The following is a 53,027-nucleotide window of genomic DNA, read 5'->3' as shown; positions in this document are numbered from 1 at the left end:
GAGAAAAAAACAGAGGTTCAAGCAAACTTTACTGAGGGATGTTCTTGCAATTTCCTGTGCTGAATCATTATCAGAGTCTGCTGCGTATTAATTTATTTTCAAATACTAATTATATTGTTTTTTTCTGCCATTCAAGTACATGTAAAACCTTATTCTACACTGTGGGGGTTCGGGAAAAGCCGTGAGTGAAACATAAAAATTATATAAATGTAGGATAGCATCAATCGATTTTACTATTTAAGCGATTTATCACTAATCACATCGGTTGTCTTTAGCGTAGTTTTTTTTTTTTTTTGGGGGCCAAGTAGTGTATGCTTGGCATGTGAATCTTCATCATCAAACCAGTCAGGGTTCCATGTGCTTGATCAGTATTTAATCAAACACATAAATTATGGAGGAGCCCATATCACATGCTATTTATTAGTAGTACAAATGTGATGTTGAGAGTTAGCTCAGTTCATATTTATAACCAGTAATGACGTTATAACCAGTAATGACGTTATAAGGATACTCCCGCACAGTGACAGAGCCAGAAATTTTTAAATGAGGAGACAAACTATTAATAAATATTTAATATTATATATTATGTAATATATAAATATGTATTATATAGAGAAATTAATTTGAAATATATATACTAACTCATATCAAATAAAATTAATGTAAGAATACTTTCAAAATGAAAAAACTAACTTGGGTTAATTAGTTTTATTTTACAATTTAGTTTTTTCAGTTATTTTTTTTTATTTTTTTGATTTAATCAGTTTTTTGATTTTTTTTCTTACCTCTAAAGTTAACAATAGCTAATTTAGATTAATTGTTAACCAACAAAAAAAAATTAAATATGCTAGATATTATTAATATTAATATAAAAAAAATTAAAAAAAAATTAAGGGAGCAATTTCCCCTTCATTACCCTACGTAGCTCCGCCCCTGCTCCCAGCTCCCTCTTGTTCTGTAAATAATAATATGATGATGATGGGTGCCATCCACATGAGAAGTACAGGAGTGTACAATTTAGAATATTAATAAATACTTCAGATTAATTACGAGGGTGTTTGATACCTTTTTTATTTTTTATGAAAGGAGAACCGTTTTTTGTCTATAGTTTTTTTAAAATGTTTTTTTTTTTTGTAAATGTATGTGAAAAAAACTAAACAAAATTTATTTAATTTAAAAAAATAAAAATATATATTATTTAAATTAAAAAAATTAATAATATGTCACATTTAGTTATGGTAGTAAAATTATGGCATCGTGTAACTGTGATATATACATGGTAGTTGTGATGGTGAAAGTACCAATATGATAATAGTCAATAAGATATTATTAATGATGATAATGATTATTGTAATACAAAATTTCTATAAATTAAAATCATTGGGATGGGAATAGTGGAAATCTATTAATTAATTGAGATATTATCTAATTAATAAATTAATAACTTATACATTAGTTAATAATTTATTAATTTATAAAGATATCTTTTCCCAAAACATTAAATTTAATATATGTATTGTGACCATAGGAATATTATCTAATCATCGAATTATGCTTATTATTATTCAATGTATTTATTTAATCAAAACAGGTTTATGAATGTTGTCATAACTCGATTTTGACTTCCCGTTTCAATTAAATTATCAAAAAAATATAAAAATATAAATTTTTTTAAAAACAATTCGATGTAATTCAGCCATTCATACCCATTTCATAATTTCAAACTATTTTTCACTTGTTAACGTCTTTTCAAAAAAGTCAAAATATAAGAAAGGAGAAAATTTTAAAATTTAAAAAGAAAAACCAGTGAGTGAAACACAACAAAACAAAAAAACTAGAGTACTGGAATTTGGTTATTTTCTCTCTAAGCAATTTGGGAGAAAATGACAAAAAAAAAAAAAAAAGTCAAAATCAACACCCTACGATAGGGTTGGGATGATTGAGTTGTAAAAAGTTTTTCCGATAAGTAATGGTTTGTCTTCAATATTGAAATTCGTATGTGTGTTTAGTTGTGTTATTTGCTCGTTTACATTGATGCTTGCTTATTGATTTGTTAATTTGTGTTGATATATGATGAAGAATTTTTTTTTTTTAAATAAAATAAAAATAAAAATAAAATAATAACAATAATAACATTAATGTGATTCTTTATTAACTGTTTCCTTCATTAGTTAATCAACCGGGAAGGTATTGTTTGATACTATAATTAAATATATACGTGATCAGGATATATCAACTTGAAAACAAGTTAAATAATAACTTAAATTTTAAAAATGTTAAATAATATCTTTCACAATTAATCTATATTATTAATGTTTATTATTAATTTTTTTTAGATTAATTTCTCATCAACTTATAATTTATTTAAATTATATTAATTAAACAAAAAACAATCAACATTATTTCTCAATATGAATGGAGGACGGACTTCTTGCCAAGAAATTTTTTTTTTTTGTTTTTTTTTTTGCTGGAGGCTTTTAGCTTGGTGGTTGACGTCGCATGCTTAAATTTGAAGAAGGGTAAAACGGCAATGGAGGAATATCTAAGTAAGAAATGAAAACAACATAAAATATATAAAATTAGCTGAAGCTAGCCCGAATGGACCAATAACTAAAATACTTGATCCTTGGCTATATATTAATCATAACGTTGAAGGCTATTTTTTGAAGAATGATATTAATGATGATGAAAGACTTCTTCCCCGGTAGGTCTGCGACTAATCTGTTCTTCACCAAATTTATGTTAAATGTTATCATCATACTCCATTATATTGGTTCTAGCTACTGAAGTTTTACACACTATGGCCCACTGATAGATTGAGTAATTTGTTAAAATGAATAAAAGATTACGTAATTAAATACCCTAACACAAGGATCATTGGTGACTTATTATTATTATCATTATCCGGTGGACAAAATTAACCTTCTTTCAAATTTGTTATATATAAAAAACACGTTAGAAAAACTTGTATATTAAATTTTTTTAAAAAAAAATCGACCCAAAGTAGAGTATAAGTTAAATAGCTAGTCATTAACTATATATGTTATGTACACTCAAATTATGTATGGAAATTAAAAAAGAAAAAAGAAAAAGAGGGAGTTTATTCGGTGATTCCATGATATAAAATAAACTCTTGTAAATAAATAAATGTTCAACCAATCATTGAGTAAATTGGTGAGATAATTTCTATTAATAAGGAGATTGTTGGATGTTTGTTTTAATTAATATGATATAAATAAATTATAGGTAAATAAAAAATTAATCTAAAAAAACTCTTGGTTTTCTTACTCAAGAAACCTTGGTTTTTCTATATTTAATTCTTAATTTATAATGGCTAATTAAATGTTAATAATGGTGAGAATTAATTCTTTAACTTTTAACTTCCAAAATTTACTATGAAAAGAGAGGGGATGAAGATTTTTACACATTTTCTTACCTTAATTTTAGTGTTTTTCTAACTTAATTATATGCTTAATATGCATGCTAATTAAAATTCTATTATTATTTTTTGTGTAGAGATTATGTTTGTCATTAATTATATTTTTACATATTTATAGTTTTAAAAATGTATAAACTTATATATATATATATATATATATATAAAAACCCTCTAAGAGATTGAAATAGCTTTTATTGTGAGATGTTGATATCACAGTAATTAGTCAAATGAGAAAGTGAGGTTCCCCCTGTATTTTCACAAATCTTTGATAGCATGTTCTCAAAGCAGGTAGAGAATTCTGGATTGATTAATTTAGAATTCTTGGAATTAATATGTCTTAAGAAATGGTTAGATTAATTATTCATGATTGGGTATTTTGTTTTCATTCATTTCTTAATTTCCCTTTTTTTTCGAGAATGAAATGGAAAATTCGTGATTTATGACTATCCAAAACTTGATTTGATAACACAAGACAAAAAACGTACCCAAAATTTCAAAGAGGTGGGCAATAATGGTTGATTATGCAAAAGCCATGAAATGGTATTTGTATAATTGGGATAGGAGGAATCATCAGGACGGGACTTTGTTGCCTCTGATTCATAACAGGAGGCCATCTGGATGACAATGCGATTTGACTCTGATTTGACAGACTTTTGTATTTTGCTTAAATGATAAGATAGCAATTTAGATAATCTATCAAGTGCTCACATTGGACTCTTTATAGATTGTTTATATAATCCACCCGCAAGCTACATGCCCCTTTCTGGACAAGAAAATTATTGGCCTAACACTCACTAAATTAAGGAGGTAATTTTCGTAATCATCTAGTAGGTGGTTCAGTGGTAAAATTTTAAAATTAAGAAGTTTACTTTCTCTATAGTTTCAAGTTCGAGCCCTGTGGTTGCTAATATGATAGTCACTGAAGGATTACATGGTCGTTAACTTCAGCGCCCGTGGGATTAGTCGATGTGCGCGTAAGCTGGACCGGACATTCACGTTAATAAAAAAAAAAGATAATTTTCGTATCAATACTTCTTTTATGTGAAAGAATTATTTTAATTTAATAATTTAAGTTATTAAGTGATTTTCAAGATATAATTAATATTATTCTCTAATACATCCTCTCAAGTAAAAATCATTTGACTTTCAAACTTTCATTAGCTTAACACTATCTTGTGTTTATTTTTTATTAAATAAATAAGGATGTTGAGATTCGAATTCGTGACCGCTTGGTTATCAAAGCTCTAATATTATGTCAAATAACCAGTTCAACTCAAAAGTTTAAGCTGTTAAGTGATATCCAAGATATGATTTATATTATTCTCTAACATACTCCCTCAAGTGGAAGCTTTTTGAACTTAAAACTTGTACAAACATATATTATTTTGTGTTTAATTTTAATTAAATAAAATAAAAATGATGAGATTCGAACTCATAAGCTTGATTATCAAGGTTATGATATCATTTTTTTTTATATTCTCTTACAAGATTAAAATATTCATGGTTAAAATATTCTTACCTTTACTATAAAAGAGGATAAGAATAGCATTTGGCTCACGTTAATTATTACTGCTTGAGAATTTAAAAGAAAAACACTACTATTTATTTCCCCTAATTAGTTCAGTAAACCAAAGTAACTTCTTTGAGGAATGCACTTGCTGTTCGCGCAAACTGTCCAAAAAATCAAAGACAGTCCCGGAAGAAGACATGACAAAGTAGTTAATTATCTATGTGTGATTAACGCAGGAATGGACGTAATTATGGCTAGATCAATTGGTGAAATATTCCATCCCTTTGTTGGAAAGACGAAGTCACTGATATTTTTTTTAATTAATATAAATATTTAAATTATTTTATATACATCTCGACTAATTATACACACTGATATTTAATTATACGTTGGACTGGATGTTGTAACATGCAGTCTCAGTTTCCTTTTCTGATTTATCTTTATACAAACTGCCATAAAATTGTCAAATAACAACAGGATGAGTGATATAAAAATCTGTCAATCATATTTCTAGTAATAGTATCAACAGAATAATTTCATCAGCAAATCCGATGAAATTATTAAAAAACTAGAAATATTTGTTTGTAATTCCTCAATAAAATAACATGTTGTTATCTACTGATAGTTAGCTCGTCGGTGATCCATTAACACCTATTGTTATCACCGACGCGAATACATCGTAAGCCTATGCATTAGCATTTAAATCATTGATTGAATTGCTAATGGGTTTGAAATTCCTGACAAGAAATTCGTCGGTCGTTTTTATACCGATGAAAATATAGCATTTTCGGATTATTTTGTCTTTGTTCATCAATTCTGATGGTGACGTATCCAGTTGCAAAATAAGGTTGCGCCACCGGTCTAACGAGAGGCCTTGCTGCTACCGAAATCACTCACGGTGATGAATTAAAATATCTCCCAGTCCTGGAACCGAACAGTGATGATTTGGAATAAACCAAAACTGCCTAAGAATGGTGTACGTTCATGAGTTAGGAGACAATAAAAAACAATGGGCTGCTGACTATTCACAATAGAGGAGGGAAGACCTTGCTTGTCTAGCTAAACTAGATAATAGTAAGTCTATAAAAGTTTAAAGCATAAAAAACTTTTATTTAAGAGGAATATTAAAAAGTAATATAAAAATATTCTTAGTGCTTCACTTGTTAGTTAAGTTTCTAAGTTGATGATTATTTAACTTAGCATTAAAGTATTAATGGTCAAACAAGTTTGAACGATATTTTCATGGTGTGTGTATATCAATATATGTTGATATGTTTACCTAAATTTCTTTTAAGCAAGTTAGTGATTGTTTGCACTTTTTTTTTTTTTAGTATGTGTTCCGTATTGTGGTGTATGATGCTTTTCAATTGAAAATACATCAAAATATATATATATATATATATATATATATATATATATACCTAAAAAGTATTATTTTAATGTTTTTTTAAACGAAAAATAATTTGAGCAGCACTTTGAAAAAGTATGTTTTGATGCAAAAACAAAAATTCACTAAGTTTATGAGTATAAGTATGGATTCCAACTTGAATTTTCTAATAAAGAAATACCTTTTAGGATTCAAATATAGTCGAGTTAAGTACTACAGATACAATATTAAAAAGAGAGAGGGAGGTCAATCAGTTGGTCCTTATCTAAATGTACTCAGGATTTTAAGAGAGACCTCACTGAATTTGGCCTTTTCAATTCCTCCCGATCCGTATAATGAAATCGAATTGAGTACCCTATCTTTCCCGGTAGCACATACACAAATAGAATTCTTATTTTTACGATACAAAATGACTTTAATTTCTTTGATAAAATCCTTTTAATCGGAAAAGTCTCTTCTTTTTTGGCTTCGATTTTGTGTAACCTCAATTATTTGAAACAATCTATCTCATTCAAATTGTACACTGAAGTTTTGATATATTATATGGATCCCATTCCTAATTCAATCAAGTAAAGAGTATATTAATAAAATAAAAATCAAATAAGGACTCTGCCTCTCTTAGAGAGAGAGGGAATGAATAATCTTTTTTAAGGGTTTATGCTGAAGAAAAAACAAACTCTAAAAAAAAAAGTGAATTTGGTAGAATATTTGATTTTTTTTATACTGTACTAGGACTTATCTTTATCACGCTTTTTTTTTTTTTTATTTTCCAATCCAATAAGATTAGATCATTCAAAAAAGGAGTTTAGAACATAACTCCCCCTTTCCCATTTCGCTTCTATTGTTTGTTTGGGTTTGTTTTTGTTTGTAACTTATGTAAGTTTAAAGATGATTAGATGATACTTAGTCAGATGATTGTACAAGGAAGGAGATAGTTTTATAGAAAAGCAAGAATGGAAAAGAATGATAAATAAAGTAACAAGGTATGGAAATTTTCGATTGGATCAGGAATCCATTTTTGGATTTGGTATAAATAAATGATCTTTCTATGTTATATTATTCAATTCTCGACGATAAATCGATTTGAGAGTTCAGATATTGTTATTCATGATATTGATCTGATTCGATATCATCGAGATGGAATTCATCCCATTGAATTTAGAGGCGAAAGATTTCTCATCTCTTATGGGATTAAATCCTGAATTATTGTGAAGTATAGAAAAACAAAACGATGAGATTATGGAAGTAAATATTCTTGCATTTATTGCTACTGCACTGTTCATTCTAGTTCCTACTGCTTTTTTACTTATAATATATGTAAAAATTGTTAGTCAAAGTGATTAATTTGAATGAAACTTGACTTCTTAGTTCTTATCAATATCAAGAATTAACAAAATAAAATGAAAAGAATTCTAATTTTACGTTTTAGCTTAAATGAGCGAATTAGAATCAGCAGGATTCTATGAGATCCGATAGTATGGTAGAAAGTAATATATTTACTACCATACTATCTACTCACCTTGTATGTTAAATAAACAAAAAGTTATGAACAACATGCTCACCATTTGGACTTAGCCCAAATAGGTTGTTTTCCTTGCGGGCTCGAATCTTTAGAACTTAACACTTGCATACACTATAAGGCATAGTCATGTTAAAATATCTCAGTCTAGTTATTTTGGTTTTTTGCAACAAGATGACTTATCTCATCATATCCTGAAAATATTTTTTGATATTTTTTATTCTTGAATGGAAAATAAAATATGTTTATTTATCTCTTGTATCTCGAGAATATATATATGTATACATATATATATATGTATATATATATATATATATGTATATATATATATATATATGACAATGTAAAAGATCAAACAACTACTCACAGAATTAATGGAAAAACCACACTATTTCATTATAATGTTGAGTAGAATATATACAAGAGAAAAGTCTGCTTTCGGCAGTGAATTGTATCTCGAGAATATATATATATACATATATGTATATATATATATATACATACATACATATATGTATATATATATATATATATACATATATGTATATATATGACAATGTAAAAGATCAAACAACTACTCACAGAATTAATGGAAAAACCACACTATTTCATTATAATGTTGAGTAGAATATATACAAGAGAAAAGTCTGCTTTCGGCAGTGAATACATATGAATATTTGCTATAATTCTGGCAGAATAATATCTGCAGTAAATGGAACGATTTGTAACAGTTGGAATGCTAAGCTTTGGTGAGAATCTGTTGCTTGATTTTGGCAGAGTTGATGCAGGTTTCCTTAATACGCCCCCGCAAGATAGGACTCCCATCAGTGAGGCCAATCTTGGATCGGAGAAACACGGTACGTTGCCGAGATAACGGTTTGGTTAGCAGGTCTGCAAGTTGATCCTGGGTGTGAACATGTTTGACATGAAGAGACCCCTTCTGAACTAAGTCTCGCACAAAGTGCAGATCAATCTGAATATGCTTCATTCTGGAGTGATGAACCGAATTAAAACTGAGGTGAGTAGCACTAAGATTGTCACATAGCAGAGAAGGTGGCGCTTTGAGTGGAAAGCCAAGTTCACTGAGAAGACTAAGCAGCCACATTGTTTCAGATGCTATATTGGCTAAGGATCGGTATTCAGCCTCTGTAGATGAACGTGCAACAGCACGTTGTTTTTTTGAACTCCAGGAAATGGGATTGTGTCCCAAAAAGCTGATATAGACGGAGGTGGAGGTGCGATCATCGACGTTACCAGCCTAGTCCGCATCAGAGTATGTTGTAAGATGCCAGGTAGTAGCCTTTTGGATGTGAATCCCATGGAAGATAGTCTGCTGCAGATACCGAAAAAGGCGTTTAACTGTTGTCCAGTGTGTAGTAATTGGCTTGTGCATGAATTGAGATAACTTGTTGACAGCAACGGAAATATCAGGACGGGTGAGGGAGAGATATTGAAGACTCCCAAGGACTCGTCGAAATTCAGTGCTATCAACAGAGGCAGTGCCATCATCCAGTTTTAAAGATATACTAGGAGATAGGGGGTAGAGACATCCTTGGCACCAGCCATGCTGGTTTTGGACAACAAGTCACATACATATTTATGTTGGCACAAGAATAAACCTGCACAGGTGGAGACAACTTCCACGCCTAGAAAATAGTTAAGAGGACCCATATCTTTCAACAAAAATTGATCACCAAGCTGCTTAATAAGAGACTGCACAAAGCTGGAATCATTTCCAGTAAGCACAAGATCATCCACATATACCAACATATAACACATAACAGAGCCACGGTGATAAATAAACAAGGAGGAATCAGACTTGGAATTATGAAAGCCAAGTTGAATAAGAGCATGCTTGAGCGTTGATTACCATGCCCGAGGGGCTTGTTTAAGCCCATAGATAACTTTACGCAGCTTACATACATGATGAGGGTTCGTCTGATCCTTGAACCCTGGAGGTTGACTCATATAGACAGTTTCAGTAAGCTGACCATGCAGGAAGGCATTGTTAACATCCATTTGCCTCAAAATCCAACCTTGCATGACAGCAACAGTGAGCACAGACCAAATGGTTGCAGGTTTTACAACAGGACTAAATGTTTCCTTATAATCAATCCCAGGACGTTGGTGAAAGCCTTTGGCAACAAGTCGAGCTTTGAATCGATCGATTGTGCCATTGGCTGTCCGTTTGACACGAAAAACCCACTTACAACTGACGGGCCTGCAACCAGCTGGGGGTGGAACTAAGTCCCAAGTGCCATGTCTCATAAAAGCAGTAAGCTCATCAGACATGGCTTCACACCAATTTGGCATGGACAAAGCCTGGGTAACACATGTTAGTTCGAGACTTTGAGGGAGAGGATGTCTGGTGACAGAATTGATTTGTTTGGATTTGAAGATGTTATTTAGGGATCGGGTAGTCATGGAGTGTGTCCGATTTGATGGTGGTGGTATTATGGTTGTGGGAATTGAGGGAGACATAGTATGGGATGAAAGAGACACTTGTGAGGTTGGGTGATTTTGCGATGAAGCAGGGGAGGGTAAAGGGGCAGGCTCACAGGTTTGCTCAATTGCACATGGGTTCGACAGTGATGAAATAGAAAAATTATTTGAAGAGTGTAAAGGAACTAGAGAATGAGAGGAAGAGGGGTTACCTGGAGGAGATGATCCCACAACGATGGCAGATTCTGAAAACACTGGTGAAGCAGAGGATGCGGGCGGGGCAGCACACAGAGGGGAGGACACAGACGAAGACGAATGAGAGCCAAAAAAGGCTAAGGTTTGTTGCTCATCAAAGAGGACATGCCTGGAGAGATAGATTCTATTTGATGTGGGTTCTAGACAACGGTAAGCATTTTGGGTTAAAGAATACCCGATGAAAACACATGGAGTGGATTTGGGCTGAATTTTATGCGTGTTATAGGGTTTGAGTAGGGGATAACAAATACACCCAAAAGATTTTAATTTAAGATAGTTTGGTTTTTGGCCAAAAAGGCTTTCAAATGGTGATTTGTTTTGTAGGAGAGGAGTAGGTTGACGATTAATGAGATACGTGGCAGTATGAAAAGCATGTGGCCAATATGAGAGAGGAAGATTGGCATCGTGTAGTAGAGTGAGACCAGTTTCAACTAGATGGCGATGCCGACGTTCAGAAACGCCATTTTGTTGGGGTGTGTGAGGGGCAGTGGTATAGTGACTAATCCTATGAAGAGAGAGAAAAGGTTTGAGACTTGTGTACTCGCCACCATTGTCAGAGTAAAGACTTTTAATTTGTGATTGAAACCGTTTCTCAACAAGTTATTTGAATTGAGGAAAGATGCTCTTAACACAAGATTTTGCATTAATGGGATAGAACCACATATATTTTGTGTAATGGTCAATGAAAATTAAATAGTAATGAGAACCATCTAGACCAACACAATGGGCAGGTCCCCACATATCAGTATAAATAATATAAAGGGGAGCATGACTCTGAAAACTGGTAGACCAAAAAGGAAGTTGATGGGCTTTATTGATAGAACATGATGAACATAGAGAGTTCATTTTATTGTGCGCTATAGGAAGAGAAAAACGATGGACAAGATTTCTGACAATTTTAAAGGACGGATGACCGAGACGTTTGTGCCACTTGTCAAATGAGGTTCGTTCATGCACATTTGCAACAATTTTAGAGTTGGAGCCCACCAGTGAGTTCAGAAAATGATAAACACCGCTTTCACATGCTCCTCTTAGTAATGTCGCCCTCGTAGTCTGATCCTTCACAAGAAAATAAAAGGGGTGAAACTCAAGAAAAACATTATTTTGAGAGGTGAAGTAATGAACAAAAATTAAATTTTTGCAAATATTAGGAACGCAAAGAGTGTCACGAAGTATAAATGTCCGTTTTGGTGATTTTAGAGTCAAGGAACCAATATGGGAGACTGTCAAACCTGACCCATCACCAATAACAACTTCATCAATGCCATCATACTCAGAGTGAATAGATAAATTCTTCAAGTCACCAGTAATGTTATAGGAAGCGGCAGAATCAAGAAGCCATTTCTGACCTGCTGGTTGAGAGGCAGATGTGCAGTTGGCTGTTACTTCTGATCGATGAAGTTGTGGGTAAGACTTAGCTGTATGGCCCATGTGGTCACAAAATTGGCATTTTGGTTGGTAACGCCTTTGAGGGTACCTGGTTGTGGAAGGCCTCCGGTTGTCTCTGAATGGGCCTTGAGGAATTTTACTGAAATTTTGAGAACGAGTGTGCCCATTTGGTTTTTAAGAGCCCTTTGGATAAGACCTACTATAAGAGCCATTGTGCTGTCGGTGATGGTGAGAATAATTTGCAGAGGCAACAAGCTGCTGGGTTGAAGATTCCAGACGCCGCAGGTAGCTATCATGCCCCACAAGAATGTCATGAAGCTCTTTGAAAGTCAGAGATGTTTCCCATGCCCGAATCGGGGCTGAAATCAGCACCCAGTCCATTAAGAATGTAAAGGGTAATATCATCATCGGAGATTGGATGATCGATGAGTGCAATCTCATCGGCAAGGGCTTTCACAGCCTGCGGATCAGTATGAATGAAGCGATGTCCTCGCTGAATCAAGGTAAGTTCTTCCTTGAGTTGCATGGCATGAGTTCTGGATTTACTGGCATACATGTGATGAAGTTTTTTCCAAGCCTCATGGAATTTTTGGAACTGGCGATGAGAGGGGTAATGGTGGGTGAGGTAGAAGCTAGAATAGCGCTCAGGATTAATTTATCCTGACGAACCCAGTGAGTTTTGTTCAACTCAATGAGAGAAGTGCCAGCTGGGGAGGGACATTGGGAAACGCCATGAACGTAGTCAAGAAGATTATATCCAATGAGGAGGGCTTCAAATTGTGCTCTCCATTGAGGAAAGGTGGACGACATCAGTTTCTCATTGATTTGTGTTGTGATGGTGAGAACAATGAGTGTATTTTCGGTGGAGGAGATGGGGTGAGTATTTGGGTGGGTTTCAGTTGTTTGATCTGCAGAGGCTGACATTTTTAGAGAAGGATCTGTTTGTTTATGAGAGAATTTGGCTCTGATACCATAAAAGATCAAACAACTGCTCACAGAATTAATGGAAAAACCACATTATTTCATTATAATGTTGAGTAGAATATATACAAGAGAAAAGTTTGCTTTCGTAGTGAATACATATGGACATTTGCTATAATTCTGGCAGAATAATATCTGCAGTAAATGGAAAGATTTGCATATAGATATTTGTTATAATTCTGGCAGAATTGTATCTGCAGTAAATGGATAGATATTTGTTATAATTCTGGCAGAATTGTATCTGCAATAAATGGAAAGATTTGTAACAGTTGGAATGCTAAGCTTTGGTGAGAATCTGTTGCTTGATTTTGGCAGAGTTGATGCAGGTTTCCTTAATACAATGATCATTCATCAAGCCACGTGGCAATGACATGTTACACATATGCTGCCTAGATAAAACACATCCTCTCGGCGTATGACATCTGACCGAACATGTTAGGGATGTTACCTAGCTACCTATGCATGCTGCAGCCAGGACTCATGATATAGGAACAAAATGTTTCCTCTTTCACATGATGTGTTAAGTCATGAGTTCTGTAACCTTTTGTTGTAGTCAAATAGTTTTATATATATATATATATATATATATATATATATATATATATATATATATATTTGTGTGTGTGTGTGTGTGTGTGTGTGTGTGAATCAGCAGACATTGTGGCGGTGGCTCTGCTGATTGAAGGGTCGTGAGCTTGGTGGTATGGGTTCCATTTGAGCCACCGGAAAGCATATGATCACAAATGTGAAGCTCCCACAAACAACTTTCATGTTCTTCCAAAATCTGAAAAGTAGATTATATGATCTATCTAGTGGCTGAAAAACACAAGAAGAGAGAATCGATGAACTCATCATGGGACAGATTGGGCTTCGGTTTTGGGACAAGAGGCCAACTGGAAGGTACATGTATATTTTATGAAAGTACATTACATTGGTTGTACGACATATGTCTGCTTTGCCTATATTTTCCAGTCACTCACGAACAAACAAAGATTTAAAACTTTCTACCTATGCCTAGGACGTGTTAATTTGTTATTCGAAAGTAATCCTGTTTTTGAGTGTTTTTTAATAGTATTTTTTATATAAAATATTATTAAAAAATACCCACATTATAATCCCAAACGTACAATGCATGGAACAAGTTGAAACAAACCCATCCAAATTTTATGATCATATCGTATGAAAGAATGGCTCCACAGAAGATATCAAGCATCAATCATGCCCAGAAAAAGCTTAACATATAATGGTAAGATTATTTGATGGGCAATGCATGTGATGGCGTCTTGTGGATCCCATTTTTTGGGCCAACTTTTACACATAGCATCTTAGTGGGCATCAACCCTCTCATCGCCTCATATAGTCTCAACATACTTTATCACAATAGAAAGATTATACAAGATGTGACACTTTCATGCTGGCCACCATTGGCAAAGAGCCTATTGGGACAAGGAGAGTGTATTATAGCATGGTACCATAGGATTTGTTGACGGACCCTTCAGTGGCTCCATAATTTAGTAATTAAGAAGGCAATTTTATTGGAGGAAGGTAACTAAGTATATGCATAATAAGGTCTTTATAGTGCATTTATTAGCTAGGATGTAATCTATATTAAGAATTCAGTGTTATACGGATTTAAGTTATACTGAACTTTATTTCATATGATTGGGTGGAAAGTGTTGTCAGAAGGCATATTGAGATCCAATCATGAGCATCATTCCCTCTGGTACTTGCCATGCACTTGAATTGGGTTGCTTCCATGGCTAAATATTAATCCTCTGAAACCAATTTAATGCCAGTCTCATGTCTCTACAATTAGTTTTGTGACTGAGGTTGAGGATGATGTCCATTGATGAGGTACTCGTAAGGTCTTTCCTAGGCTGTTAGGCATAGAAGATTGAGCTTGCGTAACTGGAACACTGTAAAATAGGAAACACTAATAGTGAAGAAAGAAGTTTCAAAGAGATCATGTCATGTGTGCTTGCAAAACAAAACTGAGAAAGGAAGAAGATGAAGCTTTCTTGTAAAAAAGCTGATTAGTAACCTTAAGGTTCAGGAATAAGCTCTATTCGTGTAAGCCTCATGACTCATTATGGATCTGAGCCCATGTCTATACATGCCTTATTTAGAGTACAAGGACATGGGCAATGTGATGGGGATGTAAATTCTGAGCCCATCATCCATGTAGCAATGCCTAAAAATAGTTGGGATTTAAAGTAAGGCGTGGAAAATAAAATTGCGATGAATTCTAGGCAAGGAAGAGCCACCAGGCAATGGTATGGTACAGTTCTAGGCTTTCAGCAAGGTTGCTGCTACACAATGTTTTTATTCTTTTATTTTTTTGAGGATTTCTTACATAATGTTTTATTTTTGCACAATGTTTTGTTTTTATTCTTACAAGCTGATATGGTTGTGGAATTTGTGTTTAGTTTGAAGGTTCAAAAGTGTTCATTCCAATACCATTGGTTCAGACAAGCACGTTCTGATATCCGGATCCTTTATTCAGCCATTGTTAACACTAAATTCTCGATAATTTACTCCCTGCAGCTCAATTGTATGGGCGGGAACAGCATATAATGTGAGTGCAATGGTTCAAAGCTCATACAAGGAGCTCTGAGTTAAGACAATAGACACGTCCATTTTAACATTAACCCATCTCCCACATATGTTTCTGGGCTGGACCTGTCCATGTTAGAGAAATAGCTAAGCTTGGACAATTAGCAAGGGGACCATAGCATTACCATTTACCATACCAAGAGGATAGTGATCGTGAACTAAATTCCCTTAATCCAACTGAATGTAGACATGGATTATTACAAGTATACCTGAAGCATGAGATGGTCAGCCAAGTTTGGATAAAACTGGATGGATTGATTGATTGATTTGTCTTTACTCCCAGCCAAAATGCACTCAACGATACATACCAATCCGTGCTAGTGATTTTCAGCCCTCAATTTGTTCTGTTGCCAGGCTTGGATTTTCATGCTAGAAAATGGACAATAACACTAACTTATCGTACTCTTGTCATCTTAATTTCTTATTTAGCATGGATATACATGGGCTGACCACAACAACAATGATATATATTATATCTGATATCTCATTGTTTTCTTTTTAACCTTTAAATGGACATAAATTGTAATGGATACTCACTTGGGACTTTGTCCTTACAGAGCAAGAAAGCTGTATTTATCTGCTGTTTTTTTCTTTGAGTTCCAAGGCCAACCCTTAAGAAAAAAAGAGCATTTGTTTCTCATAAACCTGTGTATACATGCAGTCACACAGTGAAAAAGCAAAGCACCCCATTAGTCACAAAAGAAACACAGATGCCTGAAATAGCCGGTCTCCTGCTTCAAGCCCTAAAGTAAGGCTTTTTAGGCTATGTTTCTGTTAGCTGCCAAGAAAAGCCATAAACTTCTCCCAAGGAAAAAAAAAAAACACACATACACACACTCCTAACAGATAAAAGTTTGAAAGGACCTCTCGTTTCTGCAAACAATGCATCAATCCAACCCCTATAGGTCCCATTCCTATATTCCCTCTCTTGGGACTCGGGAAAATTAAACAAAAAGTCCTCGTCCTTGACATTAAATTAAATATCTTTCCTTTCCGCCAGAGAGACAAAGAAGAGGAGAAGAAGAGTGAGTCTTTATGGTAAGCCAAGAAAATGAAGGTTAAGAAAAAAGGCAAAGTGCACCCACCTCCACCACCATCATCCAAATCTCCAGATAAAGATCCCGACACAGTGTTAAAGCTACTGCCAGTGACTATTCTAGCTTTAGCCCTCTCTCTTCCTAACCAAGATCGTGAGGTTTTGGCTTACTTGATAGCAAGGTCCATTTTTATCACCACCACAACAAACCCATCTTCACTTGTCACTCAACATCCTAAAAACAAATGCCAAACCAAGACCGCCCCTACCACTGCCAACAAGAATGGCAAATATTGTGGCCAGGAGGTTCCTCTTTTTCAATGTGGGTGTTTTGATTGCTACACTAGGTTTTGGTATAGATGGGACTCATCTCCAAACAGAGATTTTATCCACCAAGTTATTGAAGCATTTGATGAGCATTTGGTGCAGAATATTGAGTGTCCAAAGAAACACAAGAGACGCAAGAAGAAAGGTAAGGTCTTGATGATGGGCCATTTTGAATCTGATAATACACCTGAGAAATCAGTGCCTGAAGCTGAATGTGAAGTGATGGTAGTGCAAGAAAATCTTGAAAGTGGAGAGATTGAGGTTGTGTCCGGAGAGGAGACAGTGGGGTGTGGGGAGCTGACTGGGAACCTGGAAATGGAGGTGATGACAGTACATTCTTCAGGGAACAATAATAACCACAAGGGCCTGGCTAGGAAGGTTTTACCGGCTATAGTGGGTTTACTGAACTCTCGTTTATGGAGTAATCTATGGAGTCGGGGCATGTAAGAAGCATATATATGTTTTACTTTTAGTTTAGGGTTTAGGGAAAAAATGTTGCATTTGCATGTTGGAAACCTTTAATGTTTTCTTGCAGCAACAGGGAGGGGTTAATATTTTGGGGAAAGTCTTTGATTTTCATATGGCATATAGACATGGTGATGGAAGTGAAGAACAATGGATGAATGTTGTGGCTTCGATGGTCTAATTATTTTGCATTATTAATTAGAGGGTATGATCACGTTGATTTAGAGTACTGTCTTGATTGTTTCCTGCTCAATCCATATGCAAATCTTTAGACTTTTGTTCGGTCGGTGCTTTATAATTAGTAACAGTGATGTTTTTAATTGCTGTGATTTGTCAAACTTTGTTGACAAAATTAATGAAGACCCAAGTAAGCACATCTCTCTGGGGATATGGAATTTACACTCTGGAAGGGGCCAGTCCCATGTCATTTCACGGGTTTGGATTTTTTTGCTAAAAAGATTTCGAGATTTCGAGGGATTCTTTTCAAGATTAGCACTGCAATTGCAAAATTTTAGAAGAAATAATATTGTTTGAAAAATATGAAATAATATATTTTAATATTATCATGCAATTTAGGCATTTTAGTAATATAATTGAGGTTACTTTTCAAAGTAATTTTTACTTAAAAAATTATTAAAATAATATTATTTTTATTTTTTTAAAATTATTTTTGATATCAGCCTATTAAAATGATCTAAAAATATCAAAAAAAAATATTAATTTGAAACAAAGCAAATAATAAAAAAATTTCAATTTTTTTCAAAAGCGTTTTTGAAACGAAAAAACAAACAGGACAGATAAATAACTTTAATGAAGTATGATATTATTAAAATAATATGTTTATGAACGTGATATTATTAAATTTCATTATCTTACTAAATTTTTTTTATTTTTTTATTTACGTGGAGTGTCTAAACTAGCTTACGTGTATCAACTAATTCTCACATACTCTAAAATTAACAAACAGTAAACCTCTGGTAGGCATTATTTTTTTGTTTTTTTATCTTTGTGTTACTTTGTCATTTCCTTTTTATTTTTTCTGTTCTAATTGCACGATTTATGATAGGATCAAGATCGGATCTTTACTGCAATCTATCAAAGGAGAGATTATGGTACTGGAAATTATAGAGTATTTTTAACTTTCCATAAAAAGACTAAAGGAATGTTATTTTATGACATTTTTCGTACTGGTGGCACGTTTGGTAGAGGTGATTTTGCAAATGTGTTTGTTCTTGTCATTCTTTTTCAAATGCCTTCGAAATACTTTTGATATGATATGATAGTGTGAAGAATTATTAATTTGATATATTTTTCAATTCAAATATATTTTAAAAATTATTTTAATGCAGTTCCAATATATTAACAAATACATCGTAACTCGACTATTGTTACCTTGGCTATAGGAACAAAAGGTAAAAAGGATTAGCAATTGAGGAGACGGATCCGTAGCATAGTTTTGAAATTCGATTTAGTTTAGCATGAGGAGTTGATCTGGAATTGAAATCAGACTGAGTTTAAAAAAAATATAAAAAAAATCATGATTCAGGGTGATTCAGTTGACTAAATAACCCGACAAGACCCGATCAAAAATCTAGTTGTAATTTGTTGATTTTTACCAAATCAATGTCGTTTTGAATTTTTTTTTTAAAAAATTAACCCAAATAAACTAATCAAAACTCATAACCCGGGCCAACCAACAAGTCTGGTTTTAACACTCTACTCCGTGGTGCCCACGACTCTAGTTAATTGCAGAGAATACGGTTAAAATTGTTTTTTTAAAATTAAAAAAATATTTAAAATTAATATATTTTCAAAAAACTTTAATGTGTTATGTCAAAAAAAAATTTAAAAAAATTAAAAATTATTTTAATATAATTCAAATAAAAAATTTGAATATCCATGGCGGTTGGGTGCTGCCAAACGACGTCATGCATGCTTGCCCAATAGGGCATCAGAGGAGAGTTGGGTCTTGATAGAGCATGGAAAGGATGCGGGCCACAAGGCCATTGACAACTTCTATGGGCTTCACCCTACTGCCTTTGAGCCTTTGTTTTTATGTGTTTATTTGCCTTGCCTATATTAAAATATCCTTGTTCGTAATCACTCTTTTATGTGGGTCAGTAAAATTGTGCACTGGGTTTCCTGCTGTGGGTTAATTCAAACTATCTTCAATCGTAGTGTTTGATAGAGTGATTGTATTTATTTTTTAAAGTGTTTTTTATATTAAAATATATTAAAATAATATTTTTTTTATTTTTTAAAAATTATTTTTGAGATCGGCGTATCAAAACGATCTAAAACACATAAAAAAAATTAAATTTTTAAAAAACATAATTTACACTACATTTCCGAACACAATTTTATAGTTTTGGAGAGATTTTCTCAAAAGGATCGATCATGGTGTGTTTTCTCTTATACTGTTTTAGCTGTTAAGATATATGTTTCTACCATTTTATTTTTATTTTATATCAAGGTGCATTCCCCCTTTATCATTACTCAATTTGCAAAGGATGAGAGAGAGAGAAGAAAAAAAAGGTGAGGTCAATATTTATGGTTAATTTTTAAATGTGTTATAATTAATTATAGTGTCTTCAGGCTACGTATTCGATTTATTTTTTTTACTATAAGAACTAATCTTATAATTTTATAATTGAACTAATTACTTCGTAATTGTATGAGTTATGATTAATTAATAAAATACAGGTGTTGTTCAAAGTAAGTTGTTATCTTAAGAAAGAAAATAATACTATTTACTTTGTGAGTTAATTATTACATGTTTATAAACCACTAAGTTGTACTATAAATAATATCTTTATAAATTCTAGATTCGATTATATATAGCCTTCTTTGAAAAATCAATTTCTAATTAATTTGCAAAAATTCAAGTACTTGTACTTCATATATTGCAAATTAATCTTGTGTTATTTTCTTTTATAAACATGAAAGAATTATAGTTACAGATTAAACCCATCCGATTATAAATTAAAAGACTAAACCCAAATCAATTAAATTTTTTTTTAAAAAAGACATTATATCAAATAATCCTTGAATGTTCATGTACCCTCTTTGTGAATAATAAATTAAAAGTAACCATCTAGTAGATTGATCAATGATAAGAGTTTGGGACTAAGAGATTTGCTTCTCCTATGATCTCAAGTTCGAGTTCTGTGGTTACTAATATGATGGCCACTGGAGACTTACATGGTCGTAACTTTAGGATCCATAGGATTAGTCGATGTATATACATGTACGCTGGCCCGGACACCTACGTTAATAAAATAATAATAATAATAATAATAAATTAAAAGTCTCCCTTTAGTACGTAGTCTTGAGGTGGTCACGGGAAATCTAACATTGTTAAACGTGTAATGGCACGGTCCAAAACGCTCTCTTGATGATAGCCCTTGCTCAGTTTCAGTCACGTTATTTGGAAGGGATTTGAAGAAGAAGCAGGAAGAGAAATTACAGCGGCGTGAAGTTCATGAGTTATAATAATGCAATATCAAGATTTTCTTTTTTGAACAACGAATTCTTCTTGTTGTTTTATGCAGCCTTTACTCTTGTTTGTAGAATGAGAAATGTAGGTTTAATGTGCGCAAAATTCACATGGATCATTATGCCATGCACAACACCTTGTGTGATCAAGGGTGTGGATGGGTTAAATGGAGTTTAAGTCTCAATAGTATTTGAATTTATTTATATTTTTATTATATATATATATATATATATATATGACTAAAATATTAAATAAATAGATTTTTAAACTAAAGTTAAAATTATATGACCACAAAAATAAAAAGATAAAAGAAAGTAGGTGGTTAAAGAGAACTTTTTTTTATCAAATTTGAGATTTGTCGTATGATTTTTTTTAATTTTATTAATGTTGAATTTTTATAAACTTTAATAAATTGATACATAGTTAATGCTACAATTAAAAAAAAATAAGGATAAAAATGAAATAAAAAATCAAGTTACTATAAATTACTATTATGCTTTACCTAAACTTTTAGTATAATTTGTAATTGTAATATCCTCATATTATATTTAAAAAATTGCACCTAGATAAAAAGTTCTAAAAGATAGTAATAAAGAAACAATAATAAAAATAATAAAAATAAAAAAGGGATTTATGGTAGCGATTCATTGCACACTAATTTCGCATAAATAAGATATAAAAAGAACAAATTCCAACCAAATCGCAAGTAATAAATAAATAACATCCACTAAAAAAAGTTTTTATTCATAACAAATCCAAATCCATCGGGTTTGGAAGAAACACATGATATTCATTCAACGTTCATTGCATAATAAATAAAATACATAAAAAAAACAAAGAAAAAACTCACAAGCAACAAAGAGTCTCTTCTCTCAGTAGAAAGAGGTTGTCCAAAAATGTCTTTCCCTTCCCTTAACAGTTAACTCACTCCCTCCTCGTTTTGTTCAAACCTCAAACTCCACGCTCCTTCTTCTCCTTTCCATCCCTTATAAGAACAAACTCCAACACTCAAAACGCCAACAACACACACTCAAGACATCAAGAATCCCCTCAAAACACACTAATGGCTCAACCATCATCCCATGTAACAGCACCTCTGAAAGATGAGCTTGATATTGTTATCCCAACTATAAGAAACTTAGATTTCTTGGAGCAGTGGAGACCTTTCTTTCAGCCTTACCATCTTATTATTGTCCAGGATGGGGATCCTAGCAAGAACATCCTGGTCCCTGATGGCTTTGATTGTGAGCTTTATAACAGGAATGATGTAAATCGGGTGCTAGGTCCTAAATCTAGTTGTATCTCCTTCAAGGATTCTGCTTGTCGTTGCTTTGGTTTCTTGGTTTCCAAGAAGAAGTATATCTTCACCATCGATGATGATTGCTTTGTAAGGGTTTTTTTTTTTTCATTTTAGAGTCTAAGGAGTGAGATTTTTTATGACAAGTCAACTTGGAGTGGGATCGAGAGGGCCCCGCATTGAAATTGATATGCTATTTGTTTTTGTTTTTACTTTTTAAACTGTGTTGGTATATATTTTAAAAGTTATTGGTTTACTTTTTTTTAGTGTTTTTTTTTTATTAATATATATATATATATATATATATATATTATTTTAATATATTTTTAATTAAAAAATACTTTTCAGAATTTGTTTTGGTTTTGTTATCTTTTTATTTATTTTTATTTTTTTAAGAAAATCTTGCTGCTTTGATTGAAGGTCGGTAAGGATCCAAGTGGGAAGGAGATCAATGCATTGGCTCAGCATATACAGAATTTGCTGACACCATCTACGCCATTTTTCTTCAACACTCTTTATGATCCGTTTAGAGAAGGTGTTGATTTTGTGAGAGGATACCCTTTTAGCCTGAGAGGAGGTGTGCCTACTGCTATCTCGCATGGACTTTGGCTAAACATTCCTGATTATGATGCCCCAACTCAGCTTGTCAAGCCTCTCGAACGTAACACCAGGTTAACTCTGCACCAATAGGATATTGGACACTGCTTCTTGGTCTTGGCTGTGATTTGTCTTGCTTGTAAATTGAACTCAATCTTGTTTGCATTGTTTCATTTTTGTTCAAAATATCAAAAGAAGTGTACTTTGGGCTCAATGTTTGTCTAATTGTATTCTAAATTTAGCTCACACAGGTATGTGGATGCTGTTTTGACAATCCCAAAAGGCACCCTGTTCCCAATGTGTGGAATGAACCTTGCTTTTGACAGGGAATTGATTGGCCCTGCAATGTACTTTGGTCTCATGGGTGACGGCCAACCCATTGGGAGATATGATGATATGTGGGCTGGCTGGTGTGCCAAGGTAATATCTCGATCACTTTTCATCTGTTTTGCTACCAATTTGCCTATAGGATTTAACGGTGAAAAAAATACTCCTGGCTGACAGCGTTCTGTTAATGACTTATCGACTGCATGAGACATGAGTAGACTATTTTGATTGCCATGAAAATGCAACTGGTGCTTCGTTTAGTTTCTGTAGATCTTGATGTTTAAATCTACGTTAATGGCTTAAGGGCTAAAAGTAATCGTACAAAGTTGCGAACTTCTTCTATGAGCTTGTAATGGATTACTTCTGCCTGGATTGGAATCAGAATTTGACCGCCATTTCTTGTGCTAATTCTCATTTGATTGATAAAAGCAGAAGCAAGTCTGTCTTGCTTTTGCCGTGGCTGCTGTTTAGAAAGCGTGGAAAATAGAGAATAAGAATAAAGAAAGAGATCAAGCTTTTGAATGTAGAGATTCCAAATTAGTTAATGTCATTGTTTTCTTATGATATTTATATATTAAATAAGTATGATGATGACAACATCTTATTACTATTTTAGAAAAAATTATGATAGCCTTGGAAAAGAGATATATTTAAAAAATTAATTTATTTTGTGTATTATTTATAAGAAAATATTTTTTAATTTTTAATTCATTTCCAAGAAAATACATAGAGAATAAATAAATAATTTTTAAAATAAAAAGGTATTAATAATTAATTAGTTTTATTATATATATAAAAAATAATTGATTTTGGATTATATGTGTGGACGTAACACTTTGATTTATGTTTTGAAATTAGATGGTAATTATGAATAGGTTTTTGTGATATTTAGAATTGTGTATTTTTTTAATTAATTATTTTTTATAATATTTTATCTTTTTAATGGAACAATAAAAAACTACCGAATGTGTTGGTGCGCGTCAACCACCATATTATATTTATGAATTTGTTGCAAGTCATGAAAATTGTAGTTCTTGTAGGATGAAATTTATACATGATAGAATTGTAAATAATTTAATGAAATAATAAAAATATTTTATATAAAGTATTATTTATTTCATGATGTAATAGCTGTAGTTAAATGTATAATATTTCAATTAAAAACGATCAATATTAATATATATGTTTTTTAGTTATTTTATAATCTCAATTTAAAAAGCATTCTTAACCAAACACATTATATTATTTTTTGTTCAACCTTAATTTTAATCAAACATATATTTTTCTAAACCAACTTCAATTAAAAATACTTTTTATAAAATTATTTTTTTCAAACCACAACCACAACAATTACCACAATACTAAACATACTAAAAGAGACGGAGACGCACGTTGGAATACAGTGGGTATTTTTTTATCTTCTTGATGCTCCAAATGATAGGCATACACAGACCCCTTTCAATGTGTGTGGATTTCAGGTAATCTGTGATCATCTGAGTCTCGGGGTGAAGACAGGACTGCCATACATCTGGCATAGCAAGGCGAGCAATCCATTCGTGAATTTGAAGAAGGAATACAAGGGCATATACTGGCAGGAAGACATCATCCCATTCTTCCAATCTGTTGTCCTTCCAAAAGATTGCACGACCGTGCAGCAATGCTACCTTGAGCTTTCCAAATTGGTCAAGGAAAAGCTTAGCCCTGTTGATCCTTACTTCAATAAACTTGGTGATGCCATGGTTACTTGGATTGAAGCCTGGGACTTGCTCAACTCACCTGCACAAGAAGCTGCAGCTCCGGTCGATGGCGTTAAGAAAAACTGAGCTCTCTTTAGCCTTCAAAGACCGCTTTTCATTTCTTTCACTGCTCTAGTTGTATGTGATTTCCTTTACCCTGTTCCATTTTGCCCTGCTTACTTGGTGTCGCGCTTTGGATCTCTATGATCTAGAACAGAGCATCAACCATTAATAATTTAGTTCAGGCAGGCTATATACAATCTCGTTCTAAGAACCCATAACATAAAAAGAAAAAAAAACATATGCTTTATTTAATATGGAAAACTTCGAAATGACTTCCATTGCAGAGCTTTTAAGCTTTATAGTACCACTAAATTGATCTAAAAGCATTTTAACAAAAATTACACGAGTTTTAACAGGGCGATGGTGAGGGAACAGAAGTTTCAAGTGTCAGTACGTGTTTTCCTTGTTGTGCAGTAGATAGTAGTATAACTGTTTCAAGATACATATCATCAGAGCAAGCAACAGGGAAATATATATTCGGTTTGCAAAGACACTTGAATGGCAAGCATCACTCTATCAACATAGAACCCAAAAATCTACATCCAACCCCCTCTGATTTACTCTGCAATTAATTGTTTTTGAGAGAAAAGAAAGATGAGTACTTTTTTATTTGAAATTACTGTAGCGAACTAAAGAGTCTCCCATCTAATTTGTTTTTGTCTATTTTTTAAAATTTAAATTCTGATTGAAATTTAAATCAATACCCTCAAAAGAAAAAAAAATTAATATAGAAATTGATTTAATCTCTGAAGTGGAATTCAATTTCAAAAGTTTTAAACAGCTTATTAGTGTTTGAGAGTGTAGAAACTTATAAGAGTGTAGAAACTTCTGTATTTCATTTAAAAAAACATTAAATTAATGTTTTTAAATGATTTTGATATATTAATGTTTAATATAAAGAAAAATCTAAAAAAATTATTTAAAAATATTTTTATATAAAAAATACTTTTTAAAAATCACACCAGATCATAATAGCAGAGAAACAGTAAATGATGTAAGCGATGATTCAAATCTACCTGTCAATAGTGTCATTATCATGTCATTTTGGACAGGAATTTTAAGATGGCATTGGTTTATTATATCGGGTTTGATGATCCATTTAGTGAACCAAAAATATATGTTAGCTTGTTTGAATCGTGTATGACAATTTCAATGAGTTGGTTTAATAGTCAAGGAGGGATGCTTCCTCCATAATGTATTTTTTAAATCGGTTATAATGGAAATTTATCTTCAATGTTAAAAACTCATGCTAAACTTGGGTTGGTTTGATAAATAGACCCGAGAAACTTGAATCCTGTTCAAATTTTTAATTAAATCAAATATAATATTAATTTTTTTTAAAAAATTGATTATCTCAGTTAAATTTGGCCCGATTAACATAAAAAAAATTATTTTAATGAAAATGGTTTACCTAGTGACCCGTAAATCAATCAAGTTACCTGGGAAATATTTTAATGAATGAGTCATATGTTGGAAATTTTAGTCCTTTTACGTGGGAGATCGACTGCAAATGTCAAAATTTTTGAAACCTCAGATAAAGTATAAGTTGGGTGTTTGAAAATATAGATATGATTATTTTTTAAAGTATTTTTTATTTGAAAAATATTAAAATAATATTTTTTTATTTTTAAAAAATTATTTTTGATATTAGCGTATCAAAATATTTGAAAATATTAAAAAAATATTAATTTAAAATAAAAAAATAATTTTTTTTAATTTTTTTTTTAAAAAATACAAGTTAGGGCTGTTTAGGAGTATGGTTTGATTATTTTTTAAAATATTTTTTATTTAATAAAATATTAAAAAATATTTTTAATATCGGTATATAAAAATAATCTAAATATATTAAAAAATATTAATTAAAAATTAAAAAAAATAATTTTTTTTTAAAATATTTTTAAAACACAGTAAAATAGAGGTTAGGTGTCTCGACCATGCTTTTTATTCACTGTGAACTGATGGTGGCGGCCCTAGAGGCCCTATGATTTGTAGGGTGCTGATGTGGCGTCAGTGTCCTATCCTTATCAGACGGTATTCCAAATTGCAGATAATTCCATTGTTGTGTGCTGCCTAACTTCCATGATGGCCGGCATCATCAAGGTGGTGTCTACTAATAAGCACTAGGAGGATTTTATGCTCCTTAATTTTTCAAAGTTAATGCTATGTTAATTCCATATGGGCGCATGCAATAACTTGAGAATTGCGTGTGAAGGTATATATATATAAACAAAAATACAAAAATCCTACAATTTAAGCTATACCTGAATCGGTAGATTTTTATTATTATTATTTAAGTGTGTTTGAAATTAAGATTAAACTTGTTTTTTTATTAAAATTTAAATTTTTTTGCTTCAAATTATTTTTTAGTGTTTTTAAATCGTTTTGATGTATTGATATCAAAATTAATTTTAAAAAATAAAAAATATATATTATTTTGATATATTTTCAAGTAAAAAACACTTTAAAAAATAATTTTTATCACACTCTTAAACACCCTATTAGTCTAGGCTTGAATAGCTAGACTTGTTCATCGTTAGAGTCAAACCCGAACGCCTAGCCATTATGGTCTTGCAGGCCAGAATTATATGACATCACTCTCATCCTCAAATAGGCTGCCCACCTTGTCTTTTAGACTTTAATGTAGTACCTTTATCAAGCACGAATCTCAGTATATTTTCTAGTTTTGAGATATCAGAATGACATCGTGTACCACCCACTTATATTTACTAATTTTTCTTTGCAGAGTAGAGATATCTCCTTTCTTGCTAATAGTTATTTCCTACCCACAAAAGGCACTACAAACAATAACGAGCATCCTCTATACCAATAGTACAATAATCAATAACTCTATACTTCACGCATCACATAAAACTTGTAATTCCATTAAATATGAGGTACATGCAACACCACGTTTCACGAGGTAAATTTATGTGACCAAGATCTATAATACCTCATGTCACCGAGTAAACATTCAAGCGATGCAAGTTCATTTAAGAACTCCATACTAATTCATTCAATCACACTCCACTAGCAATTTTCTTTTTATTTTTCTTTTTTGTTCATTATTTCTCATCCTATATTTATTAAGTGCTAGAAAATCTTTTATTTTCAGAGAGCACTTGTTTTGCATAAACAACCAAGTTTAGAGACAAAGCCAATATTTAAGCTCATACATCTCAACCCAATATGCAGTCATAGAAAACCAATCCAATCCTAAAGTTTTTAGGACTTCATTAATGTGTGATTGTAGTTTTTCTTAATGTTGTAATTTATTCTTGAATCCACTAAAAAGCTAGAAGTCTCAAGAAACCCTCTTATATTAACAACTTACATTTTAGAGCACGTGTGCGAGATGAAAATGGATTCTTAAATACCTTTTTAAACTACTCTCTGCCTTCCAAACATCTGAATTTGAGAGGGAGGACTAGACCTAGTTAGCTAAAGCTAATTAAGCTGGATTTATATTATAATGTGTAGTAGATTTATGTTAAAATGACATCTTTCTTTATCCTTATATAATCCAAGATATGGAATATCATTATCACTCATTTCAATATAAATGAACTAATGCTGCCATGTTAATTGAAGATGGGTTGCAAATAACAAGATTAGTGAAGTTTACTATTTTCCAACTAAAATCTCAAGCTAAAACATCAATTCAACTAGATATTGCAACCTTAATTTGTTTGTGTGGAATGCAAATACTCAACTATTTTCAAATAATTAAGTGCCCCATTGTGGTAACTTCTACTTTTTAAAAGTTATTTCTAAATTGTTTTTCGATAATTTTGATGTGTTCATCTTTAAAAAAAAATATCATTTTGATATAAACACTTGTAAAAAAAACCATGAATCACATTACCAAACACACACTAAGTGTACACACACAAATACACGTGTATGCATATGAAACTCATAAGATAATGTTTAGTTTTGAGACAAAAGATATGAAGATAGTTGGGACAAAAAGGGACATGTCTTCTCTAATCTTTTTGTATTTTTAAAGACAAAAATTCACTCCAAAATTATCTTAGAAACATATTTATTTTTATAGTTATATCTTTATCTATATCTTTGTTTCTTCAACCAAATACGTTTATGTCCTTTCTGTATTTGTTCCTCCTATTATGTGACATTAACCACACATAACCTAATTGATGTTATGAGTAGTTGAGATCTATGAGGATAATTTTGTCTTTTTACTTTTGTTTTACATAATAAAACTTTGTTGCCCTTATAATTAAAAAAAATATAAACATTTTATTAAAGGGCTTTTCAATATTTTCTATTTTCTTCACACAATAAAATAACATAAATACCTTTAAAAGTTAAAAAAAATATTGAACTTGAATAGTGGGTTTTTTTGTCTTTTCATATTTTTAGCATAGTGAAATAACATATTTAACCTTAAAATAAAAAAAATTTAAAACGAGTTTGAAAGGGCATTTTCATCTTTACAATATAGTTTTTTTTTTTGTAATATTTAAGATGTCCTTTATAATATCCCATATCGGTGGATGAGGATTTGGTAGCTGACCTTATTAGTAGTGTTGGTTGCTAACTTGTGAGACGCGTTTAAAACCCTGAGGTAGACCTGGGTGGAAACCCTGGGAATGGGTGGACTGGGAGGCCTAGATGGGACAATATCTGACAGGATTAGCGTGTTGCTCTACTCTGAAAGACGCGTTTTGGGGTCATGTGTGGTCGCCAAGAACAAATCCGTGAGGCCTGTGGGCCAAAACGGACAATATTTGACAGGTTGGACCGGGCTGTTACACCCTTAAATGTTGTTTAATAATTTAATATATTAAAATATTAATGAGTGTGTAGCATGCATCGATGCATGATAGTTCCTCGTGGCTCTCTAGTGGTATGTGGAATTGCTGCACGTTGTAAAAAATGACAAATTATCATGTTATTCAAAGCGTCCAATGATGGCATGGCTGATGAGGTGTCGTGTGTTGTTAGATTCATAGCAATTCAACGACGGTGGGGTTTTTTCTCCTCCCCCTCTTAGGCCTTGGAATTCACATCGAACCTTAAAAATTTCAATTGTATCCTCCAGCTTGCATGTATTTTAGATTTGATACTCATTCTTTTTATTGCTATTTATTTCTTATTTTAATGCTTTTTGAAGTTATTGTTTTTTTTTTCAATTTCATCCTTGATCATTTTATTTCATTTCATTTTTATATCCAATTTGATTCTCTTTTTTTCATTGATATTTTTTCATCCTTTTCTTCATTTCTTCAATTTAATCCCTAATTATTATTTTTTTCATTTATTTTTGTACAAGATGTGATTCTTATTGTTTTGATTGCAATTTATTTTGGTTTTTAATTTCTTATGATTGAGAATTTTTCTGTTATTTTTTCATGTCTAACTTCTGCAGGGTAATCTCAATCTCATTATCCATGTCACTGGTTTTAAAGATTAGCTCGGTTTAGTTCATCTTTTTTTTTTCTTAAGTTCTTTTTTAAAATTGATTTTTTTTTCAATTTCTTGAGTAAACATTGAGTTATTAGACCTTGAGTTTCATGAATTGTCTTGCTTTTCTTTTTATGAGGTTATCTCAATCTCATATCTTGGGTTGCAGGTAGTCGAGTTAACCTAGGATGACTTAGGTTTTTTTTTCAACTTTTATTTATATTTTTTTTAATTTTATCATTTGACATTAAATTATTAGTCATTGAACTTTGTGATTTTTTTCCACTTTCTTTTACGTGGAGTTATCTTGGGTATGGGTTAGTCAAGTTAAAATGTATTGGTCTAAGTTTTTTTTTTCTTCGGTTTTTTATTGATTTAACTTTGATCTTTTTTTAGGTCTTTTTTATAAAATAAATAATTTTTTAATCCTGATATCATATCGAATTTGATGAGGTAGTGGAGTTAACTCAGGTTAACTCAGATTTTTTCTTCAATATTTTTTTTATTTATTTTTATTATTCTTTAATATTAGATTATTGAGTCTCAAACTTTGTGATTTTTTTTTTGTTTTTTTTTTTAATAGAATTATTTTAATTTCATGTCACAAAACAATTCGGATGTCAAGTTAAATTGAAGTGACTCAATCATTATTTTAATATATTTTTTTATATTAAATTTTTTTTTACCCGACTCGCAATTTACCGCGGAACACTAGTCTAGTTATTTTCTCAAATAGGCGTTGGATTCCTAATTCTTATGAACTATTAAGAATAAGACTTCTCTTCGAGTTCTCGTAAATTCAAAAATTGGTGTGATTAGCGACTATCTTGTCAATTGGCGTGCCGTTTACGACTCATCTTTCCCTATATATGAAGGTTGCATACATTAATAATTGATAATATATTCTTCTGTACCAAGTGAAAATGGACGTTGCCTAGTAGCCGCCCACCTTTCCCTTGTAGCCTGTAGGGTCTTGCCTTTGTATTTGCCGATCAGCCACTCATAAATCAACTTTAGCTTCTTATATATTTTTTCTTCTTGAAGGGGTATAGATTCATGTTAGCAGCAGCAGCAGCAGCAGCTCAGGTCTTGTTTACACATACCGTTCATGCAGATGGAGAAGTATCAGATCTTCCTCCCTGTCTCTGACCCATCGAGTCCTTCAGGTTCACCTTCATCACTAAACATGGCAAATCCTTTAATCTATTTTCATGGTGAAAATGAAAATGGGGTCAGGCCAGAAAGTAGAACTCAACATTCGGATGCGAAACACAGTGATCCTCAGACTAGTAGAGTCTCTAGCAATTCTGAGATTAAGGTGAAACCAGGAGTGAGGGGAGGGGATAATAATGAGTTCAGAAAGCATAAATATGCATTTCAAACTAGAAGCCAGGTTGACATACTTGATGATGGGTATAGATGGAGGAAATACGGGCAAAAGACTGTTAAGAACAGTAAGTTCCCAAGGTTAGTATCATTTTAGTCAGTTAAAGATTTATTGATTCTTCTGTGGGATGATTGATAAAACACTCTCTCAACTCTTCTTGCCTGTCAATTTCAATCTGTGATTGATGCATGAACGCATATTTCACCTAACGACCTGCCTTATTAATTGTTGTGGTTGGAATTAACTCTATTGATTAGTGTTAATGTTTTCCATAAAGTTTCGAATGTTTTTTCATTGCTTTAACTCAAGCATTGTGATCGTTTTGGCTCAACATTATCCATGGAACACATAGAACAAAAATGACTCAATGCATTGAACACCAGGCCAGGATTGTGACATGTTCGTTGCTTATTGGAAAGTAATTAAATTAGTTGAGAACGTAAAACATAACCAAAATCATCATCTGATGGAAAGTTTTTTGTTGAATGTTAATCAATTTCTACTACAGAAGTTACTACAGGTGTACAAATAATGGGTGCAATGTCAAGAAGCAAGTCCAACGCAATTCTAAAGATGAAGAGATTGTTGTGACCACCTATGAAGGGATGCATACTCATCCAATTGAGAAGTGCACTGACAACATTGAGGACATACTGAGACAGATGCAAACTTACACTCCTTTCGAAATTATGCCAGGGCATTTTCTTTAATGTTTAGATTGCACATAGACTACTGTAATTCTGAATTGGGGGTGGAAAATATATCTTCCACAGCATAAAACATTGGAAGCTACTTTCTTTCTAGTTGTGGAATTCTGATGGTGCCAGGAGTGATTTCAGTTTCAAGCTTGCTAGAAACATTTTGCAGATCCACTATATGGAGGGTCTTATCCATACAATCTTTAACATTATAGGAACTCCAGCTATTCTGATCCACAGTTCTCGGTCAAAAAGCAGAAGCATACTTGAATACGATCATAGGAACTCTTCAGGTTTTTATCAAACTTGTAAAATAAAATGGTTGGATAACCTCTTCCTATATATATAAAATTTGGGATTGGATTGGATTCATGTCGGTGCAGATTGAAAATACTCAACTATATCCTGATGTGTTTATTCATTAACATTATATATGAGCTCCAATGAAAGACTGGGGTTCGATATTCAGATCACCATTTGTTCTAGTTATGACATATACTACTACAAGTTCCTCCGTAGATCTCCAAGAAAGGTTGCATTTTTTTCCTTCAAAACCCTTAACTATCTATTGTATTGACTAAATATGTCATCACCAGTGGATAGTAATGAGTAAGTTCATATGCATTATTCATGATAATAAGGTATGAGAATTTCCAGTTAGAAGACAGGTGCATTCGTACAAAATATTAAGGAAACATCAGTTAAATGGCCTCCTCAATTTTGGAACAACCTAGAAAGAAAACAAAGAGAAGATCATGTTGGGAATAGAATCACCTCATTTCCAACCCCATGACCACCAAAGCTTCTCTTTGAGACGATCCCGATCGCACAAACAATGAAAGCTATTATAAGCCAACCCAAAGCAACCATCCGGTTTGTCCCATATCTTTCTTGATCAGTAATCAAAACTGTATTTTCTTCTTGAACACTTGACACCGCCACCTTTTCTCCCTCTTTTTCTGCCGATTCTCTCTCAACACAACCATCACATATATAAGAGGAAGAGGAAGAGGAAGAGGAAGAGGAAGAGGAGGAAGATGATGAATAAGAACAATGATGAGCAAATGGAGACAACCCTTCTTTGCTTGCTTCAACATTTTCATTTTCATCATCAGAATCATAAGAGAATACTGATCGAATCTCACTCTCCTGAGCTAAACCGTCCATATTATTACATATCATCTCCTCTATCCCTCCAAAACCCATCTCACTCACACTACTCCCCATTGCCCCTAAAGGCCTCCTTCCCTTCAACCCGGCACTCTCAATGCCTGCCCTTCTCTCTTTCAAAATTTCATCAATTGCCAAGTCATTGTTCCTAACCTTCCATGCACCACCTCCTCCCTCTGGCGGAGACCTCCCATGCTGAAGTGATGACATAAGGTCTCTTGGAGAGTTGTATAGGAGTTTATGGGCTTTAACCATGAGTTTTGAGTCTGTTGATGCTCTACGAAGGGTTCTTGTTTTTGATTGTTTTATCAAGTCCCATTCTTGTTCCAAATGCATCAACTGTTGGTACAATTTATCAATGATTTCTTTTCCTTCTTTACCTGGTCTTTCAATGGTGGGGTCTGTTTCTTTTTCGCATTCCACCATGGCTTGGAGTATTTTGTGGTGTTTTCTGAATCAACAACGAGGTTAAGTTAGTGGATTTTGATTTAAACGTGATTTACTGGATCAGATTATAGAGGGATAAGAACCACCCACGTTCTGACTCATAATTTTTGAATTTTGATTTTGGAGCTAAACAGGTTGACGTATCTTACTTGAGATGATCATTACTATTAATCTAGATAATTCAAATAATGGAATTGTTGGTGACCGTTTTCCCCACTACGCCATGAGATTCGTTGTGCAATTAATAATTTTTTACAGGAAGGCATAATCACTAACGTCATCCAAATAAATTAAATATTTCTGATTTCGCTTTTGGCCCCTTTAATTTGCTTACTATTTTAGTATAAAGTTTTGTCAATACTATGACCTCTATGGTTCTGATACCATGCATATGATAAAACTAAATTTATTAATTACCCTCCCTTTGCCGTGGGCTAAGCAAATTCATTTTGATGTACAAAAATATTAGGATAAAAAAATTCAAGTCTTGATTTAAGTGATAATTTAAATAATATAAAAAAATGCAACAATAATAAATAACTAACAAAGAAAATAACAAAGAGAAAAAATAAATAAAAACCTAAACCCATTTAGATTATCAAAGAATCTAATGTAAACCTAATAAAAAGCAAACCATAAAAAATAACAAAGCAAAACTAAAAATAAGTTTAAAAAAACAAAACAAAACAAACCCAAATGAAATTTTTAAATCTGGTCTAATCTCTAAAACTTGTAACTTGTTAAATCTTATACCCAATTTCATTCAAGAACCTACACTCTCGAATAATCTAATTTTGAACGATAAAATCGTTGAAAAATATAAATAAACAAAAATTATAAAATAAAAAAAATAATAGAAAAAAATAAGGATAAAATTAAGAAAAAAAACCCTAATAAAGTAAGAATTGAATATTAAAAGGAAAAAAAAAACTTTAAAAGGTTGACGTATCTTACTTGAGATGACCATTACTATTAATCTAGATAATTCAATAATAGAATTGTTGGTGACCGTTTTCCGCCCTACGCCATGAGATTCGTTGTGCAATTAATAATTTTTTATAGGAAGGCATAATCACTAACGTCATCCAAATAAATTAAATATTCCTAACTTCGCTTTTGGTCCCTTTTGCTTACTATTTTAGTATAAAGTTTTGTCACTACTATGACCTCTATCGTTCTGATACCATGCATATGATCGCTTCGCCGGTGGCTAAGTAAATTCATTTTGATGTAAAAAAATATTATAATAAAACATTCAAATCCTGGTACAAGTAATAATTTAAATAATATAAAAAAAATATAATAATAATAAATTAGCTAACAAAAAAAATAACAAAAAAAATTAAAAAAAACAAACAAACTTGAGCTCATTTGAATTATCAAACAATCTAATTTTAACATAATAGAAGTAAACTACAAAAAAATATAAAGCAAAACTAAAAAAAAAATCAACTTTAAAAAATAAATAAAACAAACCCAAGTGAACTTTCTAAACTTAATCTAATCTCTAAAATTTGTAACTCGTTAAATCCTAGACGTAGCTTCAAATCAAGAAGTTTAACTTTCAAACAATCTAATTTTGAATGATGAAATCGTTGAAAAATATAAATAAAAAAACTTGCAAAAGCAAAAACAAAATAGTAGAAAAAAGAATGAGGATAAAATTTGAGAGGAAAAAACCTAAGGATGATGAAATTTGAATGAAAAAAAAAACTTTAAAAACGATTTCAAACAAAAATAATAGCAATTAAAAGAATAATGACAAATTTTAAAAGATTAAAAATTCATAAAGGGTGAAATTAAACAACATTTTTAATTTGATAGATTATTTATAGATTAAAAAATGGTAGGGATATTGAAATTTTTTTTATAAAGGGCTAACCTAATATAATCAAACTGTAAAAAATAAATAAAAAACACAAAAAAAAGAAGAAAAGATCAGCTTAAAAAGAGGGGGTGGGAACTAAGTAAACCCGAGTGAACCTCCTAAACTTGATCTAACCTCTAAAACCAACAGCTTGTGAAATCATGGACTTGAGTTCAATAAAAAAGTTTAACTCTCAACAAATTTAATTTTGAAAGATGAGATCATGGAAATAATACTAAAAGAACTTGCAAAACAAAAAATAAATATTAAAAAATGATCCCAAACAAAATAAATAGCAATTAAAAAAATAAAGACTCAAATTTAAAAGATAAAAAAATCACAGAGGTAAGATTGAAAAACATTTGTAATTTAATAGATTATTTATAGATTAAAAAATGGTAGGAAGTAAAATTAAAAAATATTTGTAATTTGATAAATTATTTATAGATTAAAAAAAACAGTGGTGAAATTGAAAAACATTTGTAATTTTATAAATTATCTATATATTTAAAAATGATAGGGGTGAAATTGAAAAAAATATTGTAACTTGATAGATTATTTCTAGATTAAAAAATGACAGGGGTGAAATTGAAAAATATTTATAATTTTATAACTTATTTAAAAAAAAAAAGATAGTACCAAATGTGAAGAAAAAATAAAGTGAAGGGGTTGCACTAAAATTTTGCATGAGTAGCATAAATTTTTAGGTGGAGAGAGAAAAGAAGAAGAGGGGAAAAAATGGTCTCTTACACCAAACCAGCGGCGCTTTTGATACACGCGTCACACTACCATGTAAAGAGCGTTAAGATCTTCTAAACACTGCCCTAGAAGGACATGGTGGTTGGACAACCTAGCATGTGCCGCCTAAATGGCACAGGGGCTGCTCACAAGCTGGCATGTGCGTTGCATACGCCAGCAAGTATTTTTTATATATATAATATTTAATATAGGACAATTACAATAATACATCTTAACAACCTCAAAACAAAACCAATCTAAAGTAACCAAAAATATTTTTATTGGAGAGTTATTTATTTATTTATCTTTTAAAAGGGTATCAAAATAATTTTACTATTTTAAAAAAATTAAAAGGAAAAAACCACCTTTAAGGCAAAAGCATAGGAGTTTATTATTCCATGGCTAATGTAGTAATTTAACTATGTATACAAAAAGGAAATAACGAATATAACCCCATATGTTAAAGCAATTGTGTCTTTTGTTTGCAAAGGAAGAATCATAATTATATTATTATAATTAATAGTAATCTGTGTCTTGATGCACAGTAACTTCAGTAAGGGATTTAGTTTTTTTATCTAATGTGGTTAAATCTGAGTACCGAAATAAATGTCTCGTTCGAAAATATAATAAATGTGCTTAGATAAATTGGTGTAAATTCACCCTACCCAAAATGTTTTTCTTTACTTATCCTCAATTTTCACTTTCTATACCTGATCAAATTTTGAAAACTTGTTAATAAAAGAAATAATTTAATGAAAGAGGATCAAAGGATAAAATAAAAAGAAATCTCATGACTAATCTTAAATTTGCTTAAAAATAATTTAAAATCACATGTTATTGCAGGCTCAATTACATTAGAAAGTTGCCTAAAAAAGACAAGGAGAGAGAAAGTCATGAGTTTAGTGAGTTAACTCAGGTTGACTTGAGTTTATCAAATACGTTGTCGTCTTAATTTTTTTAAAAAAGAAAAGGATGTAATCTTAAGATTTTTTTTTTAAAAAAGTTAAACCACTTTTTACTAGTCGTTCAGGTTGTATTTGAACATGTATGACTGACCTTCTTTATTTTTTTGTTATTTTATTTTTATCTTTAAACCTGCCAAGTTGACTGAAGTATGTCAAGACAACTTCAACATGATTTAATTTAAAATTTAACCTAAGCAAGTAGTTGAGTCAATTTTCAAATTTAACTCACTTACCACATTTTATAACAACTAGATAGGGGTCGCACTACTCCGTGAAGTAGTTTATATTTTTTCTAACATAGAAAAAGGATACTAAGGTGACAAAAACATTCCTAAAAGCCAAAAAAATATAAGATTTGGGTCATTGGCTTAATTGTATTTAATAAGATCGGATAATTTAAATAATACAAATAAAAAAAATAGAACGATAATAAATAAAATGACAAAAAAATTGACAACTTAAAAAAGGTTAAAAAAAATCTAACTCGAGCTCATTCAGGTTAGCACGCCAAATCTATGACTTGTTCAAGAAACCAAGGTAACCCCTTTAAAAGCATACCAAATAAAATTATGAAGCTCGGTTATCAAATAACATAATATTGAATGACAAAAAAAATTAATAAAAAAAAACAACGAACAAAAAGACCTGAGTCAACCCGGGTTAACCCGTGAACCATGTGACCATGAGCATATGATTAGAATAACTCTATAAAAAGGAAATAATAATAAAAAAAAAAACATGATGACCAATTCCCAATAAATAAAACGTTAATGATGAAATTTAAAATAAAATAAAAAAGGACAAAAAACCAAGGTTAACCTATATTAACTTTTAAAATCTGTGATCTCGGTCATGAGCATGAGACTATAAAAAATAAATAATAATAATAATTAAAAGAATGAAAATTAAATTTAATATAAAAATAATTTGAAATAAAATGTTAAAGGATGCAATTGAAAACAAAATTCAATTAGAAAAAGAATAAAAAAAACAATTAAAAGAATAATGATGAAATTTGATATAAAAAATTAAAAATTAAATGAAACCAAATAATAAGGGCGAGATTGAAGAAAAATAATCAATAAAAAATAAAAAAATAAAGGGTGAATTGAATATTTAAAACAAAATAAATAATTTTGATAAGAAAAAGATATAAAAAAGAGGGGAGAAGACAAAAGTCCACTGCAGCCCAACCAGAGTCAGCTGAATCATAACTAGAATCAAAACATGTCGTGTTTAGCAATTCGATACCACTAAGAATTGCTTTGGGGGGAAAGAATGGAAAGGTTAAGCTGTCCAGAGGTCCAATCGATTACAAGCAACCATTTTTTGGCTATAAAATCAAACTCAGACCTTGGCTACTGCATTAGAAGTCTAAGACACCATTTCATATAGCTTCTGCAGTATGCCTAACCACATAGATAGAACTATTTTGTGATTTTTACAGTGATCACATATATAATTGCATTTTAAATTTTAATTTTATAAAAACTAAAATAACTTCCTTTTTATGCATAAAGATCTATTTTTCATTCATAAAAACCTACTTTCATTTATTTTGAATTTAAAAATTTATTTCGAAACAGTATTAACAAACACAACTAAAAATGTTTTTTTTTAAAACCACAACTACAAAAACTAACTCAACCTCAATGTCAAACAAGCTAATACAGCACTACTGCTGCTGCCATAGATTGGTTCATATTCGAGCATGAACAGCTAGAAGTCGAATATGGTGAAAAGACCACCGGCAAATCATTATCAACAGTGTATAGTAAAAAAAAAAAAACACAGACAAATCAATAAACAAGCTCCAGTTTTCTAGGGCTACAGAATTAGTTTAGTTTATACAGGGAAAGAAAAACACTAGTGCTGACTATGAAATCTCCTACATGGTAGTTAAGAGTATTGAATGCCCATTATTGCATCCAGCATATAATTTTAGTTCATAAAGCTTCTCTGAACATGATCAGCTTTCCAGGTTAGGGTTTGATATGTCCTCTATCATGCCTTTCCCATCCGTAGCATCAAAGATGAAGAAATTCTTGACGGGATCCCCTTTGCTTGATATTGCTTTGATTACCTCCTAAAGTATTTAATGCCACACATTAAACCAGGTAATCGAACATTTAAAAAGAACACCAGCCAATAAATAGTTTAGAAATTCACCTGTCCAAGAGTTCCTCCAATAATGGCACAAACTGGAGGGAACTCTTTTGCACCCATAACCAATCTTTCAAGGAGGGTATCCGGAACGTGAGATTCATTTACTGACTGAAAAGGATTGCGATAGCAAGATTTAGAAGCTGATTCCTATTTTCAAATAAGTAAACACAATTAATTGATTCCTAAAGGCGTACCTGTGCCTCACAAAGTTCCTTTTTCAGCTTTAGAACAGCAGGAAGGTCCTCGATACAAATTTCTCCTGGCTTGCGTCCTTCAGCCTCTTCAAACCTTTCAATCACTACAAAAGGTGAATAAAACAGGTCATCTCTTCTACAGATGTTGACAGTTTAAAACAACTGCTCATAAATGTATTTAAAACCCAACTCATCAAGTACGAAGGAAACAGAACTTCAGTTTTTTCATCACAATATGGACGTTACGCTCATTAGATTTCCCAATTCCAGAAAAGAGAAATCAGTAATCATGCACTTTAGAATGAAGATGCATGAATTAGGTGGTAATTAAGAATCAACTCAGCCTTGTAACACAAGCACAGAAAGGTCCATCACGTATTCCTCAATCTTATATCAGGCAATGTGTGCATGCGGAGTTGTGAACAGTTTAACAGTACACTACATTCACCACGAGTTTGGACCACCTTTTTTATTTTCAATCTTTTCCTTCTAAACAAAAAGAACTGAATATTTAACCAGACCTCTCATAGCGAAATAAAGCTTTGAGACTTTTCGGGGAAGTGATCTCCAAGGCACTGAAATAGCTTCCTGCAATGAATGGATCAATTGCACAATTTGTCAGTAAAATGGGCACCCAAGTACATATATAATTTTATTGTTTCTGTCAATCAAAATCAGCCGAGACTTTGATTTCAAACTTATGCTAATTAAACATAAGTTAGGTAGCCATCCTACATGAATGCCACAAAGCTATTTCCTTAGTTACATCATATATTAGTCCAAGCAGATTCCTATAGTTCGTCACTTGGTTCATTCCCTGAAGGTGTTGCCTAACCAGCATACATTTGCAGATAGAGTGGATCAGTTTGCTACTACTCTCGCCAATTCTCAGGTAAGACTACAGACCAGCCTATATGGCCCACTTAATTTAATACATGCCATCCCTTAAGAAAAACAATAATGTTAAAAAAAGTTCATGTTTGCCAGGAAGTTAAAATTTTTACCACATTTCTAGAGTTCTTGATCGAATGTACATTAATGCACTTGTCAGGCATTATGAAGGAACGAGGTTGGATCAGACATTTGGCTATATTTACAAGGCTATTGAAATGAACTCAAATTAATGGGGGAAGAACTTCGTGAACTTAGCAATACCTGAAAACTTGGATATTGCAGTTCACATTCAGTAGCTCCATCTGTCTTTTTCTGTCAATAACAAGAAACAGAAAAAAACCCAGTGCCTCCGATCAACAAAAGCATGGTATTTGAGGATGATTAAAAAGATCAACAATTTGGCATCTCATGTGAGTTGCAACTACATACTATAAATGTCAAAAAGGTTAGTGCTCAGTTCTCCATCCACTTTTTATCACCAAGGCTTTCGTGATCAAGGTAGATGGAAATGTCAATATGCACTCTGATCAACATAGTGCAATTATAGTATAATTACTTGTTAAGTGGTATCATCATCCTTATAACAGCACATCAAACATACATAGAGAGCATGACATCAACAGATGAAATCATGCATTAGGATGAGCTAAAACAAGAAATAAACAATCCACCACTCAGAACAAAACTGATTCAAGCTTTGGTAGTGTAATTTTTGAACTTTCCATCCAGGACAATGTTTTTAGTAGAAAAAAGAAAACTTTTGGACCCAATATTTTGAGTCATAACAGGAATCCATGAAAGAAGAAAGCCTGTGAAAATGTAAGTAGAAAAGATGTTACCTTTGCATAATTGTACTTCTGCAAATCAACAAAGATCTCACCACAACAATCTCTACAGTCAACTGCATAAAAAGATACACGCTTTGATAACTTCCGGCACTTTTCATTGATTAATTTCTGCATTAAGAGTGTAAAATAAATACTGCATTAAATTACAGAGAAGAAAAAAATCCTACCAGAAAGCAGAATTATCTACACAAATTAATCAACAACAAACAATTGTCCAGTACTTTGGTGGCTAGCGAGCAGCAACTGATAACTACAACATCAAACTTATCAAAGAATTCCGCACCCAAGCTTGCCAAATCACCTGCAATTTCAATATTCCATTGGATAATTTCAAATTAGCTGCACATATACAAAATTCTTGTGATTAATAAAATTAGCAAACACAACCAATTCCAATCCCTAAATTAATAGATTCAGCACCAAAATTAAACATTATCAGTCATAAGAAAAAAAAAAAGGGATAGACAAACAAAACCTTTTTCAACCGAAACACGAACCATGGGGTTAAATTCTCTCAAAGAATCACAGCAAAGCTCAGCAAGGGTTTTCCCAATGCAAACACTTTCATCAGGGGGTATCAAAAAATTAGCAGACAACGCTTCTTCAGACACAGCCCTGTCATCCACTAGTGTCAGACTTCCAACTCCAGCCAAAACAATGTTCTTGCAAAACTAACCACATAAAAAAAACACAAAGTCCCACCTTATCAACATAAAAAAGAACACATTTTTGGTGAGTTTTAAGGTTGTAGTAGCAAATACCTCAGCAATAATGCCCTTCATTCCATAAACCAATATGTGGGATTTGCTTAGTCTAAAAAAAATAATTAAAAAACACACAAAAAAAAAGGTTACTTAAAAGAGCGAGTTCTAAATCAAATTAAGAACTGAAACTTAAAGGGTTTTTACCTTCGTTGAGCATCAGCACCCCAAACCCTAATTTGGCGATCATACAAAGCAGTTTCTTGCTCTGTCAACTCCTCTCCGTTCATGTTCAAGTTTAGCCTAATTAACCAAACAAAATTCTACTTTGGACTAAACCCCTAAAAGGGTTTTATCTTGATATGAAAATAGAAATGATTCTTGACCCAAAAATTGACTGAAGAAAAAAAGAACAGAAAAGACACGACAAGGTTAACTTTAAAGTAGTGTTTTTGCAAGTTTTCAGAGGTTTAGCAGTTGGAGAGGATCAAGGAAGGAGTTGTTTGGGTCCAATCCAGTTGTTGATCCATATTTGGTGGTTTTGGGCTGTGGATATTTACACGGGCCACGTTTAGTAGCCTATGCACCCTTTGTTTCTTTAACCCTTTTTAAAAGGGTTGATATTTAACCCTTTTTTACGCTGTTTGTGAGCTTTTTGTTTTTTCGAGGAGAACGAGTTTACGGGGGGGTTAGCTGTTAATATATAAGTAATTTGTTGATATTATAATAATTTTTGTGATTGTAATTTAAAAAAATAAGTTTTTTTTAAAATATTTTTAATTATAATTTTATGAAGTATATTTCAAAAAATATTTATTTGATTAAAAGTGTCATGAAATAAATTTTTACATATAAAATAAATAAAAAGCATATCGTTCTTAATGAAAATATATTATTTTAATCTTTATATATATAATTAAGATTTAAAATACAACCATAGTTGGGTTTGAGTTATTTGACATTATTCGAACTCGAATCAAAAATTATTAAATATACCCAATTTGAAACTTGAAGGGTATAAATTTTAGATACCCAAACTCGACTCGACCATGTTTCAAATATCTATCATGTACACATATGCTAATTCCAACCCTCAAAATGGAATCAATATATATTTGATATTCCCCTGAAAGTGTTTCTTAAGGTTTTACTGTAGTTTTTTTTTTCATTTACATGGTAACTAATCTGAAAAAAAAAAAAAAAACTTATGGCTCCTCTCTTTGGATGGTGAATATAGAATGACAATTGTTGAAGCATGGTTATCAGACCCGATTCGGGAGTTAACTAGGATAAGAAGTCGGGTCTCGGGTTACACGAGTTGATCTGGATCAACCCGGAAAAATAAAATAAAAAATTGAAGTTTTAATATTTTATATGAAAAAATTAAGAAACAATCCATGTGAGAATATAGACTGTACATGTTATAAATAATAAAGTTTAAAATATTATTTTAAAAAGTTTTTTATCCCACATTGAAAAGATACTATGTTAGTATGTTATCTTTTTAAGTTGAAGTATTTAAATCAAAAAAGTTTTTTTATCTCACATTGAAAAAACACAATTTTTTTCTTATGAACATAGAGTATATAATTATATATACTAAAAGGCTTCAAATTCCACATTGAAAAAATAAAACTTTCTTCTAGTATTTATATAGTGAATTTTGAAAAGAGTTAATAACTAACTAAAAAATATATATAAAAAAGATCTTTGACTAGAAGAAAAAACACATTTGAAAAAAAAAAGGTCTCAAACAGGTTTTGCCGGGTTGTTCAGGTCACGGGTCAACCCGACAGGTTAACCGAGTTTTGCTCATCCCAGTCTTTTATTTTATCCAGACCAGTTCAGTCACCAAGTCAACCAGGTTCTAGGTTTACCAGCCGAATCGGTCCAAATTTAATAACTATGGGTCGAAGATGAGAGTCACGCCCCATGTAAAAAAATGGACCACCACGTATAAATAGGAAATACAAATAAAGAAGAAAGGTTGGCTGAAAAGGAAAGATTAGGGTCGGTTGAAACAAAATTAAAGGCAAAATGAAAAGAGAGAGCCCGTGAGAAAAATAAAATATAGAGGCAGCTTGAGCAGTGTTCGTTCAAGCTTCGATTGGAAGCTGATTCACCGTTAGAACTAGATGAATTATTGACAAACGATTCTAGACATATAGCTTTTTTTATTCTGGACGGTTGGATTAAAGATTAAATGTGAATTATTCCAAGAATATATTGTTCTCGGTGATGTGTGCTGTACTCCTTAGATCTAACCAAGGAAAAACATGGTGTATCCATTATTATTGTTGAGTAAAGGTAGAGTTCTGAAGCAGAGATCAGGTAAAAGCAGAAGTAAGTCTAGCTAGCAGGTTTGCCAATGTTGAGAGTTATCATTGTGTTTCTTGCATGGCACGTTCAAAGAAATTGTTGAAAGTTAAAGAGAGAGTAGAAAAAGAATTGAGATCAGAGAAGAAGAAATTTGATACCAATAATGAAGATCAAATCGCCATCATTGAAGATGTTCTTAACTCAATTGATAGTGGTGCTTCAAATCATGCTACATCTTGGAGGAAATTATTTGTTTCTTATACACTTGATGATTATGGTCATGTGAGGATACGAAATATGTTTTTTTAATTTAAATTATATACCATAAAATATTAGATAAAAAACAACACCGGTGTTTATGTAATGTGGGGTTTGAAAAACAATAAAAGATTTATTCCAATTTAATATTATATTTGTGTGTGGATTTATTTTTTAAAAGCCTATTCATTTTTGTATTTCAAAAATATTTTTGAAAAAAAATGATTTTTTTATATTTTTAAATTGTTTTAATATAATAATATTAAAAATAAATTTTAAAAATTAAAAAATAAAATACTGTTTCAATATATTTTCAAATAAAATACAAAAACTACTATTATAAATATTTATATCTCCTCTTGCAATAACTATAGCTAAAACATTAGGTCAGCTTTATGGGCTGCCATCACCACTGAAGGCTTATCAGTCGAGGATCACTGATAGGATCTAGGGGCCTCACTACTACAATTGGTGGCATTTCCTCCTCACTTTTTTTCTACTTTGTTTCAGCAACTTTCAACTGTTTATATCGTACAAATTGAAGAGACGGGTCGCGATTAACATGCCTGCGAAACAGTGACTCTTGAAAAATCCACAGAAAACGCCTTCAATCCTGCATGTGGATGCAACGTGCAAGTCTAAGAAATAGTTAAAGCATTGTATGGAGAACACATACAAAGAATTGAAAAGTGTAGACTTTGTGGCACAACACATGACGAAAGAAACCAAGCTTTGCACGAAGAACATGCACACAGACCACACAAATACACATGCATTTATATATAGAGATGGCCAGAGTAATTACAATAATCACACAATTGTGACTCTTGCTTGTGCAACAGATTCCTCTCTCCAGACCTTAATATGATCTTTATAATGATCAATGGTGATATATGATCATTCATACCTGGGTCTTGATGACTGCTATCCTCTAAGTTCTTCTTTATCATGATCACTAATTATAGAAATCCAGGACTCTTTTGGAGATATAAGACAATTTCAATGATACGATCATGGGAAGTACTCATGCGATTATCCCTTGAAATGCAATGGTCATTCGTAGAAATGTGGAGACTGGAGAGTCTACCACTTGATAATATTCGTCTGAAAAGGTGAAGAGCCATTTCGAAATTAGAGATTTCAACGACAGTACCGGATTTCTTGTATCACAGTATATCTTGGATCGCATGATCAAGCGATGATCGATGCAGAGACTTTTTCTGAGCAAAGAACAAATAATTTGATGAGTCTGACGATATTTAATGAAGAGTACGGCTAGAGACTTGATTGTATCCAAGTGTACTCCCTTTCAATTTACGCACGATTTTAATATCAAAATATTTTTCAAATTCAATTTTTAAATAAAATATTATTTTTAATTCTTGTTTAAAAAAAGAGATATCAAAATTACAGTGATAGAAAAAAATACTTTGGAAAATTATTTTTTAAGTAAAAAACACTTAATCCCTGATTTTCCAGTCATTATAATGATTGAAATTTGAACAAAATCAGACGGCACGTTGTTTGATTTTTTTTTCAAAACAAATTGGGGTGGGTGACATGTCGACCGCACCAGGTGCAATGAAAAAAAAATTAGGACAGTCACATGAACCTGCTAGGGCAGGTCCGTGTGTGGGCTCTACCTAAATGGGCCGATGTGGGTTGGCCTAGCTTACCGAGCCTAGTAGCACTTGACCCTTTTCATCTCTTATTCTTTTTTTTTTTCCAATTAGCACTTCTTTTTATATATATTTAAAAAAAACTATATTTAAATTAGTATACCTCATCTATTTTATTTTGTTTAGGGAGCTTTCTAAATTATGATGATTTTTTTGTTATGCGTTTAATTTTCAAAGAGATTTTTTTTATTTACCTGTAATTTTTATTTTTATTTTTATGGATAGATGAATTTTATTTTTTAAAATAAAATAAAATATTTATATTTCTCAAATATTGAGAAACAAAACCCAGTCAATAATTGACAAGCATATAACAAGGCCAATTGATCCCATCCCCCTCATTTTGTCAAACGCAATAATCATGCTATACCATGACAAAACTATCCAACTTGACATTCATGAACCAAAGAAATGAAAGTAAAATACTCCATTTTCAATATTGAATGGGAATTAACTTTTTTTTTTTTTTTTAAGAATTGGAATGAAGATTGTTTCGCCTCTAGTTGGCTACATGACCAAATATCATTATTAGAGTGCAATTTATCTGATAAAAAATAAGAAATTTATAGAGGAAAAGGAACTATTAAACTATATTAGAAGAAAACACAAGCAAATGATTAAACAAATAAAATCTGATGGCCCACTAGAAGAAGCATCAATGATGCTGTGAGGAGAGAATATTCCAAGCACGAAGTTCTATATCAATTTTTTCAAACTTTGTAATTTTGTATCAAGTTATGGTATCGTATTTTTAAAAAATTAATTATTTTATTTTATATTAGTTTTTTTATATCATTTTAATAATTTGATATCAAAAATAAATTTTAAAAAATAAAAAATATTATTTTAATGTATTTCCAAACAAAAATCATTTTGAAAAACATCTACTACCACAATGTCAAATACTACTTTATTAATTGAATAATATTTTATGTTTTTTTGAACAATTTAATTTTTTTAATTTTTTTAATTTCATGCTTTAACCTTTGACTGTTTTAAAAATTGTGCTTTATAAAAAAATTTATTTTCTTTTTGTTTGGTTATATACTAGTTTTATAAATTTGATTTTTTTTTCTCGATTTCAAATTTTAATATTAAATATGTTGGAAGTTGGGTTTCATAATTTTTTTCAATTTATTTTTTATGAATTTATCTCAATTTCATAACTTAGTTCTCAAGTTTAATAAGTTAACTCAATAATGATTTGTTTGATTGCAAGTGTTTGATTAATTTTTAAATATTTTTTAAAAAATCATAAATATCAAGTTCTTAATTGCATGTGTTTCATATTAAGAAATATTTGATTGAATTTTTTAAATATTAAAAAACACTTTGGTTAAATATAAAATCTATTTAAAAACCAGTTTATTCCTTTCTATAATAAAAAAATGTTTAAGTTTTCTATTTTTATAGAAACTCTATATTAAAAAAATATTTTTAATGCCCTTTCATTTTTTTTATATATATAAAAAGGCTATTCGGAATCAATTTTTTTTTAACTATGTTATTTTCTCTTTTTTTTGGGGGCTATTTTCTCAAATATTTTTTTTAAAGGTGCTAGCTTTAAAAAAAGGGACTCTGAAAGTAGAGTGGGATACACACCTTCAAACAAAAGAAATTAAAAAAGAAAAACATGCTATAAAATGTGAAAAACAAGGTCACATGCTTTGTTCCAATTACCATCAATATCGAAGTATTTCTTTTCTTGGCTCCTGGAAAAGAGTTGAAAGGAACAGAAACACCACCAACCTGTCGTTGTTCTTTTCTCATATTTCAAAAAAACCTTAAATATGGACAAAAACTAATTATTAGTTTATAAGTAAAGCAAGTGAACTTAACAAACAACCATCTTAGCTCTTTTCGGCCCTCCATGATCCACACTTCCCAATCAGTATCTCACTTTCAATTCATTATTTTAACAACCCTTTATAGCATTTTGGTGATAGCAACTAGGGGTAGTGGCAGTGGTTTCTCATAGTTTGATGTATCTTTTTTATTTTTTCCTTTGACGTCCAATCACTTTTGTTGGTTCTAAGTGGAATCATTGTCATTGAATTGAATGGGCGGGTGGAAAGATCAAACCAGGTCTTCTTCAAGTGAACGTGTCTCTGTAATACTCTCCCACCTCTTTCGTTCTTTACTGATTTTGTACTATTTATTTATTTGTAGTTAGTACTTGGTAGCTTTCATTTTTGAAGCTTCCATTCTTCTTGGAAGCATATCTCTGCAAACTGTATTGCTGCACTCGTTAAACAAAAAGGAAATCCCCCTTTTTTTTTTATTTAACTTGGTTGAGCAGAGAATACCATTTTGAGATGCTCATTGTTTCATTTCTTGCCTTTTTCCTGAACTTTTCTGATTTACATAATAAATTAAAGCTTATAATTTTGTTTTCTTGAAATCTGACAGTTTTTTTAAAGCTACCAACGCAAATACGAGGATTAAATTGTTATCTGTGGTATGTAAAATGGGGTTATGACAGAAGGGCTTAGTTACATTCAACTATGTTGTTCTTTGCTTGTCAGGTTTAAATTGCTGGTCTTTACTTGTGGCTGAGGTTTACTTGATTAAACCCTGTGTAATTTTGTATCTGTCTGTGGCTTGATTTGTTTCCTTGGCTTAAAAAAACTCTGTATATATGCAAGGGTGGTGAACAGTGAAAGAGAAATTTCACTAACTGGGGACGGGGCGGTGTGGAGCAATAGAAAGATAACTCTGTGGAACTCCCTTAAGTGGCAGATTTTATGGACTGGAACTTGAAGGCAACTTCTTGGGATTTGACTGAATTTGAGCAAGGAGCTGTTCCAAGTATTTGCATAGATGCATTTGGTAGGCCAACTAACTTTGGAGCTAACAGGACTGGAGGGGGTTTCTCAATTGATTTGAAACTTGGTAGGGTTGGTAATTCGAGTGATGAATCTATGGTTAACTGGAAGCAGCCTGGAGTCTCAAAACTAGAGTCTTCACCTTCAGGATCAACGAAGAGGGCACGTGGAGCTAACAATGGAACTCAGGTAGCTATGTGCCTTGTTGATGGTTGCAACTCTGACCTCAGTACATGCAGGGACTACCATAGGCGCCATAAGGTCTGTGAGCTTCATTCCAAGACTCCTCAGGTTACCATTGGTGGTCAGAAGCAGCGATTCTGCCAGCAATGTAGCCGGTATGAATTGTGGTATCCTGTTCTTAATTTATCAAATTCTCAGTGGTTTGGTGGTTGTGATTTTAATCTTGTTTAGATTACAAGTTTCCATCTTTTTCCACGGCTGTTTTCAGTTTTTCTCATTGACACATTCGAGAGTTGTGGTCTGTATATAGGGGTGTGCTAATCCATCTTCTTAGTGCACTTCTGTATCAAACTTCGGAGCTTTATAGATAATTTTTATAATTGTAGGGTAAAATGTACTGACAAACTCATTTGCTGTTTCATCTTTAAATTAAGAGGCTAATACCATATGAAAAACGAAATGCAATTCGCTTATCATCATGCTTACTATATGGTTTCAACTTGCATGCTGAGGACTGAGAAAGGTCATTAATTATTCTGGACAGAAATGATATATTGACCTTGAAGAGCTTCTGTTAATTCTATGTAAGATTTTATTTTGCATCCAGCCACTGTCTTCGGAACTCGACCTATGCCCCTGAAATCATCCATGACAGCATTCATTAGAATTCCATTGTTTCTATTAATTCTTCATAGAATTTGTGCTGATGATTATTACACTTAGCCTGGCTCCTTGCTTCATGCTTGTAGTGAAAATAGAACAGGCTTCAATTTATATTTAGCTGATATCTTTCTGGCAACTAAATTTTTACTATTTCTTTTGCATCAAAACATCCATCAGCGTATGGTTTAATAGCAGTCTTATACTTCTATTACTCTCTTACTAGATTCCATTCGCTGGAGGAATTTGACGAAGGGAAAAGAAGCTGCAGGAAACGTCTTGATGGACACAATCGGCGGCGAAGGAAGCCTCAGCCAGATCCCTTTTCTCATCCTCCAAGTTTCTTACCCAATCACCAAGGTTAGTTACAGCAACGTTTAGTGGAATCTTTTTCAGCTCTAAACCTGGATTCTGGCACACACTCAGTTGCACGACTTCATTGGCAATGATTACAATCATGGCTCTTCACAATTCATTCCACACATTAACTGGTTGAGTGCTTCTTCAACTTGCATGTATAATGTCACTTTTAGATGATGAAGATCTAGTGGCCACTATAGCTATTTTACTGGCCCATATTCATCCTACTTTTACCTGTTGCGCATGCCGTTGCAGAAACATACTAATGATCTAAGATTCCAAATATACAGACTGGACTTTTACTTAAATTTGAACATTGAAATTGCCCTCTTTCTTGAATTTGCCTAAAATTATTGCTTGTCAACGGAATTTTAAACTACTTTGCATGATTTTGTCATTTCAAAGTTGCTTCCAGAACACACACCGCTGACTGAAGAAGTTCCAAAGGCTTAATCTAATTACTCAGAATGTTGATTCTTTTTGCAACTAGCTAGCTTTGTTATTTTTTTTTTTTTGCCTAAATAGCTAAATACATCTTTTAACATTTTTTCAGGTACCCAAATATTTCCATTCTCTAGTTCCCATGTATATCATTCCACAGCTGTAGTGAATTCCACCTGGTCTGGAGTTGCTAATACTGAGGCAGATGGAGGGCACTATAATCTGCATCAACTTCCTGACAAACAGAACCTGTTCCTTGGATCATCCTCGAACAGCTACAAAGGGGGGAAGCTGTTCCCTTTTTTGCAATGTGACAATCCTTGCCTTAACAATCAGACATCGGAAGCTTCTGTTTGCCTGCCGCTTCCAAGAGCCATTGCTTTTCCAGGAAGCAGTGGGGCAAGTAGCCATAGTATGTTCTGTGACAGGTTAGCAACACAAGTACAAGACTCGGATTGCGCGCTCTCTCTCTTCTGTCATCAACACAGACGCATGCATGGGGAAACCCCATGCTGCAACGACATAACTCAGTCCCCTTTTCGCATCCCATAGGTCCAATAGTACATGATCATGGTTCGGGGTCGATTGATTCAGTTTTGGTTTCCAATAACAGAGATGCTAATGTCCATTTTCCGTGAACGTTTCATATGGAGTCTGGTGGTTCCTCCGGCGACAAAGCCCCACAAACACTTCCATTTAACTGGGAGTAGTAATCTCCCGGACTTTTATTATGATGCATAATAATTTTGGATTCTTTACCCCTTACGGGATTATCTTCACTAACTAGAATGCTGTATTATTTAAGTATTCTCTTAATGATTATCAGCAATTTAAAAATGTCAGTGCTTCCACCTCCTTTTTCTTTACTTATTAAAAATCTTGTATAATTCGGTCACCGTATCATTCAGTGACCAGGAGATATTCGTCAGCTAGTACTAGCAAGTTATGTACTGCACTGGAGAAATTGATAACACGCTGTAACAAACCAGAGAATAAACCCGAGATTCGAAGAGACAAGGGAGAGGAAGGGAGAAGAGCAGGCTGGCTGAGGGAGGCTAGGGTTATGTTTGTAGGCTCTAGAAGGGTGTTTTTTTTCGCTATTTATTTGGTACATCAACGATCAAGATTTCCCAATTCTTCAGATCAGGACACGTGGCTTTGAGGTGGAATCCAATTGGCATCCACCAGCTAAACTAATTTGACCGGGTCACTTGTAACGGGTCAATTGGTTACCTCTTCTCTTAGTTTAAACTAGAATGATGGCTAGAATGATGGCCTGCGACGAGGCCCGCCCTTCACTGTGGGCCTGGCCAATCAATTAAAAAAAATAATATCAAAGCGCTATCATTATATTTAAAAAACAAGAAAAAAATTCAATAACTCGACATAATAGAAAAGAAACTAAAAAAAATAATGATCATCAAACTTCATGAATCAAACTGTAAAATGATGAAATGAAGAAAAAAAATCTATGAAAAAGTATTAAAAACAAAGTACTAGTAAAATCAAGTGAGATCGTCAAAATTCACGAGTAATATCATGTCAAACCTTAAATATAAAAAAATATTGAATTGAAGTGCAAAATCAAAAAGAAAAAACAAATTCACAAAAGAATCTAAAATATAAAAAAAAACAAAGAAAATCAATTTTCAACAAACTTAATGATAATTGATGAAATTTTTAAACATAATTAAAAATGAATGAAGCGAACCCGGTCCAACCTTTAAACTTTATAACACAGATCATAAGACCGAATCACAACATAAAAATCAAGCAAAAAAAATAACAATATAAAATTATAAACCAACCAAAATAATTAGGGATAAACATGAAAAAACAAAAAAAATGATTTTAAAAATGTAGATTTGAAAAGAAAGAGAACCAAATTTGACATAAGAAAAAAAAAACCCAAATCATAAGG

The 53,027-nt window shown here is 32.1% G+C and overlaps 4 protein-coding genes and 1 pseudogene across 8 annotated transcripts; 4 read left to right on the top strand and 1 right to left on the bottom strand.

Annotated features, from left to right (window-relative positions):
- Window positions 1-16,586: 16,586 nt before the first annotated feature.
- Window positions 16,587-17,521, top strand: LOC7454576 (uncharacterized). The gene is made up of 2 exons (XM_002318713.1): window positions 16,587-17,341; window positions 17,434-17,521. Exons 1-2 carry the CDS (start codon window positions 16,587-16,589, stop codon window positions 17,519-17,521), a joined length of 843 nt encoding a protein of 280 aa, XP_002318749.1.
- A 4,207-nt stretch (window positions 17,522-21,728) lies between these two features.
- Window positions 21,729-25,090, top strand: LOC7454575 (UDP-arabinopyranose mutase 1). Of its 2 annotated transcripts, none has more exons than XM_024582839.2 (4): window positions 21,729-22,246; window positions 22,577-22,827; window positions 22,996-23,173; window positions 24,559-25,090. In XM_024582839.2, exons 1-4 carry the CDS (start codon window positions 21,923-21,925, stop codon window positions 24,901-24,903), a joined length of 1,098 nt encoding a protein of 365 aa, XP_024438607.1. In that variant the 5' UTR covers window positions 21,729-21,922; the 3' UTR covers window positions 24,904-25,090. The 2 variants fall into 2 exon arrangements, with proteins under 2 accessions (XP_024438607.1, XP_002318748.1); XM_002318712.4 differs by having other exon boundaries at window positions 21,734-22,246; window positions 23,005-23,173.
- A 6,114-nt stretch (window positions 25,091-31,204) lies between these two features.
- Window positions 31,205-32,763, top strand: LOC7484855 (probable WRKY transcription factor 75). 2 transcript variants are annotated; one of them, XM_052445816.1, is made up of 2 exons: window positions 31,205-31,773; window positions 32,205-32,763. In XM_052445816.1, the coding sequence occupies exons 1-2, from the start codon at window positions 31,415-31,417 to the stop codon at window positions 32,401-32,403; spliced, it is 558 nt and encodes a 185-aa protein (XP_052301776.1). In that variant the 5' UTR covers window positions 31,205-31,414; the 3' UTR covers window positions 32,404-32,763. The 2 variants fall into 2 exon arrangements, with proteins under 2 accessions (XP_052301776.1, XP_002318747.1); XM_002318711.4 differs by having other exon boundaries at window positions 31,206-31,773; window positions 32,202-32,763.
- A 6,614-nt stretch (window positions 32,764-39,377) lies between these two features.
- LOC7454574 (SUMO-activating enzyme subunit 1B-1) lies at window positions 39,378-42,893 on the bottom strand. 3 transcript variants are annotated; one of them, XM_002318106.4, is made up of 10 exons: window positions 42,589-42,893; window positions 42,442-42,493; window positions 42,156-42,351; window positions 41,902-41,981; window positions 41,672-41,788; window positions 41,094-41,144; window positions 40,460-40,526; window positions 39,939-40,042; window positions 39,748-39,852; window positions 39,378-39,664 (listed from the first exon to the last, which is right to left on the bottom strand). In XM_002318106.4, the coding sequence occupies exons 1-10, from the start codon at window positions 42,669-42,671 to the stop codon at window positions 39,548-39,550; spliced, it is 972 nt and encodes a 323-aa protein (XP_002318142.1). In that variant the 5' UTR covers window positions 42,672-42,893; the 3' UTR covers window positions 39,378-39,547. The 3 variants fall into 3 exon arrangements, with proteins under 3 accessions (XP_002318142.1, XP_024437785.1, XP_024437786.1); XM_024582017.2 differs by having other exon boundaries at window positions 42,156-42,295; window positions 42,383-42,493; window positions 42,589-42,867; XM_024582018.2 differs by lacking the exon at window positions 41,094-41,144 and having other exon boundaries at window positions 42,156-42,295; window positions 42,383-42,493; window positions 42,589-42,873.
- Window positions 42,894-48,417: 5,524 nt separating this feature from the next.
- On the top strand, window positions 48,418-51,943 carry LOC7454573 (squamosa promoter-binding-like protein 13A; annotated as a pseudogene).
- The last annotated feature ends 1,084 nt before the right edge of the window (window positions 51,944-53,027 follow it).

The sequence above is a fragment of the Populus trichocarpa genome, chromosome 12 (assembly GCF_000002775.5).
Source record: "Populus trichocarpa isolate Nisqually-1 chromosome 12, P.trichocarpa_v4.1, whole genome shotgun sequence".
NCBI classification, from domain to species: domain Eukaryota; kingdom Viridiplantae; phylum Streptophyta; class Magnoliopsida; order Malpighiales; family Salicaceae; genus Populus; species Populus trichocarpa.
The sequence above is the reverse complement of the archived record's forward strand: the minus strand, read 5'-3'. Positions and strand labels throughout refer to the sequence as shown.

Excerpts from the sequence above, each read along its gene's own strand:
- LOC7484855 (XM_002318711.4), top strand. The coding sequence starts at position 31,415 with ATGCAGATGGAGAAGTATCAGATCTTCCTCCCTGTCTCTGACCCATCG. Across the intron at positions 31,774-32,201 it reads AAGAACAGTAAGTTCCCAAG|AAGTTACTACAGGTGTACAA; the intron begins GTTAGTATCATT and ends TTTCTACTACAG.
- LOC7454574 (XM_024582017.2), bottom strand. The coding sequence starts at position 42,671 with ATGAACGGAGAGGAGTTGACAGAGCAAGAAACTGCTTTGTATGATCGC. Across the intron at positions 40,043-40,459 it reads GCTTTATTTCGCTATGAGAG|TGATTGAAAGGTTTGAAGAG; the intron begins GTCTGGTTAAAT and ends CACCTTTTGTAG. Across the intron at positions 39,665-39,747 it reads TTGGAGGAACTCTTGGACAG|GAGGTAATCAAAGCAATATC; the intron begins GTGAATTTCTAA and ends TAAATACTTTAG.
- LOC7454576 (XM_002318713.1), top strand. The coding sequence starts at position 16,587 with ATGAAGGTTAAGAAAAAAGGCAAAGTGCACCCACCTCCACCACCATCA. Across the intron at positions 17,342-17,433 it reads AATCTATGGAGTCGGGGCAT|CAACAGGGAGGGGTTAATAT; the intron begins GTAAGAAGCATA and ends GTTTTCTTGCAG.
- LOC7454575 (XM_024582839.2), top strand. The coding sequence starts at position 21,923 with ATGGCTCAACCATCATCCCATGTAACAGCACCTCTGAAAGATGAGCTT. Across the intron at positions 22,247-22,576 it reads CCATCGATGATGATTGCTTT|GTCGGTAAGGATCCAAGTGG; the intron begins GTAAGGGTTTTT and ends CTTTGATTGAAG. Across the intron at positions 23,174-24,558 it reads GGGCTGGCTGGTGTGCCAAG|GTAATCTGTGATCATCTGAG; the intron begins GTAATATCTCGA and ends TGTGGATTTCAG.